The sequence below is a fragment of the Carassius auratus genome, linkage group LG28B, assembly GCF_003368295.1.
Source record: "Carassius auratus strain Wakin linkage group LG28B, ASM336829v1, whole genome shotgun sequence".
NCBI lineage: Eukaryota > Metazoa > Chordata > Actinopteri > Cypriniformes > Cyprinidae > Carassius > Carassius auratus.
In genome coordinates this window covers 5,575,047-5,627,475 of record NC_039293.1, presented here as the reverse complement: position 1 = coordinate 5,627,475, position 52,429 = coordinate 5,575,047, and the positions used below count along the sequence as shown (strand labels likewise).

The following is a 52,429-nucleotide window of genomic DNA, read 5'->3' as shown; positions in this document are numbered from 1 at the left end:
TGCTGTTTTATAACATCACTTCGTCTGTTGATGGATGTTCAAGTGGATTATTTCTAGAAGCTGAAAGATCAATTCTAGTGAAAAATGGGCGTGTCCAAGCTTCTGCTCGGCCTCGCCCACCTCACGAGTCTATTGGCCGCCGCTGTGATGAGTCATGAGGGGGCGTGTCTGCGGGACGGGAGACTCAAAGCCACACCCAGCCCAGAGCCTCTCCAGCAGTGTTCGCTCTACAGGGAGAGTGTGTGCACACTTCACGGTCACCTCACAAACACACAGTCCAGTCCAGTTCATTAAGTGTCACCTTCTGAAAGCCCAGTAGAAGTGGGCCTCCATGGATTGTAGTTTGTGATGCTTGTGTCTGTGTCCAGACTCGTGTTGTTCAGAGAAGGATGTCCAGGATCTGTCCGGCGTGGATAACTCTCTCTGGGACAAGTGTGGTGTCCTCAGCCCTCTGTAAGCATCTGCTGATCAGGATTCATTATCTGTACTGGGGTTTAAATCCTAAACTGTCTGATTTAATCACATATTATTGATTAAAATACCACTGAGAAGGACTTGAACGGCAGCTTTAATCACATCTGTCTCGAATAAAACAAAGATTGTATTTATTATTATATTATTAAACAGTTTAACAGGCAGAATTGTCTTTCTCATGTTGATATATTTCACATTAAAACAGTAAGTTTGTTTGTTTACATGAAACTTTATATATTCAGGTAGTTATTTTATTTATTTTTTATTTTTATTTGTTAATTTATTGATTATTTGTATTTTTTATATTTAGTTATTTTTATGATAATATAGGTTTTTTATGTCTATTTATTTTCAATCCATGATGTTTTTTTTATTTCTTTCTTTCTTTTTTAGTTATTTTTATGATAATATTATTTTAATTTCATGCCTTTATCTTCAAATCATTTATTTATTTATAGTTGGTTATTTTTTTCCATGTTTGTTTATTCTTTCTTTTTATTATTCATGCTAATTAATTTTAAATCCATATTTCTTTATTTATTCATTTGTTGGTTTTTGCTTATGTGAATAATTGATTTATTATTGTTCTCTTCAAGGTGTTTATATTGCATTTAAAAATACTGAGAATATATATATATATGCTTAAGCTCTTTTTTTTCAGCTTTCAGAGGTCCACTATATGACAACATGAGCTGAACTCTTTTGTTTGCCTCCCCCTCTCTCTCTCTCTTTCTCTCTCTCTGGCTGTCTCTCTTTCTCTCTCTGTCTGTCTCTCTCTCTGTCTCTCTCTCTCTCGCTCTCTCTCTGTAGCTGTGAGTCCTTCCTGAAGCGTGTCGTCTGTTTTTACCGCTGTTCTCCTGATGCTGCTCGCTGGCCACACCCACATCATGACTCCTCCCTGAAGGCGGTGCCTCTGTGTCACAGTTTCTGCAGAGATTGGTGAGGCCACGCCCACTCATCTTGTGCTCATAAGTTTGTGTGATAATCAGCTTTGATCAGAATGTTCTTCATCAACTATGAGTTGAGCTGTTGGTAATGTAGATGACTGTTGCAGGTACGAGGCGTGTAAAACGGACATGACATGTGCTCGGGACTGGACCACTGACCCACGCGGACAGAACTGCAGCGGTGGCTGTGTGTCCTACCAACAGGTAACATGCCATACCACACATGATATAGTTTAACCACACAAACTACTGAAGCTTTACAGTATAAAGAACATGTGAGTTATATGTCTGTGCAAAACCCATTGCCACAGTGTTATTGCCAAGGTGTTGCTATACAGTTGTAAAAGTTGTATATATATACAACTACTGGTCATATAATTAGAATATCATCAAAAAGTTTATTTAATTCCATTCAAATAGTGAAACTTGTATATTATATTCATTAATTACACACAGACTGATATATTTCAAATATTTATTTCTTTTAATTTTGATGATTATAACTGACAACTAAGGAAAATCCCAAATTTAGTATCTCAGAAAATTAGAATATTACTTAAGACCAATACAAGGATTTTTAGAAATATAGACCAACTAAAAAGAATGAACATGAAAAGTATGAGCATGTACAGCACTTAATACTGAGTTGTGGCTCCTTTTGTCTGAATTACTGCAGCAATGCAGCGTGGCATGGAGTCGATCAGTCTGTGGCACTGCTCAGGTGTTATGAGAGCCCAGGTTACTCTGATAGTGGCCTTCAGCTCTTCTGCATTCTTGGGTTTGGCATATCACATCTTCCTCTTCACAATACCCCATAGATTTTCTATGGGGTTAAGGTCAGGCAAGTTTGCTGGCCAATTAAGAACAGGGATACCATGGTCCTTAAACCAGGTACTGGTAGCTTTGGCACTGTGTGCAGGTGCAGAGTCCTGTTAGAAAATGAAATCTGCATCTCAGAAAACAGTGGACCAACACCAGCGGATGACATGGCACCCCAAACCATCACTGACTGTGGAAACTTTACACTGGACCTCAAGCAACGTGTATTGTGTGCCTCTCCTCTCTTCCTCCAGACTCTGGGACCCTGATTTCCAAAGGAAACGCAAAATGTACTTTCATCAGAGAACATAACTTTGGACAACTCAGCAGCAGTTCAGTCCTTTTTGAAGCTAGACACTTCTGATGCTGTCTGTTGTTCAAAAGTGTCTTGACACAAGGAATGCTAAGCTGAAACCCATGTCTGGCATACGTCTGTGTGTAGTGGTTCTTGAAGCACTGACTCCAGCTGCAGTCCACTCTTTGTGAATCTCCCCCACATTTTTGAATGGGTTTTGTTTCACAATCCTCTCCGGGGTGCAGTTATCCCCATTGCTTGTACACTTTTTTTTCTACCACATATTTTCCTTCCCTTCTCCTCTCTATTAATGTGCTTGGACACAGAGCTCTGTGAACAGCCAGCCTCTTTTACAATGACCTTTTTTGTCTTGCCCTCCTCGTGCAAGGTGTCAGTGGTCGTCTTTTGGACAACTGTTAAGTCAGCAGTCTTCCCCATGATTGTGTAGCCTACAGAACTAGACTGAGAGACCATTTAAAGGCCTTCTCAGGTGTTTTGAGTTAGTTAGCTGATTAGAGTGTGGCACCAGGTGTCTTCAATATTGAACCTTTTCACAATATTCTAATTTTCTGAGATACTGAATTTGGGATTTTCCTTAGTTGTCAGATCAAAATGAAAAGAAATACAGCTTTGAAATATATCAGTCTGTGTGTAATGAATGAATAAAATATACAAATTTCACTTTTTGAATGGAATTAGTGAAACTAATTATAACTAATTATAATTATATTCTAATTATATGACCAGCACCTGTATAGAGTGTGTTGCCCAGCTTTCACTAAAGTGGTCACTAAAGTACACTGAAGTGGTTGCTAAGGTGTTCTGATTGTTGATAAGTGGTTGCTAAGGTGTTCTGATTGTTGATAAGTGGTTGCTAAGGTGTTCTGATTGTTGATAAGTGGTTGCTAAGGTGTTCTGAGTAATTTTATACACATTGCTATGTGTTAGGTGCTGCCAGGTAAGGTGTTCTGAATGTTGCTAAGTAGTTGTCAAAGTCCATTACATTTGTTGTGGGTGTGAGTGCTAACTTGTTAAGGTGTTTTGAGCACTTTGCTGTGCATGTTAACTATGTTTTTAAATGTTTAGAGTCTGTTGATACGGTGTTTTGAACAATGTGTGTTTGGGGTCTGATGAGGAGAGCTGGGTAGATTCCTTACAAACTGTAGTCAGTACTTATTATATGATGATAACGGTAGTTAGTAGCGTAATCTAGGTTACTCATTTTAGATAATGTAATCTGGATACTTTTTAGGTTACTTTTAGCTCACTCTTTATCAAACCTGTTTTAAACATACCATTATACAAAATATAAATATATATATATATATATATACATAAGGGGTGGTATATCAAACGAAGAAGGGTAGTGGGTCAGACCTACTTTTTTGACCACTTCATGTTTTGTTTGTGGAATTTTTTTTTTTTTTTTTGAATGAATTTGGTATGAATTGTATCTTAATTTTAATGCATTTTTTGTTGGTCAGTTACTTAAATAAATATCATTTAAACATGTAAACACTAAAAATAGAAGTATATTTGATCTGTTTACCTTTATTATTTATTTACTGCTATTGTGTGTGTGTATGTAATCATGTAATCCACAGACATCAACTGTAATTTGATTATGAGCATTTGAAATGCAACATACAGTACTCTGATTTCAGGTATTTTTACAAGTGATTTTCGGAAACTGATTACATAATCCACAGTAGATGTAATGAGTTAGTACCCAGGACTAGATGAGCTCTAGTGTTAGCGATGTAAACATCACTGAGGAGAGGAAACACTGTGTGAAGAGATGCTGTGTCTCCAGGCCTGGACACAGCTGGAACCACACACAGACACACACAGACACACACACACACACACACACACGTGGAGTGAAGGTGTCAGTTCATGTCACTCTGTCTCACCACTGACATGCAGAACATGTGAAAAGAGAGAGAGTGTGAATCAGACGGCTTCAACACTGAGATGAGCTGCAATAATGCTGTTTGAACATTGAAAAACATTGCAGGAGTGTTTAATGTAATATCAATGATTGTAAAATGTTAAACTAATTAATTACAAATCAATGTATAAAAACTTAAAAAGTAAGACATTGAAACAATGTCACAGTAACAATGTTGGAAACAGAATGAAATGTGACCTGCCAGCTGGACTGTTTTAATCTGTCAATCATGTTATAAAATAATACCAAGACAAAGCAAGAAGAATTTGGATGGTAGTGTGATCCCATGATTTGTAACCTTACTCTGACTTTCCTGCTATTCACTTAAAATGATGAATGAGAAGGTTATGGTTTTGATGAAAGATCGTGAAGTCAAACATTTAGTATGAAAAAGGAAGATCACTGTCTCTGTGGAAACAGCGAGATCTCATAATCAACACAATCATCACATGAGCACAAGCGTGAGTGACAGAAACACACACACACACACACACACACTTCACATGTTCTGAGGGCTGAAAATCACAGCTAATAATGAGAGAAAGTGTGTGTGTGTGTGTGTGTGTGCTGTGCTTCTACATTCAGGAATCATTAATATGCGTCAACTGCTGATGTGTAAATATAATGACTGACAATATTAGCAGAGGATCCGAGATGTTTTATCTTCATTAAACAATATTTCGGACACTACACGGACACAAGATTCCTCGTAACGGCGTCTGTGCACTTCATATTACTTTTGTGATTTCTTATTTACTTTATCTCCTGCTCCGTGACTGAACACTGATTCTTGTTAATGATGAGAATATTTACTGTAACTAGATTCATAGTGTCTTTAGTTTGTTATCACTGTCTGCAGTAGTTATATATATATATGTAGCACCCTCTTCCCTCTCAGTAATGACATACTTGAGCTCTTAAGGCGGGTACTCGGGTTCAAACTTTGCAGTCTCTCGACTAATTATAAGGGAACTCTCTTAACACCCTTCAGCACAAACAGTATTCCCTATGTGTAGCTATAACCCTGACTTTTTTATGTGAATATAAATTAACACAATAGGAATACTCAGATGAAACTTCCACTCAACCAATTAGTGAAGCTCGATGAAATCACTTCAAGTAAAAGATTACAATGTTTATTAAAACAAATATGAATTTAAATGAAAAATAGAAAATATGAAACAAAAGGCAGTATAAATAAAAAGTAAACTACAATTAACTGCCTCTTTTTAAATGAGCACAATTGGGCAGTTAGAATATTAAATGATACACAATCTCAGATAAATGTACTTTCACAATTGTATGTCAATCTACAGAGGAATATTAAAAGTTAACTGTTGAGTATGACTCTTTTTACCAAATAATAAGTCAAATGTCTCTCAATATGGTTCTTACACGGTTTTAAATGCCCATCTATTTACATGTAGAATATAAGAAACTTCCCTTTAACAGAAAAGGAATATTAATAAATCAAACCCCTCATTGCAAATAAAGCAGCAGTTATAATTTGACAGATAAACACATTAACTCACGTGGGCCCACACACACACACATACACACCCAATCACGCTCACCCCTCGTTGCAGGCCTGTAACCGTTGCTCGCGTGCGTTGTGGCCGCAAAACAAAAAGATAATTGGCCGCTTCACTCCGAAGAGCCAAATAAATATTAAACTGGGATACCTTAACCGTAGTGAAGAGTCCTCCCTTGTTAGGAAACTTTAATTCTTCGGTTCTCACTGATATGCACGTCCTGACGAACCTCGCGATCCCTCGTTGCCAGGGGAACCCTGAATCTCTCGGTAATTCAGGGCGCTACCTGGATGTCCAGTCGCTAAACTTCTCCTTATCACCGTTATTCACGTTGATATTAAAAGTTCACCTTAGTATTCAGCTACTCAGTCACTATTTCGTTTGTAGTAAGCACTAACTCGTCTGGAACTCACACAAGTGTACTGACAAACAGAACGTTAACTCAGCATTCAGCGAACTTTTGGAAAACAAAACAAATACTGCTATTAAAGTATTTCAATACTTTCTGTTGCTCAAAAAAAATAAAATCAATCAATCCTATCCGGATTAATCGCGATTCTCTCACACATTCAACGGCGCGCTTTGACACACACCTGTTCCGTTCGCTTTCTCTCTTCTCCTCTCCTTTTCCCCTCCACTCTCAAGAACCAATCATACTTCACATTACGTAGATATCAGGCGGGCTTAAACAATTATTCACCAATGAATAAAGGACAAAACTAACTTGTTAGTAAAACCCACGTTTTTCACATGTACATTACAACCAAACTATAACACAAACGATGCTCTTAAAGGGGTAGATGCCCATATACAAATTTTAAAGAACTATGAATTCAGTACCCAATAAACATTATTATTAAGAGTCCTAAATACTTTTTATTTAACTTTGAGGGGAATATACCTGGGTTACACTCTCCCCCCTCTTAAAATTCTCATGTCCCCATGAGATCACAAGGAAAGTCAAACTCAAATCTGTATTGCGGCTATTAAAGCTGAATTAAAGTTTACTTTGTTACACTTAGCACACTGGGCCAGTGGATGACACCAGAAGGTACCACAACCGTTTTTCTTCTCCCCAGAGTTCCCAAGATGTATGACCATACCCTTGTATACAATAGCTAAAGGTCTGTCTGAAGGCTTGCCGAGATTATCATAGCTTAGCTTGATGACCGGTTTCACAGTTCTCCTTGAACGTCTATCCGTAGATGCTATCTCCACTGTTGGAAGGTTGCTGACTTGAACTTTCTCTTTTGGTAACTCTTCCATTTCCATTTCAGGGTTTGAATAGGAATTCTCTCTCATATTCTCTTCCAGACTTCCCTCAGACACATTGTCTTTTAAAGTTCTACTTCCATCAGCACTGTGCACAACTTCCTCACCAACAAGTTCAGGCAATAATGTGCGCAGTGTCTTGGTATGCAGTCCACTTCGGTCTGGTATATGGTAGCCAATCTCATCCTCACTCTCAGAAGACGTTTCTACTCTGTTGGGTTCATTCGTAGTAGCTACTTTTTTTCTTAATTGTTTTTTCTTCACACTTTGTGCCCTAGTTACTGGAGGTCTTATTTCTTCTCCACTACTCAGAGCAGGAATTCTGACACTGTCTCCAATTGGCAACAGATGATCTCTGTGGAGAGTCCTCAATCGTCCAGTTCCTGTCTCCGGTCTTAGCTTATATACAGGTAAGTGTCTTAATCTCTCCACTACTATGTAAGGCACAGAATTCCACCTATCCTCCAATTTATGCTTTCCTGTTTGAGCCAGGTTTCGAATGAAAACACGATCTCCTTTTTCCAACATTTGAGGTTTCACTCTCTTGTCATAATGTTGTTTATTCCGTTGATGATTTTTCAAAGAAGCCTCCTCTGCTAATTGGTAAGCTTCTTGAAGTTCCCGTTTCATTCTTTCCACATACTGCTGATATGTTACTTCATTATCTCCATTAGGTGAAGTTGCAAAACAAAGATCCACAGGTAGGCGAGCCTCCCGTCCAAACAATAGATAGTACGGCGAGTAACCAGTTGCTTCGTTCTTGGTACAATTATAAGCATGTACCAGCTGGCTAATATGTTGGCTCCATTTTGCTTTCTTTGCAGGATCAAGGGTACCCAACATTGAAAGAAGGGTGCGATTGAATCGCTCAGGTTGAGGGTCACCCTGCGGATGGTAAGGTGAGGTACGAGATTTTCGGATCCCCAACATTCCAAGAAGCTCTTTAATGAGACGGCTCTCAAAGTCTCGGCCTTGATCAGAATGTATTCTTGCGGGCAATCCATAGTGGACAAAAAATTTCTCACACAGAACCTTGGCCACGGTCACAGCTCTTTGATCCTTTGTAGGAAAGGCTTGAGCATAACGTGTAAAATGATCTGTTATGACCAGTACATTTGCAATCCCTTTTGAATCAGGTTCTATGGAGAGGAAATCCATACATACAAGATCTAAAGGCCCACTGCTAGTGATGCGATTCAGTGGCGATGACCTCTGTGGCAAAGTTTTCCTGACCACACACTTTCCACAAGTCTTCACATACCGATCAATGTCCTGGTGCATTTTAGGCCAGTAGAACCTATCTCTTAGGAGTTCAAAAGTCCGCTTAACCCCCAAGTGACCTGCATCATCATGCAAGGATTTCATTACCTGAAGATGGAACTTCTCAGGTAAAACCATTTGCCATCTTTCTTTTCCATCTTGATCAGTAATTACTCTATATAGAAGATTGTCTCTGATGGTTAATTTTTGGCTTTGTCGTTGTAATAATGCCACAGCTGGATTTAAGCTTTTGGGCATGGTAAGCACCTTGTTTGTAGCCACTTCGTTTTTTACTGGAGCAATGATGGGGTCTTGGTCCTGAGCTGACCTTAGATCTTTGGGTGTCCACAACTCCATTTGACCAACTTCAAGCTGGGCAGGACAAGCATACATTGTTGGAATACTTTGTGGAGAGACACAGAGTTGGTCTATCAACCTTGAAGGAGACTCGCCACCTAAAGACGAGCTGGTTAGTTGACATACAGCCTTCACTGCTGTTTGTGGTATTTCTGCCCACTCTTCAGACTCCATGCTGAAAGGATATCGAGACAATACGTCCGCATCCACATTTTGCTTTCCTGGCTTGTACTGTAAGCTAAAATCATAAGTGGCTAATGCGGCAAGCCATCGATGTCCAGTGGCATTCAACTTGGCACTGGTCAAGATGTAAGTGAGTGGATTATTATCAGTTCTCACAACAAACTTGACGCCATACAAGTAGTCATGGAACTTATCAACTACTGCCCACTTAAGAGCCAGGAACTCAAGTTGGTGTGTGGGATAACGCTGCTCGGTAGAACTTAACTTTCGGCTTGCATAAGCCACTGGACGCAACCCCTCTGGGTATTCTTGATTCAGGACTGCACCTAAACCATTCGAACTGGCATCAACATGAAGCACATATGGCTTAGTGGAATCCGCAAAAGCCAAGACTGGGGCATTAGTAAGGCAGTGAACAATCTTCCTGAAGGCCTCTGTACATGCTTGATTCCAGCGTTCACCAAAGGGTTCCGTTTCCTTGAAAAACGTCCCTGTTGAAACATTGTCTCTTTTACCTTTCACTGGTGGATAACCTTTGGTAAGGTCTGTCAGTGGTCTTACAATTGCGGAATAATCCTTAATAAAGCGCCGGTAAAACCCACAGAATCCTAGGAATGATCGCAAGGACTTGAGATCAGTAGGCATTTTCCAGCGAGTGACTGCTTCCACCTTCTCTGGGTCTGGGGCAATTCCAGAAGCAGAAACAATATGTCCCACATACTTGACTTTCTCTTGGCAGAATTGGCATTTATCAATGGACACTTTTAGCCCAAACTCCTCAAGACGGTCAAGCACTTTGAAGAGTCTCTCTTCATGTTCTTCCAGAGTACGACCAAACACAATCAAATCATCCAGATAGACAATAACTTGCAGTAAATGCATGTCTCCTACTACCTTTTCCATAAGCCGCTGGAACGTAGCAGGAGCTCCAGTAACTCCCTGTGGCATGCGCTCAAACTGATAAAATCCTAATGGGCATATGAATGCAGTTTTTTCCTTGCTCTCCTCTGCCATCTCGACCTGATAGTAACCACTTCGCAAGTCTAATACTGTAAACCATCTGCTACCAGACAAGCAATCCAACACATCATCTATTCTTGGGGTTGTGTACTGGTCAGGAATAGTTCGACGGTTGAGTGTGCGATAGTCAATGCACATCCTCACACTTCCATTTTTCTTTCTAGCAATCACAATGGGTGATGCGTAAGGACTTCGAGACTCTTTTATTATGCCCGATGCAAGTAGGTCTTTTATGTGACGGCGCACATCATCAATGTCAGCAGGAGTTATACGACGGGATCTCTCTCTGAATGGTCTGGAGTCATTTAATTGAATGTGATGTTTAACACCTTTTGCCAATCCAACATCCCACTCCTCAAGGGAGAACACATTGATCCTTCCAGACAGCTTTTCCCGTAACCTTTTTTCCCATTCAACAGGAATGACAGACGTGCCAAAATTAAACAAATCTGGGTCGATCTTCTTTGATTTGCTTCTCTCTCTGCAAGTCTCTGTGACAGTATCAGTTGGAAACATGTGAGCAAGAACAGTGCCAGGAGGCACAGTAACCTCTTTGGATGTTTCGTTATGCACAGGCAGCTGAAAAGTGCCCCTGTTAATAGCTGAGAAAGGCAGCACCACGGGGGGAATGAATAGTCCTGCAGGTAATTGATCATCAGCAGTGGCTTCAACTACAAAAATTTCCTTCTTCAATGGTTTTTCATACTCCATCGTACAGTCTGCATATACCTCACCTCTCGGAGGAACAACAAGAGAGCGGGGCCCCACCCATTTGACCTTCGCTTCTGGCTCTTCGGTTAAGCAAAAATCAGGGTAGTTGGACTGGATTCGTAGTGCATGCAACACATTAGGAGTATTAGTGTCTCCACTCAATGCTGCTAGTCTTCCAAAAAAACTGGAATTTGTCCCAATTATCACAGGGACTTGCTGAAAACCTTGAGGCTCAGGACAAACCAATGCTAGAATGGAGATTGGTTCTTCCACTCCAGTAAAAGGAACAGGAAATGAGACATCAATAACTATGTACCCTTTGTACGGATAGTTTGAGGAGCTCAATCCCCAAATTGAAAGTCCATGAAGAGGCTGTAAAGGCACATCAGATAGGTATTTGGAATACCAGGAATCAAAAACAATTGTTACCTGAGACCCACTGTCTAGCAGCGCTTTGCAAGGATGTCCATTTATCTTCACTGACACAGTGGATGAAGGACCCACCAGCCCTTTTGGAAGGCAGTTTGCTTCTGAGACATCAACTTGACTTCTTGCAGAATAGCAATCACGATTACTAGCCTTAGAACTGTCTCCTGAGGCATCATTCCTTCCACTCTTCGCCTTTTTTAGCGAACGGACCAGTTTCTGAATAACCAATGAAAGATTTTCAGGAGCTTTACATTTTGTGGCAATGTGCCCATCTTCCCCACACCGGTAACAGAAAAAATCCTCTCTATCAGTGGAAGATCTGGTCCTTGACTGAGCAGAAACAGGTTTTGATTGCTGTTGCTGAGCATGGGTTACTGGCAAACCATAGCCTACCTCCATTACTCCTAACTTCTGCTGCAGCTGTTGTATTTGTTGTTTCAGTGCTTCGACTTCATCTGGTGGTGTCTCTACACTTTTCTTAGTGGGCTTAGATTTTGACTCCAGCATCCTGTGAGCATTTGACATTTTTGGAGATTCATCACTTAATCGGGTTTTCAAGGCCTGGATCTCTGCTCTTAACTCACTTAACACTGCAAAGCTGAGTTTTTGTTCCTGACTCTGTACTGTCTTTACAGTAGTTCTGATTTTCTGTCTGGCGGCTTCACTCTCTTCTGCTTCTCGGATCTCATTTAACAGAGCTAAGAAGGTAGGTGGTTGCATTTTTCTCTCTCGCAGCCTTAACTGTAGAAGCATCAGATCTGACTCTACTGCTCCTCTAATCAATTGCTCTACTCTCACTCTATCTACCATCTGTGGGGACAGTCCACCTCTTTGTACCACTTTAGTTAATGATTTCTCTACTCTGCGGAGGAAATCAGACATAGCTTCACCACGACACTGGCGGAGAAGACGGAAAGCAAAATACAAATCTTCGCCTGATTCAGAGGTTCCAAAAGTACTTTCTAAAGCTTCTAGATATTGTAGAGCATCAGCATCAGGACTAGAAAATCTCACGGCTTTGACAATATCAAGAGCAGGCCCCTTTAAGCTCTCCACAATTCTTCTTCTTTTCTCTTTCTCAGAGCACTCACACTCTGTGATCATCATGCGAGCTTGGTCCATCCAGTTCTCCATATTTTCTTCTCCTGTCGGTGTTGGAACAGAACCAGAAAATGTACGTAACCGTCTATATGCACTACTGTCAGTGGTTTGTCTGCCCGTTTTGTCCAACAGATCCCCCACAGCCCTGATGATTGACTCAGGAGAACCAGCACTGTGACTGAAAGGAGAAACCAAGGATTGCAAATCCTGCATAGACTTCCCTTCTTTAGCGAGAAACATTGTCAGCTTTTCAGTAAACTTTGCAGGAGAGGGATCACACTCCTGAACTATTACCACCCTCCATGGATCTCCCCCCCATCAGGCAACAATACTGGTGGAGCAGTCAATGGGTTCACAGCTTCCCTACACTCACATAATACTTTTAAAGTATTAGAGCTAACACCTGTTTTGGTAGCTCTTACACGTACCCTTCCCCAAGCTTTCACAGTCTGTACTACATCCTCAATATAGGTCACATCAGCTTCAGCAGAAACCCCTACCAGCAAAATGGCATGCGTTTCATCCACCACAGCCTCTTTGCACCATGAAATAAGTTCTGCTCTGAGCTCCGGGTTTCCACTCGAATCCATCACTGCATGCAAAATTAGAATAGAACTAAATTAAGGGTGTTTATGGTTTAACTATTAAACTAGGGTGTTAGAAAAAAAAAAAGAAAATCCCCGTACGGGCCACCACTTTATGTAGCACCCTCTTCCCTCTCAGTAATGACATACTTGAGCTCTTAAGGCGGGTACTCGGGTTCAAACTTTGCAGTCTCTCGACTAATTATAAGGGAACTCTCTTAACACCCTTCAGCACAAACAGTATTCCCTATGTGTAGCTATAACCCTGACTTTTTTATGTGAATATAAATTAACACAATAGGAATACTCAGATGAAACTTCCACTCAACCAATTAGTGAAGCTCGATGAAATCACTTCAAGTAAAAGATTACAATGTTTATTAAAACAAATATGAATTTAAATGAAAAATAGAAAATATGAAACAAAAGGCAGTATAAATAAAAAGTAAACTACAATTAACTGCCTCTTTTTAAATGAGCACAATTGGGCAGTTAGAATATTAAATGATACACAATCTCAGATAAATGTACTTTCACAATTGTATGTCAATCTACAGAGGAATATTAAAAGTTAACTGTTGAGTATGACTCTTTTTACCAAATAATAAGTCAAATGTCTCTCAATATGGTTCTTACACGGTTTTAAATGCCCATCTATTTACATGTAGAATATAAGAAACTTCCCTTTAACAGAAAAGGAATATTAATAAATCAAACCCCTCATTGCAAATAAAGCAGCAGTTATAATTTGACAGATAAACACATTAACTCACGTGGGCCCACACACACACACATACACACCCAATCACGCTCACCCCTCGTTGCAGGCCTGTAACCGTTGCTCGCGTGCGTTGTGGCCGCAAAACAAAAAGATAATTGGCCGCTTCACTCCGAAGAGCCAAATAAATATTAAACTGGGATACCTTAACCGTAGTGAAGAGTCCTCCCTTGTTAGGAAACTTTAATTCTTCGGTTCTCACTGATATGCACGTCCTGACGAACCTCGCGATCCCTCGTTGCCAGGGGAACCCTGAATCTCTCGGTAATTCAGGGCGCTACCTGGATGTCCAGTCGCTAAACTTCTCCTTATCACCGTTATTCACGTTGATATTAAAAGTTCACCTTAGTATTCAGCTACTCAGTCACTATTTCGTTTGTAGTAAGCACTAACTCGTCTGGAACTCACACAAGTGTACTGACAAACAGAACGTTAACTCAGCATTCAGCGAACTTTTGGAAAACAAAACAAATACTGCTATTAAAGTATTTCAATACTTTCTGTTGCTCAAAAAAAAATAAAATCAATCAATCCTATCCGGATTAATCGCGATTCTCTCACACATTCAACGGCGCGCTTTGACACACACCTGTTCCGTTCGCTTTCTCTCTTCTCCTCTCCTTTTCCCCTCCACTCTCAAGAACCAATCATACTTCACATTACGTAGATATCAGGCGGGCTTAAACAATTATTCACCAATGAATAAAGGACAAAACTAACTTGTTAGTAAAACCCACGTTTTTCACATGTACATTACAACCAAACTATAACACAAACGATGCTCTTAAAGGGGTAGATGCCCATATACAAATTTTAAAGAACTATGAATTCAGTACCCAATAAACATTATTATTAAGAGTCCTAAATACTTTTTATTTAACTTTGAGGGGAATATACCTGGGTTACATATAGTGCATTCCTAGCATTGCCACAAGAGGCAACTATAGCAGCATTAGTCAGGTTGGATCTAGGGTTTGAGAAGTATTGTGTTCTCACTTGCATCTGTGTTTGTTGTTCAGATGTACCAACACGGCCGAGACCTGTGCGAGAGTCTTTGGGGAGACGCTTTCATGACGGTGGAAGACGACCCCGGGGAGGAAGACGGTGTTGAAGGCCATAGCTGCGGCTGTCTGACCCTCAGCCCGTCTGATCGAGAGGTGATCGCCGCTCTGAGGGTCCAGGAAGGAGACGCTGAAGAACTGGACACCACCAAGAGTGGGCTGCCTCAGTACAGAGCCCCCTGCCCCCCCGCAGGGCCCCAGACACCGGCCCGGAGGAACAACGCCGTGCTGCACAAGCGCTCCGTGCTCACCGGAGACATGGAGGGCAGCGGGAGCGGCTTCTAGGAGACTGTGCTCTAGATCTGACGGGTGTTTGTTCATGAGTACTTTATCAGTTCAGTTTACAGTGAGGTTCCTACAGTATTTTCTCTTTAACACAGTCAACAAAACAGCTACTTCTGTGACATCAAGTTCTGCTTATTTTGACCTGTTTAGGGTAACATCAACAGTTGGATTTAGGTCTGAAGAAGACTTTACAATAAGATTTCCGTTGTTAACATTCTTTAATAAACATGAACGAACATTTCTACAGCATTCGTTCATTTAATGTTCATTTAAACATTAGTTTCGAAAGCAGAAGTAGCTGTTAACATTGTTGCACTGTGAAATGACATGAATATTAAACATTAACAAAGATGAATAAATGCTGTAATAAAAATAGTGTTTGCTAGTCCGTGCTAAAGAAGTGTGGTAGGCTAACATGTACTGCACTTGAACAAAACAAAAAGGTGTAGAAACAAAAAAATGGTTAGTAACAAGTGCAAAGAAATTAAGTAACAACATAAATTAAACGTGAAATTTTCTCACGTCATTTTTAATAGGAATCCAAAATCAAGAAAGTCTAGTGAAGGCGAACGATTGCCCCATACAAATTTAGCACCTAGTTCACTTTGTTCCCGCGCTTTTTTTGTTGCCAAGTCTGTGGTTTTCCAGCTATTTTTCCCCATTGTTCGGTCAGTTTTGTCCTGATTGGAGTTTAAAGTAGTAATCAGGCTGGTTTTGTTATGCAGTCCTGGCAAACCAAGGCAATAGACAGATTCTCGCTTTGAAGATGATGACATTGCACACACTGGTTCACCAGTAATGGATAATAGGTGTTTTTTAGTGTAACAATATTTGGCTAATCTTCACACATCTTAATGTATTAAATAATGCCAACAAGGGTTATTGTAAAGTGTTTCCGAATTGCGTCACATTTCGTCAGTAAAATGGGTTTCAACCGTTTATTCAGTGTAATTGCTCACTACATGAAAGCACATCATAACATTATTATGGGATTTTTTTTGACTCGCTTTAAACTTAAATCTTGCTGTTGTCAATTGTTTCTATAACTGTGATATTTGGTGATAATATGCTCTACTATCTCATAATCTGTAATGTCACAATTACACTGGTGATGTCAGAACAGTGTTATTTTTTGGCGTAATGACTTTGTTAGTGAAAACCTAGGCCTATCCTAGTCTGTAAAGAAGAAATGAGAGGATACAGTAAAATAAGTTTGACTATAGAACGAGTGTAGGCCTATAGGCTACTATTGACTGTTTTGGCGGGTTATATTTGTATGATTAATGATGTTAATGCGTCACTGTGAGCGATCTGATGTTCTGCTATTCTGTGGCTGCAGTACGTAAACAAATGTGTTTTTATTCTGATCGTACATGTCTCCAATTCATGAATCAATAAAATTGTAATTTGTTTGTTCTTTTAATGATTTGTTCTTTTTAAAGCAGTGTAATGAAGTCTTATCATTTGGTGTTTATATACAGCCAAACTTACAATAAATTATTGAACTTAAGACTATAGAGTCCCTAGAGACACGAGGTGTGTAAATGTGTAAGTATATGTAGGCTACATATCTGATGACGTAACAAATGCAATGCGTCATTATTCCTCGCGGTGGCGCTGTTTCGTACACAATGATGACGTGATGTTTTGCTCGTCATTACTGCAGGCATTTAACAAAAGAATATCATCAGCAAGGATTGAACTGGTTTGAATGGATTTAATGCAGAGCAATTGTACACTTGTTATTTCATTTTATTCTTCTGTAATAGTTCTTATAAAGGTTTTTTTTTTTTTCAGAGGCCTTGGTATTTTTGTCATTATTTGTTAGTGAACTTCTATAAGCCTACTCCCATTAAAACAGATGTTAGTGTAATTTAACAGCGAAAAGTGCTTCCTGTCAGATTTAGCTTCCAGCATCATATTAATCAGGTGTGAGGCTTTGTTAACATTGTCACTGTAGGACAGGGAACTTTTCGCTGTTAAATTACACTAACATCTGTTTTAATGGGAGTAGGCTTATAGAAGTTCACTTACAAATAATGACAAAAATACCAAGGCCTCTGGTAAAAAAAAAAAAAAAAAAATTCCTTTATTATTAGCCTCCTCTCTAAAAAAGGCCATGTTTGATAGTTTTACGGCTCTTGTACCGTTAGATGGCGCTATGAATCAATATTAAAGTGAATCAGAGTTTTGTTTTGTTTTAGTTCTTTTGTGTTTTATGCTGAAGTCATGATGAGTTAAACCAGGTTTGACCTTTAACATCTTTTGATCCACTTATATAAGCACAACATCAACTATGGCCCACATGAGATAAAAATAAGATGAAACTCTTGATGTTTTATTGTTATTTCATTTCTTAGCCATAATAGTCTTCATTTAGGTCTAAATTTAGGTTTTATTTCAGTCAGTTGGTAACTGTTTAACAGGGCTTTTTGTTAAGTTACTGAATCGATCTCTAATCATTATAGCTTTAGTTAACATTAACAACACTGATGTCGGCTCATTCATCAAGACGGGAAATCAGTAAAAGATTTGCAGGTCAGGTGCAATGATTATAAAAATAAACAATATCTAACATTTAAATCGTGGTAATATGTATCCACTAATCCAAAAAATTATAAAGTGTCCAGAATATCAACACAGGAGTGATTGAGCCGGCCTAATAAAGCTTTAACATCATCTTTCTTGAAACACTGATTGTCTATGGACCACACTGAACAGCTGTATGATTTATCTAATATTAATTTTCATGAAATGCTTGTACCTGACCCCTGCTTTGACCCACAGGTAAGTCAAACACCCTGATCTGAGGCGTCGAAAAGAGTCAGAGCAGATACTGGAGAGCACGATGTGTGTCGGTGGGCGTTTGACGGAAAGTGTCACAATTTGAGCCTCAGCGTTCATCTTTCGGTTTTGGAAGGGACACGAAGGAATATTCATGAGATCATGAGTGTGTGAGTGGGAGAGAGAGAGATGAAATGTGCAAAAACTGTATGTGACGGAGAAGATGAGCCAACGTTTTGTTGTCACCAGTCACTGATGTTTCTCCTGTGTGTGTGTGTGTGTGTGTGTGCTGCGTCTGACAGTCTGTCAGGGGTTAAAAAGCCTCTCTTGTCCACTACATGCAGAGCAGAGGACGTATGAGGAGTAAATGTTCCACCAGGCTCTGAAACTCATCTCAAAGGCAGGATAAAAATAACACACACAGGTTATGTTGTGAAACTTCTCTGAATGAGCTTTGACTCATTCATGAGCGCTGCTCTTTGCAGGCCGCTGAGCCTTTCTGCTGTCAATTTAACTGAAAAGGGGAAACGAGAGAGAAGCGTAAAACCAAAATAACTAAACTCACCTTCACTGTGAAAAACATAACAAAAGAGAAACAGTTTCAGGTTAACTCACTCACAAAAATATAGAGTTAAAAATAAACAGCCATGAGAAAGTCTTGTGAAGGTCTTTAGAAACGCGTACACTATTGAAGTCGAAACACCGACCTGAAGAAGTTTAATCTTTCTTTCATGTAAAGAATCACATAAACTCCATTGACAAAAAACTGCTCCTATTATTCTTATTTTTTTAAGGTAAGAGCATGAGTTATGTAAATTAACAATGGTTTTATAAAGAATATGATAACCATAAAATAACCATAGTTTTGCTAGACTATACATACTTTAACCATGGTATTTGTTGTAAAACTGTGGTTATACAAATGGTAATAAATACGGCAATAAAAAAACAATAATAATAAAAGTCTAATAATTAGAAAAAAAATCTGGTTACTAGACCCACACTTTTACTATAATAAACCTTTGGTTAATTTTCGTAAGGGTTGTAAATTGAGAGTCTCTTCTAGTAATGTAAAACAGTCCATTATATTGCAGTAATATCACATTATTTTACTATCGTAAACATACTGGTTTGAATAGCTACTAGTGCAAATACTATTTACTGCCCATTGATATTCTTATAGTTGTTTGCTTCCCATAGGAAGGCCAAGTCTCGCACATTTGGACGAATTTAACTTGTTCCGCTCGCAGTAAATGATAAACAGGGTTATTTGCTGAAGCTCATGTGAACGTCAGCAAACATTAGTACGGAATAAGTCCATTTAAATGAGAGAGGAGGTGTTTCCATTAGAAACACTCATGAAACTAAGAGTGTCACATGTTGATGTGTCAGATGAAACGATTAACGGTGAGATGCACCTTTAAAATCTCCAAAACAAGCCGAGCCCGTGTGCGCGTGCGCGCGCCTGCTTCCAGCCCTTTGAAGTGGCTGCTCTGATTTCCACCTCGAGAGCGAGCAGAAAAACACGCAGGTGGGTGACATCACTGACGTCTGTGACAGGTGGACCCGAGTGGGCCTTTCTCACCGTGTAAAAAAACCCCGCTCCCATTTTCCAGCGAGCTGCACAAAAACAAACGTCCCACACGTTTCAGAGCCTGCTTCGGGTTTTGGCGTAATCAAGACCAGTTGATATGCCTGTTTTGTTTTTTTATTTTTTTATGATCACTGTTTTATTTTTAGTGTTGTTTTATAAATGGATTGGATATTGAGGTAATTTATTCAGAATGTTCGACATATTTTCATGCTGACGCTCTTCATTCCAGCGCCAGGCGCGTTCTCATGCGCGTCCACCACCTACGCGCGCCCCTGCCGTGCACGCCTCCGGTCCAGTCATTCCAGAGGTCACAGTTACTTCCCAAAATATTATTTTATCTCCCGAAGACACTCTACGCTCCAAAACACACATGAATTGGGAGCAGATTGTTCTGCTAATTCAATTTCAATTCAATTGTATTTGTATAGTGCTTTTTACCATACAACTCATTGCAGAGCAACTTAACAGAAAAAATATGTTTCTACAATGTTTAGAAGTAGCTTATCAGTGGTTATTCAGTTTATGTACATATGGCAGAAGTGTATGGAAAATAATTTATACGGCAAAGGATTAAGTTTTCCATTATAATTAGACTAAAATACAAGTAACATTCAGCTGAAAGAAAAATAATTGAATGAATGAATGAAGGAAGGAAGGAATTTTAACCAGAATATAATAATTTGCTAATGAGTTTCTGTCTTTTATGTTTAAATTGGTCTATGTAACATATTTAGGTTTTTCAACAGTCACATACCTTCATATTTAGCTCACAGATGCATTGAAATTCAGACTTACTGAATCTGATCTCTTTACATATTTAATTATTAAACCTTATATCTGATGTAGAAGGTGTAGTTTTCCAACCTCTTTTTGACCTCTTATATCTCTGCATAAAGTTAATTAATGTTTTTGTGTATGTATGTGTGTGTATGTATGTATATGTTTATTTATAATAAACAAATAAGCTATAATAATGTGAGAAATTTTGAAGGTGTCTGATAAAATTTTGGTTTGACTGTATGTATGTCAAACCAAAATTTATTCAGACACCTTCAAGATTTCTCACATTATCATAGTTTATTTGTTATACTTTAGAAAATAGTAATAAAATATGACAAAGCTCATAGTTAAACTGTGTCATATATTCATCTTGATAATCTCAGATAACTTTGATAAAAAGTTATGAAATGAATAACATTGAATAACTGGCAGCTGTTAAATTTAAGTATACAATTAGATGATGATCAGTTCAAAGTGTCTGAATATATTTTGTTCCCATTTATATATATATTTACTGTTAGTCCTGTATGAAGTATTTTGGAGTATAATATGTCAAGATTTATCTTTATTTTGCTATCCCGTTACATAAATGTGCCCTGCACCCACTAGTAAAAAATATCTGAAATGATATATGGTTTCTGAATAATTTTTGGTTTGACTGTGTGTGGTATATATGTGTGTGTGTGTGACCCTGGACCACAAAACCAGTCATAAGTAGCACGTATAGGCCTATATTTGCAGAAATAACCATCACTGCATTTATGGGTGTCAAAATTCTTTAGGATATTAATATCATGTTCCATGAAGATATTTCGTAAATTTCCTACCATAAATATAATTGTCTCAATCATTTTTAGTTTGACTATCTATATATCGGCTACAATATATATATATATATATATATATATATATATATATATATATATATATATGTTTATATATTAAATCAAATGTTTCTGGATATATTGTGAAAGATAAGTTTCGATCATTATCAGAAGCATCATCGTAACCGTTCAACCCACTGAGCTCTCTGGAAACACACACACACACACACACACACACACATCATCCCACATCCTCACAAGTGGTCTTGACTCTTGTCCAACCTCGGAAAGCCCCTCGCGCTCTCCAGCCCCGCTGATCCTGGAGCGGTGAATCTACTCCACCGGGGCCTGTGGGCGGGGAGTGACGTACGAGGCACAAAACCGACCATATATGGATGTGCTGCTGACGTCAGCAGGAAAGGCCTAGAGTCCCTCGTGTGCACGCGCAAACGCAGGAAGCGCTAATCAATACACAACCCACAGAAAAAAACCGGCTGATTATCCTACAAGCCGTGTACATTAACATCATCATAATTATTCATTAAAACCTCTGTTTTCATAACGTTTTGTGGGTGAACCACACGTGGACTTCGAGGAACAGTGAGAGTTACATAAGAGTCTGAAACTGAGATAAGAACAACACGAATGAACGAGACACACACTCGGAAGTTATATTTCAAAATCTTTACTTAAACATAGTACACATTAAAAAACAAAAGACATTGTAAACATGTGACATCGTTAACATAGTGTCAGGGTCAACCTGACTAGAACAATAACTTATGAGTTCAGGAAAATGCACGACAATATCAGATGCGCTCACATGATCAAACAGCTACACAGATAGATGATCATGATCAGAAAACACCGACACGTTATTGATACTGCGGCGGCGACTGGCCTACACTTCTCTCTCGGCACCCGTCGGGGTCTCCGGGGCTCAGAGTCCGTTCTCTGCTCCGTGCGCGGGCTCGCTCGTTTAACGCGGAACCCAGAACGTGTCCAAAACGCCTCATTCGAGGGCTTTTGAGTTCCGTTCAGTCGTAGAACATAAACGATTTCCAGTGTTATAATATTTCTGATGAGTTCAGAGTCCGGCCGCGTTTAAAACGCTTCCATCTTACTGGTGAGCATCAGCTGACAGCCGCTGTTCATGTGTCTCAGGACCTTCTGTTTGAGCTGGGCCACCTGGTCCCGCAGGGCGGAGGCGGTGTTGGACAGCCCGGCGTTGTCGGACTTTAGCACCTTCACCTTCTCCTCCAGACGCGCGATGCGCTCCAGCTTGCGCCGGCGGCATTTGGTGGCCGCCAGTCGGTTCCGGAGTTTCTTGCGCTCCGCCTTGATGCGTTCCTGGTTCTCCATGTCGATGGGAGACATGGGTGGCGAGCCGTCGCTGCTGTGCATGTCGGGAACGGTCTGTGGCTCCTCTTTCAGAGGCACGAAGCGCTGCTGGAGGACGCCGGAGTGCTGGAACGCGTGCGCGTTTTCCGGGTGTTGGTTGTGCTGTACGTGCGGCGGCAGGTAGCTGATGGTGGCGGACGGGTGGCTGGGCGCTGGGCAGTACGCGTTCAGCGTCGTGTAAATGGGAGGCTCAGACTGCAGGGAGGAGCCAAACACGGACGCGGTCGTCGAGCACGTCGTCACGCCGCCGGCTCCAATCGACACGTTGGGCGGAGGCATCTGGTTCATCTTGTGGAGATCATCCAGAGCCTTGACGAAGCCCTCCGCGAAGCCCTCCTGCTCGTCGGTGATCCCCCGCCCGTAGAGGCACTGTCCCGGGGTGGGCGTCGTCAGGACCCCGTTGCTGTTCTGGATGATGAGCCTCTCCAGCTCCGGAGAGGCGAGTTTGAGCGAGCCCATATCGGCGCTGCTCATCTGATACAGGTCCGATTTGAGGCTCCGGTAGGGCTCGCTCAGGTTCAGGTTCATGCTCTGTTTCTGGAGTTTATAGTCGTGCAGTGCCGCGTCGTTGTGACCGTAACCCAGCAGAAACGAGTCGTCGTGATAAAACGGCTGCTCCATTTTTGTACTCATAGAGTTCTTCTGGAACAGAATAGTATAAAATATCGGCTTCTCACCTAATGTGGCTGACAGTTCAAGTCCGCTTTATTTCAAGTGTAAACGCGTTCAGAAACTGCGCGGAGGACGGTGACAGCGTCCCGTCCCGGTGCACTCCGTGTGGATGCTCCTCTTGAATGAACCGGAGTCCCAAAGATGTAAAGAATAACGCGGCAGCAGTAAGGAAACGCTCTCGAGCCGCGAATCGTTCAAAGAGCCCGTCTGTGGAAAGGGAACGCTGTTTTGGGAACGATGCTGGTTTGATTTGCTCTGTTGCGCTTGTGTTCGTGTGGATCGGGATACCGATTCGTTTTTATAAGCGCTCTTAGCAGTGACAGCTGGCCACGCCCCCACGGTGGCTACGTCACTCGCGTCACGACGTCATTGTCGGGAACTGCTGGGACGGTAAACAAGCCCGAGGGCGAAGCGAACATCATTATAGAAACGGTTTAGGGACATATTCTAATAAATATCTAGTCTGATATCATTTCTGCTAAAATGTTAGTGCCTCTAACATTGGATTTATCAGGTAGGCTTATAGCTGGACTTCTGTTGGTGTGTGTGTGTGTGTTTTTATTTTTTATTTTATTATTTTTTTAAGTTTTTTTATGTTGTTTTCGGGATTAATGTGATTTTGATGCGCCGACAAGTTATAGCATAAACACAAAATGTAGCTAACAGAAGAAATGACATTAAATAAATATGATTTTTTTTTTCGATCGCTTAAAATAGTTTTCTATAAAAGCAAATTTTGGCATATCTTTTAAGCTACTGTATTTTTTATGATGTTTTCTCTTGTCGCATAGGCTAACTGTCTAGAAAACGTCAGATTACGTAACAGCATTGGAGATCAAAATCTAGCGGTTAATTCTAATCTTGCTGAATGTGCAAGAGACAGACTGCAAGCATTAACTGCTCGCCGGGACCCTCAGACACCCGCTTCCTGTAGGAAGTGTACAGTTCAAATATGGGCATCGTGACGTGGAGTTCCTCTCGGAGGGAGCGAGAGTTGCCCCGCCCACTTTATCTGGACTACCGAGTCTCGAGAAACACCTGCTAAACAAACACTACAGAAATCCACAATGACAAAATAACACATACTGAATCCCAGATAGACTTAAACATACAGAATATATGTATATATATTATAGTATAGTATAATAATAGTCAATAATCAGTTTAAACGCCAGTCTCTAAACCAGGTCAATAAGTTATTCCTCGTTTCGACTCAAAATTCAGGTTCTTCAGTCAAATTAGAGGCTTTGTTTCACAAACCACCGTGGCTCTAGAGCTTCACAGATATAGAATAGTGATGCTACAATGATAATATAATGATGTTCCATAATTACACATTTAACGTGAGCCATTAATGATTCTAAAGTATGTAAATAATGTAAGGTAAGGCAGTAATTTTAGCAGCATGTTGTTTGTACTCTAGTCACTTTGAGGGAATATCATGTTTTCACAGACAGAAATGGAGTCCGAGTCAGTCGCTTTAAGGCTTTTTGAGTTTGTGTGAAAGTCATATTAAACTGCGAGGGCAGTACATTGACATGAATCAGAGAGACATTTGATCGTCTTGGTCTTCTCAGGTAGTTCAGAGATGTCCTGCTGTTCATTTCCATGCACCTGTGTTCAGCTGGAGAGCTGATGAAACCTGTCCCGTCTGTCCTGAGATCATGAGATCATGCTTTATCAAAGCTCTTGGGATCCAGAGACAGAGAGAGAGACTGTTTTACTCTGGAGACAACCGCTGACCTTCAAATAATCACACACACAATTCTCCATGTATTTAATTATTATTTTAATAAGTTATTACTTTTGGCATTGCATTGTATAGTGTATTTAAATACATAAATGCATTTATACAATGTATTTATATGTTTATAAAAATGAATGTTTTGATAGTATTTATGAATGTTAATAAGGATCACACGCAGGATTATCAGCAGGGAATTAACTTATTATCTTGTAATAAATGATTAAATATAACATTAACATTATTAACTGCTAAATGCATAACATTAGATTTTATAAAGAGTATTTATGTAAAACATTTAGAATATATATTAATCTATATATTTATTATTAAGTTAATAAATATGATTAATGAAATCTATTATCTATCCTGTTTTTGTTACATTTTATGATATAAAAAAATATTATTAATACCTATGATTATTAATATGAATAAAACATTTATTAATAACAATTATAATATTTACAAAAATTTTAAACAATTTATTTAAAATCATTCATTAAATGAACGTTTAGCATGAATAATGATATTATTCATTAATATTTGGAACCATTTAAAAAAATTTATTAATACATTTATTAATATTAATATAAATAAACATGGTTATTATTACATTTTATTTATGAATGTTTCTGTTAAATATGAAATAAAAACATTTCGTAAAATGTAAATATTACACATATTTATTAGATATAAAACAACATTTTAAAATGATTAATACATTTTATAAAATATTTGCTTAACAATTAATTCATTGTTTTGCATTTTTTATAAATGTCTGTTGTAATATGCAGTGTTTTTGCACAGTGTGGTGCAGATCTGAAATCAAAGTCAGCTGCGCTCAGTGTTGCTGTTTTTAATTTACGTGTGCTTCTGGAGAAGTGTGTGACTTTCTCAGGCTGTTGTGACATTGACATGAATTGTGGTACTCTTGCAGGGGCGGTGGGATGTTTACGGTAAAACTGATGGAGGGGGCCATGTGTACGTGTGTGTGTGTGTGTGTGTGTGGCACTGTGCCATGAGGACGCTGGCACAGCAGTGGCAGAATCATCATGAAAAATCCCACACAGATGGATGAACCTGTGTGTGTGTGTGTGTGTGTGTGTGTGTTATGAGGCCAAGGTCAGTGAGCTGTTGTTGTTTACCTGGTTCGCGGGTGGCTGGTACATGCAGTTCTCTGGCTGAATGTTTGTTTTATTCAGATGAAGGGCAGCAGGTCTCCAAACGCCTGCTTTGGCCCTATTTTCCATCATTTTTACACAAAACCATATGTTCCTTTATTCTTTAGAAATGTGTTTTATCACTATTGACTATAGTCAGTAACAACACTATCAATCGTATGTGTGTGTTTATGTGTACTGTGTGTGTGTGTGTGTTTAGGTTGACATGGGTACGAGCCAGTAATAATAATGTAAGCTGATCCTCCTTGTGAGAGAGATCTGCCTGAGGCCTGATCACGTTTACGGTAAGAGAGTGAGACAAAGAGAGACTGTATTATATATGTGTGTGTGTGTGTGTGTGCATGTGTGTGTGTGTGTTTGTGTTTGTGAGCCCATGCAAAATGATGTTCAAAACTCTCATCACTAAATACACTTTCCTAAATATCCAAATATGTATGCAGCTCTAGTTTTAATTTGCTAAATGTAACTATTGAAACTCACAAAGCCTGTCAGATAACCCCAAAATCCAACGGGGGTCGGTACATTTAATGCTTTAATGAAAGAAATCTCTTCTTTTATACAAAGGTTGCCATTCATTTAATTAAAAACACAGTAAAAACAGTGAAATATTATTAAAATGTAAAATAACTGTTATTTTGTAAAATGAAATGTGGAATCCATGATGCAGTTAGAATTTTAGGATTCTTTGATGAATAGAAAGTTCTAAAGAACAGCATTTATTCGAAACAAAACATTCTATAATTTTGTAACATTATGTCACTTCTGATCAATGTGTCCTTGCAGAATAAAGTATACATTTCTTAAAAAAAAAAAATATATATATATATAAATAAGTAAATATCATATTCCTTGAGGTGCCAGTGACTTGCTCTTTAACAGGCGCTGGATTGTGTCTCTGTTCATCAGGAGAACAGGCGTCTGGTTGGTCACGTGACTCACGTTCACCTCTGGTGTCAGGGCCAATCAGGGGTCAGCGAGCGCAGACAATGGCAGGTCTCCCCTCAGACTCGACCGTGTCTCTGCGTCAGCAGAAAAACACAAGATGTTTGCTGGAGAGGCGCTGAAGAGCCAGCAGTCAGCAGAAAAACAAGGGCCGGCGGCCAACCAGACAGATGGAGGCTTACAGAGGTCCACAGAGCCAGCGCTTCACTCAAACTCACACACAGAAGAGCATTTGTAAGATTGTAAGGACAGAAATACACTGACCTGTCGTGACCACACAAAGACAGCAATTAACAGCCTGTTAATGATGAGTAATGTCCATCTCACCAGCTATTTCTGTGCAGAATAGTCCACGTTTATCCTCAGCAAGCTGTTTTAAATGAATAAAATTTATTTATAATCAACCTTTTCTCTTATCTGTTGGGTGTCTCAGCTCGAGGAGCTTACAAACCTTATTTCATTGGAGATTTGAAGCATATTTGTAAGACACAGGACTGTAGAATGAAAAAAAAAACCAAGGGTTTTCAAAAGATACCTATCTGAGGGTCGGCCCCCTTAAAAATATGACGAAAAACCATGCTGTGTATCGTAAATAACAATGTTTTATACTTTAAATAATTGTGTAGGTAGTAAAATAACACAAACGGGGTAAAGATGCATTGCCTCACAGTGCTTCGGTCCAAATGCCCGCTTTGCTCTTTTACATCACCTACACACACACAGACACAGACACACACACACACACACACACACACACGTCCTGTGAGAGAGGACAAAGTCAATAGTTGTGGAGCTCCACGGCTGTCAAGGCTATTTGATTCACGTAAACATCAGATGAATTGGTTTTTTTTCTCTTTAATCCAGATGATACCAATATATATGTATTTTTCGATGAGATACAATGTTAGCAATAATAATAGCACCTGCTTGACAGAAGGGTTGCCAGGTTTTTTACACCAAAACACGCCCAATTGCTACTCAAAACTAACACGAGCTAACCGTGTTTCAAGGGGGTCCCCCGGTAAAAATCACCTTCCAGGGGCTAAAATACACGTTATTGCGGTCGCTTCCACCCGCAGACATGAAAAACAGCCTGTGGCAGCAGTGATGAAGTAGCCCAAATCCAAGAGGAAACCGCAGACTCTACAACACTGTGAGGGATAGTAATGTCTACACGAGCGCTGTCTCGGCGCGTGCACAACAGCTTGAAGTTGTCTAATTTGGCACAGATTTGGCAATAGTAAGGGTTTCCTCTGTGTATACAAATCCTCACAAATACAATTTTTGTTGCATTATCTGTGTCCACTTCAGAAATTGCTTTTGAAAAATTTTATGTTTATTATCCCTCCCAACTGTTAGATGAAATGTACGCCCCTAGAAGAATAATTCATCGAGATCATTTCAGTCTGAGAAAGCATCCAGAAGATTTATGGACACTAAAGAGCTTCAGTCTGAAGTTTAATGTCGTAAACTGTAGAAAACCGCCAGTGAATTGAACAAGACGAACAGGCCACGTGACGTATGAATAACAGGGTGTAGTTATCTGAGGATTGCATTATTATAGTGCTAAAGGCAAGAGCTTCTTATCATGAAACATGTTGTGTGATACTGAATATGTGTAGCTCAACACATCTGTGTAACCCACTTCTTTGTCAGGTCAGGGAATCCCAATGTGTCAGCGGGTTTGAGGGGTCGCGACCTTAATACGGAGGCTGACGTCAAGGCTCATCTAGAGGTTGAGATAATGCGTGATGTTGAAGAAACTGATAACGAGAGAGAGAGATATAAATATGACGAAGAAGCTCCTCAAAAGCAGATGGTAAACATACACATCCCACTGCTGAACTGCATCATGCACGTGTCTTTATCAGTCTGCTGTCATGGAAGAATCTTCACTCCTTTTAGATACACTTTTTATTTCTTAGCTCTTTGGAAATCATCTGTGATCTGGTGCTGATCTGAAGAACCAAGGACATTATTCTTTTCCAAACATCCATATCTTGATATGAGGAGGGGTCTCCCGAACCTAAAGAACAATAAACGTAGCGTTATTTCAGGAGTGCATGTGATGCTTTTTCCATACTGTGCTTACAAGACCAATGAAAGTAGGCATTTCATAACATGTTTAGACACAGATCGGCTCTCCGTGAAGCAGTGTACATGAGCAGCTCCTCTGCCCAGAGCAACATGCACACAATAATGTCCTGCTTTCGTCTGTCTGTTCCTGTTCGGATCGTTGGTGGAGTCAGTAAAATTTTTAGGGATGCTATAAATCATTCACTGGTTGTTTAAGTTGTAAAAAAAAAAAAAAATGAAACTGTGATATTTTTTGCTTTGATGAAAAGGGGCTCAAACCTGGTTTAAAAGTCACTAGATGATGTCATGAGCTAATTAGTATTCGTGACACCATCATGTCGAATCCGCCGTTTGCATTCATAATCCTTTTATACAGCCTATTCTTACGGCTAAAGTCCCAATGAAACTATTCTCATTTATATATTTTTATATTTCTGTAGTCAGACAACTTTATACTAAGGGCTGTTCACACAGAACACGTCTTTGCAACTAAAAACGCTCAGAAATGGTTTAAAAAAATCGCCAAGTATGTTTAAATATCAGCGAAAAAGCTCTTTATTGCAACACATTAACAAAAGTCGCAGCAACAATGAGAAAGTGTCTTAATTTGGTGGCTAAAATTCACTTAAGTTGTTTGAGTGACAACTTCTTAATTAACCAATGGAGTGATTTTAGGGGCGGGGCTATCCAGTGGAAGTCAGGCATGAGCTGGAGGAGTGTTTGGGAAAACCTGTCTGAAAACAATTATTATTTTTCATATTTTTCCGTGTGATTGCTACTGATAAAGTCGTCAGATATTTACAGGAACATTTCATGTCACGTGGGGTTTTGAGTCATTATTAGCGCCAATAGCATCCATGGATACACACTTTAAGGATCGTTTTCAATTTTCTATGATTTGAGACATTTGAGATTTGAGTTTGTCAGTATTTAACTGTTGTGTTTCTGTATGGAAAAGTTTTGAGCTTGTGTTGAGTTCAATCTGAGTTTAATGAGGTTTAAGAAGGCTTAAAATCTTAAATCCAGCATGATTATGAGCAGATAATCTTGGGTAATGTTTAATAATTATGCAGTAAGTGGATCACTTGTTACACAAGGATCATTAGTTCTACCTGTAATATCAGTCTGTAGATGTGCACTACTTACTGGAAGAGTTGATTTATATAGAAAACACACTTTAAAACACTTTAAATATCGTGTAGTAGCCATGTAATAAATAACAAACATTCATGAATGTTCTGTTAAACATATTATTTTGTTTTCCACAGAAAATTACATTTATATTGGTCTGGAACAACATGAGGTGATTATATGATTGACAATTCCATTTTGAATCGTCTCTTTAAGATACCTGTGTCAAAACCGCCCACTCGGCTTTTCATGGGTGACCCATAATCCCAGTTGAGTTCCCAGTGGTTCTTTTGTCTCAGAATGACCAGGAGCGTTTCGAGGAAAGTGATTCGCTCCTCTCTGAGCGAAGCCGTCTGAACGTGTGCCAGCTCTTTGAGACGGCAGGAGAACAGAAATAGTCGATCGATGCATCGCACATCTACGGTGACCCGCACTCAGACTTTCAAGATTTGTTTTGGTGGTGAGGAGGTCATCAGGTGTAGAAAACTAACAGATAATCACACAGACACACAGCTCTTTTTTCCCTTCATCTCTGTCCAACATAATGTCATTAGTTTTCATAAGTATTCAAGCATAAAGTGTAGTTCAAGCACACAAAGATGCTTTTATGCTTCTGATGCATTCAATAAATTAATAATTAATACATCCTTTTATATATTTCAGAGTGTATCCAGACAGAAAAATGTATGTGCACACATGAACACATACGGGTGAGATCCCACTGCTCTGATTATGATTCCAGTGAACTCAAACGGCTTATTTCAGTTGCTTTTGATCTAATCTGACACATACACGCTCGCAAACAGAGTTCTGTGAGTTTGTACAGTCATTCATGTAAGGTGCTTTCAATAATGATTGAATCTCTTTTGAAAACCAACCAAGTGATCAGACTTTTTCAACTGGACACTTGTGTGTATAGCAACCATCCAGAACACCCTAGTAACTGTAGAGCAGCTTAAATGATCTAAAGAGGAGGAAAAGTGGTTTTATTTAATGAACGTACTTTTATTTTTGACCAAATTACCATTCATAAATTGTAAAGTAAAGTTGGGACACTGTACAAATTGTGTGTAAAAAAGGTATGGAATAATTTACAAATCTCATAAACTTATATTTTATTCACAATAGAATATAGATAACATATCAGATGATGAAAATGAGACATTTTGAAATGTCATGCCAAATATTGGCTCATTTTGGATTTCATGAGAGCTACACATTCCAAATAAGCTGGGACAGGTAGCAATAAGCAGCCGGAAAAGTTAAATGCACATATAAGGAACAGCTGGAGGACCAATTTGCGACTTATTAGGACAATTGGGAACATGATTGGGTATAAAAGGAGCCTCTAAGAGTGGCAGTGTCTCAGAAGTCAAGATGGGAAGAGGATCACCAATTCCCCCAATGCTGCGGTGAAAAACAGTGGAGCAATATCAGAAAGGAGTTTCTCAGAAAAAATAGCAAAGAGTTTGAAGTTATCATCATCTACAGTGCATAATATCATCCAAAGATTCAGATAATCTGGAACAATTTCTGTGCGTAAAGGTCAAGACCAGAAAACCATACTGGATGCCTGTGATCTTCAGCCCTTAGACGGCACTGCATCACATACAGGAATGATACTGTAATGGAAATCGCAACATGGGCTCAGGAATACTTCCAGAAAACATTGTCGGTGAACACAATCCACCGAGCCATTCCCATTGCCGGCTAAAACTCTATAGGTCAAAAAAGAAGCCATATCTAAACATGATCCAGAAGCGCAGGCGTTTTCTCTGGGCCAAGACTCATTTAAAATGGACTGAGGCAAAGTGGAAAACTGTTCTGTGGTCAGACAAATCAAAATGTTAAGCTCTTTTTGGAAAAATGGGACGTCATGTCATCCGGACTAAAGAGGACAAGGACAACCCAAGTTGTTATCAGCGCTCAGTTCAGAAGCCTGCATCTCTGATGGTATGGGGTTGCATGAGTGTGTGTGGCATGGGCAGCTAACACATCTGGGAAGGCACCATCAATGCTGAAAGGTATATCCAAGTTCTAAAACAACATATGCTCTCATCCAGATGTCGTCTCTTTCAGGGAAGACCTTGCATTTCCAACATGACAATGCCAGACCACATACTGCATCAATTACAACATCACGGCTGTATAGAAGAAGGATCCGGGTACTGAAATGGCCAGCCTGCAGTCCAGATCTTTCACCCATAGAAAACATTTGGTGCATCATAAAGAGGTAGATGCCACAAAGAAGACCTAAGACAGTTCAGCAACTAGAAGCCTGTATTAGACAAGAATGGGACAACATTCCTATTCCTAAACTTGAGCAACTTGTCTCCTCAGTCCCCAGACATTTACAGACTACTATAAAAGAAGAGGGGATGTCACACAGTGGTAAACATGGCCTTGTCCCAACTTTTTGAGATGTGTTGATGCCATGAAATTTAAAATCAACTTATTTTTCCCTTAAAATTGTCCATTTTTCTCAGTTTAAACATTTGATATGCCATCTATGTTGTATTCTGAATACAATTTTGAAACTTCCACATCATTGCATTCTATTTTTATTCACAATTTGTCCCAATTTTTTGGGAATTTGGTTTGTATTATGTTAATGTATATTCAAAATAACCTGCACTTTGGCACTGAGTTTTGTTCATACACTCTTTTGCATCAAACATGCATATTTGTTCATTTCATAGACAATTTTCCTCAAAACAGTGTCCAAATGAGCATGTGTTCTTGCGGAGTGCGTCCACGTCAGTTTGCATTCAGCCATTGACTCTCTCTGCGGGCAGTCGTCCAGTTCCCAAGCGCTGACTCTGAATCCACCATCCAACCGCACACTTAATCTAGAGACCTACAAAGACGGCCGCCCACTGATGCCTGCTGGGCCGTAATGGACACCCACAATGCACCAGTCTCTCTGGAATGCTTTTGTAATTGAAGAATAAGGTCAGTTTTCTGGTTAAATAAAAGAACTGGTTGGGCTGTAGAAAATCCCAAAGCATTTTTCACAATTATACTTGATAGCATGTCAGAATATAGATGACACTACAAAAACGCACCACAGAATGAGCCAGTCCTGAACATCTAAACAAGGACTGTTTAAACAATTTTGCAAGCAGTGGTGGACAATAACAAAGCATTGTTACTTTGTTACTGTAAGTAATTTTTTTTCACATATATGCACTTTATCAGAGTATTTTATTATTATTATTTTTAAACTTGCACTTTACTACTATACTATCTAAAGAAAAACATCATATTTTGTACTATGTTCCGTAAAAACATGTCGTTCCTCATTATTTTGAACTGGAGAATTCAGGTTTAAGCTGATCCTTTGCTGATTTATGCTGGTCCTTTTCTAGTTCATGCTGGTCATGTGCTGATAAAGGACCAGCATAAACCAGCAAATGACCATCTTGAACCAGCAAAGGAACAGCATAAAGAAGCAAAGGATCATCTTAAACCAGAAAAGGACCAGCATAACCAGCAAATTACCATCTTAAATCAGCAAAGGACCAGCATGAACCAGCAAATTACCATCTTAAACCAGCAAAGGATCAGCTTAAACCAGCAAAGGACCAGCATAAACCAGCAAATTATCATCTTAAACCAGCAAAGGACCAGCATAAACCAGCAAAGGATAATCTTAAACCAGCAAAGGGCCAGCATAAACCAGCAAATTACCATCTTAAACCAGCAAAGGATCATCTTAAACCAGCAAAGGACCAGCATAAACCAGCAAATGACCATCTTAAACCAGCAAAGGATAATCTTAAACCAGCAAAGGGCCAGCATAAACCAGCAAATTACCATCTTAAACCAGCAAAGGATAATCTTAAACCAGCAAAGGACCAGCATAAACCAGCAAATGACCATCTTAAACCAGCAAAGGACCATCATAAACCAGCAAAGGACCAGCATAAACCAGCAGAGGACCAGCATAAACCAGCAAATGACCATCTTAAACCAGAAAAGGACCATCATAAACCAGCAAAGGACCAGCATGAACCAGCAAATGACCATCTTAAACCAGCAAAGGAACAGCATAAACCAGCAAATGACCATCTTAAACCAGCAAATAACCATCTTAAACCAGCAAAGGATCATCTTAAACCAGCAAAGGAACAGCATAAACCAGCAAATGACCATCTTAAACCAGCAAAGGACCAGCATAAACCAGCAAATGACCATCTTAGACCAGAAAAGGACCAGCATAAACCAGCAAAGGATCAGCTTAAACCAGCAAATGACCAGCATAAACCAGCAAATGACCATCTTAAACCAGAAAAGGACCAGCATAAACCAGCAAAGGATCAGTTTAAACCAGCAAAGTACCAGTATAAACCAGTATCCCAACATCAAAACATACCTTACTAACATATGCTGTTTTTTTTCAGCAGCGGATTCAGATTCGTGAAGGAGATTCTTTTCAATGGATCTGTTACATCAGTTCACAAAAGTGCATTGAGGTCTTGTCCACACTAATTCGTTTTCATTTAAAAGGCATCTTTTGCATTGCTGTTTGCAGTAAAACCTTTTAGATCAGACATACAATCGTAAGTGAGTGCGACATGAACACATCAGTGAATCGTGAGATATTTTCCTAAATAAAATCATCCTGTCTGAAGAACTGTATGAAATCATATCATCTCAGTGGGGTTTTTGCAGCTCTTCTCAAGTCAACAAATCACTGATTCAGATGATCTAGCCTACGTTTTCCAAAAGTATTGAAACCATCAGACCTATGATCAACTTAAGCTTACAATGTTTTGGTCAGAGTGAGTCTCCAGTTAACAATTCATTGGGTTCACGAGTCTTACTCAAAATGAGTGGGAGATTCTCGGAGCTTAAGTAGATACGCATGTGACTGATGATGCAAAAGGTTATTTACTAATGACGAATTTTAGGATTGATTATAGTAAAGGGAAATCATATTTAGGTCACGACTGCCAGTTGTTTGTGAACTAAATCTGCGGTAAAAGGATAAGCTGTTCAAGCCCACTGTATGAAGTGCTTGAATGCGAATATGTCCACATTTGTGAATCATGCTCTCAACAGTGTAAAAACTAAAAATAACATTAAAATAACGCAAAAAAAAAGGCCTGTTGCTGAAGCAGTTTCAAATGAGTTTTACAGTAGTATGTTTATACTGCCGTCTGTTTTTACAGTACATTGTTCATCAACACACTTTTTGTTTTTCCTCATGTGTTTGTATTTGGTATGCATGTTTGCACTTGATTTTTGCAAGTATCAGTAACTTAAATAGATTTTTTTATATTATGTTTTGATGTTTGACAAGCCCACCTCCTCCAAGATATTTTGACCTGTAGGATAATATAAAATATAGTATATAAAATTATTAAATATACAAACAAATAAGTTAAAATGACAAAATAAACGTGTAATACTCAAGTACATAAAAAAATCAAATGCCTTTGTACTTTTAGTGGAGTAAAATTGTAAAGGAGTAGTTAATACTTTTACTGAAGTAATATTTTTATTAAGATATCATTCTGTACTTTCACTCAAGTACATGATTTTGTGTACTTCATCCACCACTAGGTAATTTTAGAAGCTGTTCTGCAGATGACTAATATGAGAAGTGAAGATTCATTTCAGTCTGAGATCGACGCTCCCTCTCTGATCTTGGATGAAGGTGTGACTGTTGGTTAGTATCAGCTTCGAGGAGCTGCGGGAAAGTGAACGTTTTGATGCAACGCCCTGAGAAACAGCGCGACCGGAGCTCAGGTCTGAACAGAACAAACGGTTAAATTCTGCCATCACCACCCATCTCCTCTGTTTGCTTAAGTGTGTTACTGGGTTATCTGGCCAAAGACTAGTCATCTTTATCAAACAGGCCGAGGCACCTCCCTTCAACTCTACTGAAGACTTACTGGTGATTTTGGGAAAGTACATTGTGTAAAAGCACCACAAACAAATGTCCCTGTTTTAGTTGAAAAGGTTTGACAGTCTGATATCATAGAGAATCGCTGGAAGTTTTGGAGTTTTGATAAGAAGGTTCATATTATTAAGAATGATGATGGTACGTGAATTCAGAGAAGTGTAGTAGAACACACTGTTTCCCATAATGCAAAGTGCTCATCATCCTTTTAGCTCAGATAGACTGAATTTTTACCCAAGATTGAACCGAAAATGCTAAATAACTGGAACTGCAACTGGATTTTGAATGATATAAAATGAGGTCGGTGTGGCATTCAGAATTGATTTCCTGTACAATTTCTGTATTTGAATTGAGATAGCAAACAGGATGAAGAATAACAATTTGATTTCAGTGTTTGAGGTGTTACTTATATAAATAAAAAACTTCAACTCTTTATCAAATGCCTAGCGAAAAAAACTGCATTGCAACTTGCTAAAATCACTTCAACAGCTTAGCAATTATTAGCAGCCTTTTAAAACACTAAACAATTTTGAATCAGAACACTTGATTTCCCAGAATGCTTTGCAGCTGTGTTAATTTTATTTTTAGTTAGGTGTGCTAAAGTCATATCTGAAAGATTGTATATCTGAGCTGAATGTGCATGAACCTTTATATATATAATAAAAGTAGCTTGCATGCACAAAATAGTAGACTTTTGTACATGCAAGTTTACAGCACCTTCATGACTTTAATAAGCACATTTTAAAAAGCAAAAAGCCACCTGACGCACATTCTATATTCATCATTTTGGAGTTAAAAAATTGTTGTAGACAAGTACATTGCCATCTTGCTCCAGTCAAAATGGTTTGAGCACACTAGAAAATCCTACTTCCTGCCATTCAGATTCACCTTCCAATTCAGTCTAAACGTACATACTACTGTTTGAAATGTTGTTAAACATGAAATATTCACTATGTAGTGTGCACTTTGCAGTAAACTAGTATTTCACTCTGTACACAGTTTTTACAAGCTCGTCTCATTAAAGAGCAGCAGGACTGTAGGAACTATAAAGAGCGACTAACTAAACATAACACAACTGTAATGAGTTTTAACAAGCACTGGTAATTAGTCAGCCCTCTGTCTGTTCCCCTCGTTCGCTTTTCCCCTACATCTGTCTGTTCCTCTGATCTTCTGAATGTTAAATTCATCTTCAGACATTTGTTCATGTTCTCAGGGATGTAGGAGGTTTAGGCCTGATGACTTGAACATTTTAGAGAAATCGTCCACCCAAAAGTGAAAATTTACTCACTGTCATTTCATCCAAGATGTAGATGAGTTTGTTTCTTCTAACCAACACTTGTTTATCAATGGATTCTCTGCAGTAAATGGGTGCCGTCAGAATGAGAGTCCAAACAGCTGATAAAAACATCACAATAATCCACAACACTCCAGTTCATCAGTTAATGACAAAAACGAAACAAATCCATCATTAAAGGTCATAAATATTGCTTTCTCCCATGAAAACATCATCTTATCTGAATCAGGAGAGAAATCTGCACAGATCAGGCAAAGGAAACAGATCAAAACACACATGTGGGTTTATTTTGATGCGAGATGGACTTTTTTACTGGAGGAAGCCTTATTATGGATTGGTATTTTGGCCAGAGCTGAAATAAACAATGCCCTGATGGATTTTTTTTCACTTCACAAGACATTAACTGATTAAGTGGTTTGGATTACTTGTGGATTATTGTGATGTTTTTATCAGCTGTTTGGACTCTCATTCTGACGGCACCCATTCACTGCAGAAAATCCATTGAGTAGCAAGAGATGAAATACTGCATTTCTCCAAAACTGATGAAGAAACAAACTCATCTACATCTTGGCTGACCTGAGGGTGAGTACATTTAAATGATGCATGCCTTATTAATCACAAAAAGGCGACTGAAATATCAACAGGTGAACAAGATGTGGTGTGATGTTAACTGGTGATTAGCATTCATCTTGACGCCTGTCCCTCACGAATCCTTGGAAATGAACACTTTGAGTAGACATGAGTCAGACTGGATCTCACTGGATCCCCTCAGTCAGTGTTAAGCTCTCAGGGGATGTGCTGATAGTACAGACGCGGCCTCCTGACGTACAGGACTTTCGGCAGGATGTTGTGGTCGTGGTGGGTACGCAGCCTATGGTCTGTCTCCGGAAGACGTTTGTACTCTTCAGTGAATCTCAAAGGCGTGTGTTTGTGAGACTTCATGGTTAAACTGATAGACTGAAGATGTGCTGCTCTTGACGTCCTGTCAAAATTCAGGTCTCCGTCAAAGCGGTTTGCATGCAGACGTGTCATCGAAGCGCGAGTGCTCACGATTGACATATGAGCTCACCGAGACTTAGTCAGAAAACTTTCATGCTTTAAGACATGAAAACACCATCTTGGCTTTAGCACGTTAACCTATAGATGTGCTTTGATCTCACCACAAGACCGAGGGACAAACCCGATTGGCCTCCGTGATGGAACACAAAATCACCCAGAGCACACGACCTTGAGAAACCGCCAAATATGGCCTGCCTGCTTGACCTTTGCCTCCACAGGAAGCTGATGGTGAGGGCAGGAGAGTTTCTGCTGGAGCTTCAGACCGGGCAGCTCTGATGTTTCATTTATGTTGGCAGATCTTTAGTTTCAGTGATGCAACCACAAAATAGTGCCGTTTTTGTAGTGTAACTGATTTAACAGACTTTCCATGCAAACACTCAGGTTTCAACATTAACTTTTTACACACTAAAGGCAGTTGAATTGAAACTTTGTTTTGCACTGTTATTCATATGACCATGGAATTATGCTGTTCTTTTTTGTATCTTGTTGTGATCAACAACTCATTGTGTCTCTCGTGATGTATGAGATGAGTTTATCTTGTGTAGCTTGACATGTATAAGATGAGTCTGTCTCTGGGTCCTGGTGAAACAACGTCTCAGAAATACTCATTTCAGTTTCTCACAGTTGTGTTTGATTGTTTAATGAGAGGAATTATTTAATGTGTGATCACAAGTGGAGTTAACTGAAACTTAGAACTATTAAAATCTCTTTTTTGTTCAATAAAATCATGCTGAAAAAAAAGATGAAAAACTACACAACTTGAAAATAAGTTGAAGTTGAAGTAATAAAATTGCCAGAACTAAAATTGAAATAAATATAAATATAAATAAATGTTTTATATAAATATTAAATATTATATATATATATATATATAAACTAATAAAAACACAAAAATACAAAAATTCTAATGAAAATTAAAAATAAAAACTAATTAAAAAAAGTTAATAAATTCTATAAAAATAATACTAAAATTAGTATTTTTATTCTATGTCTTGGCGACGCTACATCTCACAGAAACTAAATTAAATTCCTCACAACTGTTTTTGGTGGTTTAATATAAGACATATTTATGTGTCACCACTGGTGTTGTTATTGTTACCTAAAATAAAATTAATTTAAAAGTGTTGATTGAAATGAACTGAAATTAAGTTTTTAAAAAAAATGATTGAAAAATGATACAAAATATAATATGACAAAAGGACAACATCATATATAATATTAAATTGAAAAGTGAAAGGAAGCTAATTCACAATAAAATAAAAACTATATAAATAACAGTAAAACAACTCAAAAATAATCAGTTCTATTGAACAAAATGTCCCTTAAAAACATGATTTAAAGCTAAAAAGAAATGTAGGTCGGGTCATGTTTATCTGTATAGTGCTATTTACAATACATGTGTATTTCTATATCAGTAATTTTCCAGCCAGTCATCATGACAAATGTATTTTTACTAGATGGTATGTAAATTTTTGAGTTGAATCTTTGACTTACTGTAACTCACATTAGGAGAGACTAGGTGATCATTATTAATGGGTGTAAGCCGAGTGTGTTAACATTTCCATCCTGCTGTTTTATTTACTTAACAGTGTTTAATCACATTTGGTACTTGTTGAGTGTTCATTTTAGACTCCGTTTGCATGTTTATTTAATTTCATTAAAATTCATTTCTATCTTTCTAACACACTTTTTTTTTTTTTTTTTTGCATCCTGTGAGCCAGAAACACAACATGCGTGTGTTTGATGTCCATCTGAAGCAGGCGGAGGAAACACCAGTGTGCCCGCGGCGCTCCACTCCTCCGTGTGCGTGTGTAACATCACTTACTCAAGCTGTGTGTGTGTGTTCCTGTTTTAATGGTCCACCTGGACCCAGTGGGTTGGTACAAGCCGCCTGCTCACTCGCTCCCTCAGTCCACCTGCAGTTAATGTTGGGCACGATACACGCTCACACACTCGTGTCATTTGATGTGGTTTCTCAAGAATCAGCTTACATATTTTGTTTGCTTTGAAGACTGAACTCCCTCCACTTTCTCCCACTCCCACTTCATCGCTCTTTTATCCTCCGCTGTGTTTGAAGGTTGTTGGAATGTGATCTGATAGCATTTATATCACTTGTTCACATCTCACAGGAATGAGATTTTGATCTACTGCTGAGAAAATCTGAATGTAGTGGCCACACCCCTCCATTACTATTGACACTTGAAGCCAGTGGCCACGCCCCACAGATTTGATTGACACTTGAGACCACCCAGTTGAAAAAAACAGCACATGCTGGTTAGGTATGTTTTGAAGCTGGGATGGTGGTTTGAGCTTGTTTATGCTGGTCCTTTGCTGGTTTAAGGTCCGACCAGCTTAAGACCAGCACATGACCAGCTAAGGACCAGCTAAGGACTAGCTCAAACCAGCATCCCAAAACATACCTAACCAGCATATGCTGTTTTTTATTTTCAACATGACCATACTCTTGTGTTATGATTGACACCTGAAGCCAATTGCCATGGGCTACCATTTTGATTGACACCTAAGGCTAGCAGCCACACTTTTCTGTCAGGTCTACAAATGATGCATCAGGACTTGCATTTACTGACCTAATAAACCCTTTTGGAGTCAAGCAAAATGTCACCGGGCCCACTGTAATCTCAACTGCTCTGTGTACCCAAAAATACACATGAACTGGACGAAATGACTGGCAACATGGGCACTATTTTCTCTAATACAATAGAAGCTGTTGCCCCATCAAATTGAAAAAGGTTAGAGAAAAATGTACTGTGCCATGGTATAACAGTAATACTCATTCTCTCAAGAAAGAAACTCGTAGTCTTGAACGCAAATGGAGAAAAGCTAATGGAAAAACAGTATGTCCGGCTATAGACAGTCTCTAAAAACTGCCAGGGCCAAGCATATCCACAAACTCATTGAAAATAACCAAAACAATCCAAGGTTTTAATTTAGCACAGTGGCTAAGTTAACAAATTACCAGACGCCACCTGATTCAAATATTCCACCAACGTTAAATAGTATTGACTTTATGAATTTCTTCACTGATAAAATAGATAACAATACAATAACAAATGTAGATTCTACAGCGTCTCACACTTTAGTTTCATCAATCGCACCCAAAGATAAACTGCAGTGCTTTACAACTATAGGACAGGAAGAGCTAAATAAGCTTACGGTATCACTGTATCTAAACCAACAACATGTTTATTAGATCCTGTACACACTAAATTACTGAAAGAGTTGTTACCTGTAGCCGAAGAACCGCTTCTCAATATCATTAACTCGTCGTTATCTTTAGGTCATATCCCAAAACCATTCAAGCTGGCGGTTATTAAGCCTCTTATTAAGAAACCACAACTAGATCCTAGTGAACTGGAAAATGATAGGCCCATTTCAAATCCTCAGTTTATGTGTAAAATTTTCGAAACAGTTGAGCTCCTTCCTGCTTGTTAAAATTACAAATGACCTGCTCCTTGTGTCAGATAAAGGCTGCATCTTATTGCTAGTTTTACTTGATCTTAGTGCTGCGTTTGACACCTTAGATCATGACATACTCATAGATTGATTACAAAACTATACAGGTATTCTAGGGCAGGCTCTAAGATGGTTTAGATCCTACATCTCCAATTGCTATCACTTTATTTAAACAGGGAGTCGTCTCAGTTATCACCAATGAAGTATGGAGTGCCACAAGGATCTGTCCTAGGACCTCTGCTATTTTCAATATACATGTTTTCCCTTGGTATTATTATTAGAAAATACGGGATTAGTTTCCACTGTTATGCTGATGATGCTCAACTATATATTTCAACAGGACTAGATTAAATTTCTAAATTATCTAAACTACCAAACAGAGTGTTAAAAATTTTAAAGATTGGATGACCAATAATTTTATTAAACTCCTATTAAATTCGGATAAGACAGATATATTATACTTATTGGACCAAAAAACAGTACACAGAATCTCATAGATTACAATTTGCAAGACGGATGTACTGTTACTTCCTCTACATTCCAAAATCTGGGTGTTATATTATACAGCAACTTGTCTTTTATAAATCATATTTCCCATGTAACTAAAACATTATTCCATCTTAGAAACATTCTCAACCTATGAAATGTGTTACCTGTTTCTGATGCAGAAAAGCTATTTAATGCATTCATGAGACTGGACTGGACTATTGTAATGCACTTCTAGGTGGTTGTCCTGCATCTTCAATAAACAATCTACAGGTAGTCCAAAATGCAGCAGCTAGAGTCCTTACCAGGTCAAGAAAATATGAACATATTACCCCAATTTTACAGTCTCTGCACTGGCTACCAATTAAGTTCTGTGTCAGTTACAAATTATCATTACTTACCTATAGAGCCCTAAATGGTTTAGCTCCTGCGTAACTAACTAGCCTTCTACCACGCTACAATCCTTCACGCTCCCTAAGGTGACAAAACGCTGGACTTCTGGTATTTCTGATGGCAAAGTCCACTAAAGGAGGTAGAACTTTCTCACATTTGGCTCCCAAACTCTGGAATAGCCTTCCTGATAATGTTCGGGGTTCAGACACACTCTCTCTGTTTAAATCTAGATTAAAACACATCTCTTTCGCCAAGCATTCAAATAATGCATCTCATAATCTTGTACTGAATTTATATCTGATCAAATGCGCATTATTATGCTTTAGCTTGGGTTAAACTAATTAATTTTACTTGGTCAGAAAAGCAATTACACTAATTATGTCTCTATTTGTTTCTTTGTTTTTGTTTAATCTAGGATTTACACAAGCTCCCGTCTGGATCCAGACGACCTGAGAAGAGATAATGCTGACCCTCAGAGGACCTCAGATGATGCTAACCCAACATACAGAACTAACAAATTTTGCCATAATTTTGATTGCATCATAATAATTGCTATAATAGTGTTTGTCGTCTGTTTGATTACGTCTTTAATTGATTTGTTCTGTACATGTCTGCCATACGTATACATAAAGGATGAGTCACCACTGATAAATACTACTTCATATTGTAGAAACTTAATTTTCTGTAAAGTTGATTTGCAATGATTTTTATCGTAAAATGTGCTATACAAATAACATTTAATTTAGCTCAATTGAATCTCCTTTTGCGATTTTTCTTTCCTATGGCTCGCTCTCTCTCCATCAGTGTGTCTACTTTAGCAGCCCGGTCTCCTGGAAAGACAGACCAGACGGACAAACAGGAAGCAGCTGTTGCCAGGGAAACAGGCTGCGGAGCGTGGGAGAGATTGTGAGGTAAGAAAGGAGAACAAATTAAGGAAAAAAATAGATTGAGGGAATGAAGCCGAGCTGGAGAGATCTAATTAAATTCTGACAGCGAGGGAAAAAGGCCATGTGTGTGTGTGTACCTGCGTCTGTAGCTGGGAATAGATTGAATGACGCAAGGTGTGACAACATAATCCAAACCCTGGCAACTAGACCTTTATAGATCTATCTATCTTTCTATCTATCTCTTCTCTCTGTCTATCTGTCTGTCTATCCATCTGTCTGTCCATCTGCAAATTTTACCTGTCTATCTATCTGTCTAGGCTTATTCATGAAATTTGCTGAGACAATGAGGTATTCATAGTGGACTGGAGCAAACAGAACATTTCTGACAGACAACATGGAATTAGGTGGAAAAAGTGGAATTAGGAATTACACTCCTCAAACACACACACGACTACACAGGCGTTCACAATATTATAACACACCTAAAACGGACACGTACACACACAGTTTTTGAGAAACAGGAGTCACACAGTTCAAATTGTACGTCAATGAAGCTCCATGTTGCTCAATCCTCCTCCCAAACCACAGGAAATTACATCATAGCTTCTCTGGGCCTCCCAATTGGCCAATTATCATCAGAGGAAACATCTTAAAGATTCTTATGGAGGAGAAGATGGAAAAAAAAAAGTCACATACTGACACACTTAAGTTTCCACACAGGAGGCAGTTAAGGGAAGTAGATGTCGGATTGTGTGTTTTCTTATGTTGGCCAGAGGATTTGACAGCACCATCTTTCCATCTCTGATGGACGGAACGGATGTAAATTAATATATTTTGATCCAGTTATAGTTCAAGTAGTTTTTACTAGTCAAGTAATTTTTTTTTTATTTAAGGTTATCTGGCATTTTTTAATTTTCAATTACTTTGCATTTAAAAAACAGAGTTCAAAGACTTCCACAATTTAATACCAACTGGACGAAACACTTAAATATCATAAACAGACAAGACTTTGATTAGCATGAAACACAAACACACTATCACATAAACCACTGTTGAAATACACTGTTCTAGTGTTTGCTGATGGTAATATCATTCATGTTTCGAAAGACTTCTCTTTTCCATTTTTCTGTGTCACATGATCCTTCAGAAATCATTCTAATATGCTGATTTGCCTATTTATTGAATACAGTAGATCAGAATAGTTTTATTCTATTCTAGTATGGATATCTTCATGTGTATTTGGAACTTCTGAATAGCGAATTGCACAGAACTAGTGATAGACGACAAGATCCTGGAACAAAATTTGTATTTGTATAGGAAAGTGTAATGTGTGTGTCTGTTCAATACCGCAGGGGGTTTTCTTTGCTTCTTACTCACCACCATGGTAAAAATTTTAAACAAACACATTGTCCTACGGGACCACCGTGAAAGCAGGTCAGACCTATCAGATGGAAAGACCACAGAGAATCTCTTTGTGTCAAACACAAACACAGTTACCCAAGAGCATACCACAGATTTCTAGTGTTTACATGAATTGTGATGACATTATAGAGTTAACCTTATGTTTTCCAATATTAAAGTATTTTTTGCACATAAAAAACGGGAAGTAAAGCTGTCTGTTGTGACGGAGGAGGAATTATGAGATTGTTATGTTTATTTTAATGCTTTATTCAACCAGCCTTTAATCGTGTGTCGGGGAAATTGGTAATAGATCAGGAATGTGAATGAAGATGAGATTAGGACTCTTCCTTTCATTATAGACAGACACGGGAGAGTTTAAGTGTTTATAATTTTCGCAGGCTGTGAACTGAATTCCTTTCCTCTTGCGCGCGCCTGGACCTCCTTCCCGCGTAAACGCTCCCGTCAATCAAAGCGGAGATAAATGGCGCTCTGGTTTCTGCGCCGTTTTGATGTTGTTCTGTTTCAAGCGGACCGTGTGAGTGTGTGCGGGCGTTTCGGCATGTGTCTCCATCTGTCAAACTCGGTGTTTATCCGAGGCTTCTGTCTCTTTGTGAGTCGACCGCAGCACGTGTGATTCAGATCCGTGAGTCATGTAAAAGCATCGTTGCTGCGGTCACTTCAGCAATCTGTCCTCCGGAGAAAGAAGAGCCACAGGCAGGGCGCTTGGGGGTCTGAGGTGGGCGAAGGGGGTGATTGCTAACTGAACTTTCTCTTATTTCAGATTTAAGAATGGTCAGCTTTGAGTCAGACTAAAAAATTAAATAAAAATTAATAAATAATCAGCGAGGCGTGCTGCACTCCAAGTGAGCGACATAACAAAACCGATTCACGAAGCTGTTTACAGTGCACGTCCCATTACATTTATGAGGTAAAATTAGTAGGCTATATAAAATATTTTATTTCTAACCAAATAAATAGATCTTTGATTAATGTATATGTTGTAATTAGCAGTTTCTAAGGTATAGGAAAATATTATGCTATATATGCACTGTTGATGGCGAGTAGTTAAACTGAATACAGTGTGTCGAGTCACTTTCTACATGGTACAGTTATATAACATTATTCCACTTATGAAACTATGTTTAACATGATAGCTAACATGGAACATTTTCAGAGCGTTGGCTAAGATTCTGGCAATGCTCTCCTCAAGTTACTAACATATAATCTTATTGTAATGTTAATGGGATTTTTCCTTTTTGTGAAAGGAAAACCTAGCATTTGGAAAACGCTCTCCAAAGTGGATACATTTGAAAATACCATTTTCATGTTGTAGTGTGGACTGTGAAAATGGAGGCTTTTGGAAACGATGACACACGTTTAGTAATGTGATACATATTGTACCTATAGATAACTATATGTCTTTTGGAAAACGCTCGAAAACACTAGTTAAACATTTCTACTTTTTCAGAACATTCCGAGAACATTCAATAGTTCCTATAATGTTTGCAAACGGAATATTGCAAAACTAAAAGTTTGTATTACCAAGAGAACACATATCTTTTAGCATCGGATTTAAAAAACGTATGTTGAGCATTTCGAGAGCTAGGATTTACCCAAATCAGCACATGCTCCCAAATTAACAGTCCCATCAACCAGTCAGCTTTCTTTGGAACTGAGATTGGTGTCTTTCTCAGGTAAACAATTTTGTGTTCCTGCTCAATCATCTGAAGTAAAAACAAAAGAGAAAGTAGAGAAAAGAGTCATAATGGGAAAGTGAAAACAGATGGATGAACAGTTTTCAGACAGCTGAGATTCAGCAGTGCTGGAGCATTCTGGGAAATGGACATGTGAGTGTGTGTTTGTGTGTGTGTGTGTGTGTGTGTGTGTTCATTTTCTTCTCCCCCATGTGGATCAATAGCAATCTGAAGGCAATTACACACACAGATATTGCTTTTGAGCAGATCTCTGATTGTATAGAGCAGCTGCAGTGCGTCTGTAATGAAGTGGAAATGTAAGGCACACTCGTCCATGACTCACTCAAATGCACTGTAGGAAAACCTCACCACACCAGAGGAAGTTGTGTGTGTATTTTTGTGTGTTTGAGTGTGTGTGTGTGTCGGTTGCAGCTGTGCATTTAGTTTTTCAATAAATAACTGTGGCGCTGTTCCTCCTGCAGTTAACGGAACAGATTACTGTAATATGTGCTGTGCTTTTGGCTGCTTTTGAATTTATTTTACTGGAATGGCAATAAAGCAGCCTGGTTTCCGTCATTAGCTCAGGATGTGCTGTGGTTTGAATTCAGAGATGGCGTTTAGATGATTACGGGCACAACAGAGAAATAAGCGCTCGTGTCTGTCGGACAGCCAATAGCTGGATGGGGTTTGTGTTGATCCCTCTCATTTGCAACATGAAGTGACAAGAGATAAAAGTTTGTGTTATTTGTCTCATCGAGCTGTGACTGTGCTGATCAACAGCATGATGTCTCCACTTGGGATGTGTTTCAGTTTCAGGAGTAAGCAGCAAAAGAAGAAGAAGAACAGTCTCTGTTTCAGTTTGTTAATGTGAAATTGAAATGAAATTCACTGAATCTATCATTCTATCATTCTGTCCGTTCATCCATCCATTCATCCACCATTTATCCATCCATCTATCTGTCCATCCATCTGTTATCCATCTATTCATCCATCCATTATTTACCCATCCATTATGTATATACATTAATCTATCCTATTCATACATCAGTTTATCCATCTGTCCCTTTTATCCATCCATCTGTCCATTTGTCCATCTATCCATCCTTTCGTCGAACCACCTGTCATTTAACCATCATCCATCCATCCATCCATTTGTTCATCTTCCATACATCCATCCATCCATCTGTCTATCAGCCATCCATCCATTCATCACTATCCATGCATCCATCCATCTGTCTACCCATCCATCTTTCCATCCGTCCATTCATTCATCCATTATCTGTGTATCCATCCATCCGTCTGTCCGTCCATAATTCATCCATCCATTCTTTATCTATGTATGCATTTATCCATTCATTTATTCATCTATTATCTGTGTATCCATTCATCCATCATTCATTCATCCATCCATCCATCCATTATCTGTGTATCCATTCATCCATCATTCATCCATCCATTATCTGTGTATCCATTCATCCATCATTCATCCATCCATCCATCCATCCGTCCATTATCTGTGTATCCATCCATCCATCCATCCATCCATCCATCATTCTTTCCTCCATCCATCCATTATCTGTGTATCCATTCATCCATCACTCATCCATCCATCCATCCATCCATTATCTGTGTATCCATCCATTCATCCATCATTCATTCATCCATCCATCCATCCATTATCTGTGTATCCATCCAGCCATCATTCATTCATTCATTCATTCATTTATCCATCCATCATTTGTGTATCTATCCATCCATCATTCATCCATCCATTCATTATCTGTGTATCCATCCATCCATCCATCATTCATTCATCCATCCACCCATCCATTATCTGTGTATCGATCCATCCATCCATCCATCCATCATTCACTCATCCATCCATCCATTATCTGTGTATCCATCCATCATTCATTCATCCAACCATCCATTATCTGTGTATCCATTCATCCATCATTCATTCATCCTTCCATCAATTGTCTTTGTATCCATCCATCCATCATTCATTCATCCAACCATCCATCCATTATCTGTGTATCCATCCATCCATCCATCCATCCATCTGTCCAGTTCTGTTTCATTCAGTATGTTTCAGTTTTGCTGTGGTTCAGTTTGTGCTGATGGTTCAAAAATCACTCAGCTCAGCGCTTTGAGCACCAGCGTTTAGCAGCACATGATCAGGATGAATCACGTGTTGATGTTTGCGCGTGTCCAGTGTGTCTGTGACCCACGGTGACCTGAGCACAACGCGGCTTCAGTCTGAGTGCTGGGTGGGTCGCGTGTGGGCTCTGACCTCATAAAGTGCACGTGATAAGCGGCTCTCTAATTGGCACTTGTGGCTTGTGTGGTTTGCACGCTGACCGAATTTGTTACACAACAACAACACCAGCCGCAAATATGCCATAAAAGAGAGAAATAATGAGGCTTTGATGGTTTCAGCAGACGTATGCTCCTGAAATAGGACCAGCTCCAGAGAGAGCCGTTCTTGGCTGTGTGGCTTTTAGTTTTCGGTAAATGCATTTTTAAGAGGGTCTGCTCCCACAGCCATCTGAGGACGTGGAGACTAAAACAACAGAAACAAAGATAAGATGTGTATAGCACCTACGCATGAAGGAAATCACTGACGGAGCGTTTGAAGGACAGGAATGCGTAACGTTCAGTGTGAGCGTGTGGAGAGAAATCAAGTAGAAATACAGTAAATTCAGTGTTTCTGAAACACAACTACACCTGTCTGTTTGTGAATCTCATTGGTCAACAGATGCCTTTTAGAGCGCTGATCATCTTTCAGTATACCTGGACTGAAACTGATGAATTTGAAATTCATGAAATTCAAGGTTTTTTTTACTGGTTTGTAAAAACATATGTTATAGCCTTTTTAGGTTGTGTCAGGTTAAACGGTTATTTATTTTTAAACTTTTGAAGAACTCATGTAGCTCAAACCTTGAACTCAGAGTAAGTTATAAAAAAACGTATCAAATGCATAAATATTAAACATAAGTATGTCGCAAAAAAATAAAATTTTACTTTAATTCAGTTTTTATTTCTTTACTTTTTATTCAAAATCGTTTATTACAATCAAACTTGATTTTTTTATTCTATATTTAAATATCACATAGATAGCTAAGTTAATCTTTTTATAAAAAAACATTTATTTTCAGTAAATGTAATAATAGAAATTTAATAAATGTATTTATATATTAAGTTTATTATTTTATTTACAAGTTTATTTTTTAGTTTGTAAATCAAAATTGATTTATATATTTTAATCACAATCCATCCATCAGTTAGGATGGTAGTTTCATCTTATTTTAATTAATTAGTTATTTTTAAATCTTTAAATTGTACTTTTAAATTATTTTTTTAATTCAACTTATATGTATTCATCTTTTTGTCAAATTTCATGTTATTTTTTATCAAATGGAATTAGCTAGCGTAATCTTATATTTGGCATTTTTAAAGGAGAAGCACATTGCAAAACACCATGCACTAAGACCTGCATTAAAAGGTTTTCACAAGAAGAAGATGTGTAAATTGTTCTTTTTTTCCTTAAGTTGTAACCTTCAGAAGCTACATAGGATGTTTTCACAATTTTTGCAGAGAAGCAAAAACTACCACATCTTTCTTGTTTTCATTTTAAATGATCAATGTACAACATGTGAGGTGCATGTAAAAGTATGTCCTAATCTGTATGTACGGTCAGAACTCACGTCCGTGTTAATGTACTGTACTTGTTTAGAGTCTCCCTGTCCTGACATGCTCATATTCCATCAGATAAAGCCCAGATTATGAAACGTCTAAATATAGAAGCACTTACAGTGCTATCAAATGTGTGTGTATGTGTGTGGAGTGCTTTGCTACAGTAACTAGACCAGAGCAGGTGCAGACCTACACTTACACACAAACACACACATTAAAAACAACATGTGTGTTTGAAAGTCACTGAACCGCTGAGAAAGTGCTTCAGCCTCGATTGTGAACATGACAGGGCAGAGCGAGAGAGAGAGAGACAGGCTTTGAAACAGAAAAACTGATGACTCACCAAGCTTCCCAAAACCCCCCTCCTCCCTTCCCGCCTTACGGGAAACGGAATGTTTTGCTTTTTTTCCCTCTCGCTCCTTCACAGGGAGAAAAGCTCTTTTGACAGGCGTCGGGGTCATGCGCTGGCCGAGTGTTTGTGTGCAGGACCATCGTCTCTCTGACACTGCGGGGGTCTGGGGCCATTAACTGTGAAGGATAGTGATGTGTGTGTGTGTGTGCATTGCTCACTTCAGGGGTTTCAATCTTTTAGATGCCACAGACCCTCTAAAAAGTTAATTACTTTGAACTGTAACAATTTATACTGTGAAAAATAATATTATTTGTGATATATGGGACCCTGGAGCACAAAATAATATTAACCGTTAGCACAGGTATATTTGTAGCAATAGCCAACAATACATTGTATTGGTCAAAAATATTGATTTTTTCTTTTATGCCAAAAACATAAGGATATTAAGGAAAGATCATGTTCCATGAAGATATTTAGTTAACTTCTTACCATAAATATATAAAAACTTTATTTTTAATTAGTATTATGCATTGCCAAGGACATCAATTGGACAATTTATGCAATGTTCTCAATATTTAGATTTGGGGTTTTTTTTGTATCCTAGATTCCAGATTTTCAAATAGTTGTATCTCAGCCAAATATTGTATTGTCCTAACAAACCATACATCAATGAAAACTTATTTATTCAGATTGCCTTTATGACTGGTTTGAAAAAAATCGAAATATTGAGAAAATCACCTTTAAAGTTGTCCAAATGAAGTTTTTAGCAATGCATATTACTAATCAAAATTTTAGTTTTGATATATTTACGGTAGGAAATTTACTAAATATCTTCATGGAACATGATCTTTCCTTAATAAACTAATGATTTTTGGCATAATAGAAACATTGATAATTTTGACCCATAAAATGTATTGTTGGCTATTGCTACAAATATACCTGTGCTACTTATGACTGCTTTTGTGCTCCAGGGTCACAAATAACAAATAAAAAAATATTTTTGAATTTCATGAAAAATGTTGGATTTTATTTTGAGGCCAAAACCACCGGGAGACATAAACCAATGCCTCCATGTAATCTCATATCTCTTTAGGAGTTGTTTATATTGCCAGTGGACACAGCTGCTTGTTGAATTAAGTCAGTTTAGTGACTCGGGTCGCTAGTATGCTAGCAGATCTAATTAGTGTTGCTCTTCAGAGGCGGGACGACGGCGCTGTCATAAATAACCCACACTGACACTTGGACTTTCCGTTTGAAGTCGGTTTGTTTGGCAGCCTGTTGTTTAACTGGGTTTAATTGAATCCGTTCGACTCCTGAGAGAGCTTGTCCGGCGGGAGACTGAGTGTTTTATAACAGGGAAACTTAGGGGATTTCACCCGCATTTCTGAGCCATGATGCAGGACAGCAGCCAATGAAAGTTGACGACTCATGTAAACACTGAGATAACTGGTCCCAGAACAGACACACGGCTGCCAGTCTGAACTCAATGTAGTAAAATACAGACCAAACATGAGATGGTACAGGACAGCCCAGCACACCTGAAGCGCCTGTGACTGATATTAGCTGGGGTTAGTCATCAGGTCAGCAGGTTAACCCG

General features: G+C 38.7%; 1 protein-coding gene and 1 long non-coding RNA gene across 2 annotated transcripts; one reads left to right on the top strand and one right to left on the bottom strand.

Moving 5' to 3' along the window:
- Positions 1-21,710: 21,710 nt before the first annotated feature.
- Positions 21,711-23,121, bottom strand: LOC113067848 (transcription factor jun-B-like). The gene has a single exon (XM_026240338.1). It carries the CDS (start codon positions 23,073-23,075, stop codon positions 22,146-22,148), a length of 930 nt encoding a protein of 309 aa, XP_026096123.1. The 5' UTR covers positions 23,076-23,121; the 3' UTR covers positions 21,711-22,145.
- An 84-nt stretch (positions 23,122-23,205) lies between these two features.
- On the top strand, positions 23,206-27,365 carry LOC113067849 (uncharacterized). Its single transcript, XR_003279449.1, has 3 exons — positions 23,206-23,628; positions 26,239-26,323; positions 26,946-27,365. It is a non-coding gene; the product is annotated as an uncharacterized LOC113067849 (long non-coding RNA).
- Positions 27,366-52,429: the final 25,064 nt, after the last annotated feature.

Bases quoted from the DNA above. Each gene is read 5' to 3' on its own strand.
- LOC113067848 (XM_026240338.1), bottom strand. From the start codon at position 23,075: ATGAGTACAAAAATGGAGCAGCCGTTTTATCACGACGACTCGTTTCTG.